The sequence below is a fragment of the Tamandua tetradactyla genome, chromosome 7 (assembly GCF_023851605.1).
Source record: "Tamandua tetradactyla isolate mTamTet1 chromosome 7, mTamTet1.pri, whole genome shotgun sequence".
Taxonomy (NCBI): Eukaryota; Metazoa; Chordata; class Mammalia; order Pilosa; family Myrmecophagidae; genus Tamandua; species Tamandua tetradactyla.
In genome coordinates, this window is record NC_135333.1 from 42716613 (window position 1) to 42788171 (window position 71559).

General features: G+C 47.2%; 2 long non-coding RNA genes across 2 annotated transcripts; one reads left to right on the top strand and one right to left on the bottom strand.

The window, feature by feature from the left end:
• Nucleotides 1-4127: 4127 nt before the first annotated feature.
• On the bottom strand, nucleotides 4128-10084 carry LOC143689616 (uncharacterized). Its single transcript, XR_013178851.1, has 3 exons — nucleotides 9959-10084; nucleotides 4681-4783; nucleotides 4128-4307 (listed from the first exon to the last, which is right to left on the bottom strand). It is a non-coding gene; the product is annotated as an uncharacterized LOC143689616 (long non-coding RNA).
• A 73-nt stretch (nucleotides 10085-10157) lies between these two features.
• Nucleotides 10158-54397, top strand: LOC143689617 (uncharacterized). Its single transcript, XR_013178852.1, has 3 exons — nucleotides 10158-10261; nucleotides 14507-14665; nucleotides 54274-54397. It is a non-coding gene; the product is annotated as an uncharacterized LOC143689617 (long non-coding RNA).
• Nucleotides 54398-71559: the final 17162 nt, after the last annotated feature.

Below are 71559 nucleotides of genomic sequence, written 5' to 3' on the forward strand. Positions count from 1 at the left end.
CATTCCAAGGTTCCTGGCTAGTATGCTTTCTTCTTTCTAACTTTCAGAGTCCTTTCTGTCTTTCTTCCTTCCTCTTTTTTTCCTTCCTTCCTTCCTTCCTTCATTTCTTTTATTTTCTCATTCTCTCTCTCTCACTCTATCTTTCATTTCTTCCTCCTTCCTTCTTTCCTTCTTTTCCTTATTTCTTTCACAATAATTACCAAGACTTGGATGTACTTAAAAGAATAGGGAGAAATATAAATATATCTACTCTATCTTCCTGGCAGTGGACGTCACCACAATATAATATCTTATTATAAGCAAAGGCTTACCGTGAGAATTAAAGGAAATGTTTTTTTTGCTTGTGTGAAAATGGCAAACATATGGTAGATACTCAATAAATGTTCAGACATTCAGCTTAAAATGTATAATTTCACCATCAGCCCACATAGAGGACCCCTGCCCCATCCTCTCTATGAATTCTTTGATTTGAGGGTAAAAGTCTCTATCCCTGTTCCAGCTCACCTTTGTGTCTTCCCAGTAGCCATTAAATGCAACAGAACACACACACACACTTGCACACATACACATGTACATGTGCACATGCACACATAATGCTTGGGAAACAAAATGAAAAGCAGATGGAGCACTTCAATTCTCTCCTGGAAATCTGTAAGGGAAAGGAAGGAGCTGCAGTTTCAGGACAGAAAGAGGGTTTGTATGTGAAAGACAAACTCACCAAGAATGAGGTGAGAGCAGAGGAGGTTTTATTTCAGGAAGAAACAGAACCATGCGGGAAAGTGTTTCAAGAGAGAAATGACCACCCTGAAGTGGTGGGGGATAAGGTTTTTATGGCTTGGGAATAAGGAGTTGGGGCCAGGGTTTGGGTGAGTTTTCATTGGTAGGTTTTTAGAAGTAGAGGGTTAAGTTAAGAGTTGGCAGCTTTCCATTGGTGAAGTTTAAGATCTAAGCATTGCCTTAGGTATACAGGGTTGTACCTGCAGGAGGATGGATATTGGGTAAGGGGAGTTTATCACAAGAATGCCGCTGCCAGAGGGTGGAGGTTGAGTAATGGATGGTTGTTGCAAGAGTGCAGCTGCTGGAGGGTGAAAAGATGTGGGCTGACGTGGATTGGGGTGGGGGAAGCTTTCTGAAATATTTGCCAGGAGTAGGTCACATCATGGGGGAAAGGGTGCTTCTCCCCAGGCCTAACAGTGTGCACACAGGCGTTTTCTCCCCGCAGATGAGCCAACACGCTGAATCTGACCACAGGTTGCATTTGATCTGTGTAGAGATGTGCTGGCCACCCAACTTTTCTTAAGAGGGCAGTTCTCATAATGTTGCCAAGATCAGAGCAATGGCTTTGGAGGCTCAGATATTCTGGCTCACTACTGCACTGAGTGTTGCCCTCTTGTGCGGGAAGCAGAAAACGTCACTGGTAGTTTCATCACCATTGCCTTCAACACACGGATATTTTATTTCATCCCCAAAGATGTAAGTGTCCCGTAAACTGGAGAGACTCATTTCACAGGATGAATTGGCTGTCATTCAGCCAGGGACCCATGAAGGAGGATTCTGTGACAGGAAACCAGGTGCTGGCTTCAGAGAGGCCCAGGTTCAAATATACCCACAGCTGCTCACTCATTGCCTTCGTTTGCCCTGACTTATGACATTATTTGCATGCCATGTTTACCACCCGGCTCTTGGGAATCGTAGAAACACCTCACCATGGGAAGTCAGCAGGGAGGCTCATGTCAAGTTCTCCCAACACAGAGACTGGCATAGAACCTGCCCTCCTCAGGTTTGAGCTCTTCTGCCCCACGTCTCTTGGTATAGCTGCAGCCTGTCCTCAGGAAGAAAACATCCCCCACCCCACCTGTGCATCTACTCACTCAGCCCTATCACCACCTGAATCCTGCAGCTCTACTCTTATCTAAGGTACATTGGTGGTGGTGGGATGGTGGGAGCAAGTCTGCCTTGGCCAACAAGCCCAAGCTACAGAGCTGGAGAAGGCCAGGTCTTCCTAACCTGATTCTTCCCAACAGGACTGAGGGAATACTCTGGTTTCTAAATGTCTTTTTTTCAGAACTAGACCCCAAAATGAGGATAAATAAATATATTTTTTCTTATAACTGACATCAGCAAAGAATCTGAAGGCATGGCACCAAAAATGCTTTTCCCCCAGGAACCTGAAATCTTAGGAACCAGGAGCAAACTTATTGCTATAAACTTCACCCCTAAGCCAGCCATCAGCTCGAGCCTGTGTTTACTGGAGTCGGCATTTTGTTTAGAAAAATATAATAAATAAAGCAGGGGTAGCATGGAGATACTGACTCCATGAGTATTTTCTGGAAATGTTGGTGATTATGGCTTCACTGGAGTGACAGTGAAATGCTGTTTTCTCTTTATTGTAATTAACGTTGATAGTGGTGACAATCCCCAGTCTTGTGTTTATGTGACATGGTGCGTATAAGAACTCCCAGAACTTTATAAACAGTTTATTCAGCTGTGCAGCTCACTGAGCAGTGGGTGGTAGATGACATCCAAAGAGCTTGGCAGGGAAAGGAGACTGGATGGTAAATCGGAAAACCAGCTCTTTCTTATCAGCTCTGCTCCAACTTACCCATAGATCTTGGTGAGCCTTGATCCTTTCAGAACCTCAGGCTCAAAATCTGTAAAATGAAAGGGCCAGATGCCATGCTTAGGACAGTACCTTCCATGACAGACTGTGTGTGAAAAATTAGGTGAATAATTCCAATGTTTTAATTACCTGGAAATCTCAGGCAGAGGGGTCAGATGGGTGAGATAACTTGATAAATGCATTAAGCATCTTTGCAATGACAGTTCCCTCATCTGTGAAATGAGTGATAATGACCATTTTAGTTATTTTGAGATTCAAAAAGATACATCTCCACGGCATCTAGCTCAGGGCAGGCATAGAGTAGGTACAGAACTGAAGATGTTGTTATCAAAGCTGGGTTCCTGCTGAGTTTCAGACCTCCACTGGCTGGGTGACTCTGCTCACCTGCAAACAGGAAGAATACTACCCAGTCTTCTGGTCCCCTCCACCACAGCATGGGTCTGGAGCATGCTGAGAATGGGCACCCATCCTGGGGATCTGAATTTTTTTGTTGGGCTTAGCTCTCAGGTGGCTTCATCTCTCAGACCACTGTCTTTACATCTGTCAAAGGTCATCAGGGATATGAGGACACCACAGCAGGGTATAGAAGTGATGCCTCCACAAGTTAAATATCTGAAAAGTTTCCAACTCTCAACTTCAGCATTGCAGCATAGTTGCAGCCATTTATTCCCATTATAAAAAAAGGAAGAAGACAGTGAATATGGATTACAAGAAAACCATGACTTTTGGCCTGGGAAGGTTATTCAGAATCCCCCATGGTGACTTCCTGAGCAATTCCAGGGTCCATGAACAGTGTATTTCCAATCCTTCGGGATCTCAGCATTGCCATTCTCACTGGATGCCTGAACTCTGGCCACCTTTTGACCATCTGATCTGGCCCCAACATAGAGCACTTCTCAGAAGCCAAAGGAGCATTTACCAGCTGCAGAAGGATTCTGAGTTCTGACAAGAGGAGATCTCATGTTGCCTCAGAGGAGTCTGCCTTGTAAAAGCCTAGTGACTAGCTCTAGGACATATTTATTTCTTTTGAATGCATACAAGTAATGTTCTCCAATGCGCAGACACTCCCTTCATGACTTTCTGAATTAGTTTTAAATCTGATTTTCTCAGCCATCAAGCTTTTGCAATATGGTGAGAATTACCATTAAGTGTGGGATGCAGCTCAGGAGATATTATTATTAAAAATATCATTCTGTGCATACACACTGCTTCTCTCCTCCTGACAGGAATCCTGGGCGAGATGCATTATTTTTGTTCTACTGTTATTATTCCCATCATTCAATTCAGAAAACTGAGGCCTGGAGCTGCCTGCTCCAGAGGGTCTCCCACAACCGCCTGAGATGGGTTAGACCTCAACCCTGGAGAGAGGTTGAATGAAGCCCCCAGAAGGATATGTCCACATCTTAATCCCAAGAAACTGTAAATGTTACCAACTTAGAAAAGGGTGTGTGCAGTTATAATTAACTTAAGTTCTTGAGATGAGGTGTATCATCCAGGTGGTCTCCACGGGGCAACAGAGGAAGTGACTGGTGATGTGTCTACAAGGTAAGGAGCGCCAAGGATGGCTGGCAAAGCCCAGAAGCCAGGGACACGTGCATAACAGCTTCTCCCCAGGGTCTCCAGAAGGAACCCATCCTGCTGGCAGTCTGACGTGGACTTCTGGCCTCCAAAGCTGTTTGAAACAATTCTATGAAGAACATATATGGTCATTTTTACAGCCACCTCAGGAAGCTGATACAACATATTACACGACCCCTCCACCCCAGCTGAAATCTTCTTTTGGTGACTTGTGCCTTCACCCCACTAGGCTGGAATCCTTTGGGGACAGGGATTTCCTGGCTCATGGTCAGTGCTCATTGACTGTGCCCTCTAAACCCAGTCCATGGACACTCAAACAAGGAACATGGCCAGAGTTCAGGTTCTATCTAGTCTCTGGCCGAGTGACCATCTTCAATCACTCTACTTTGCTGCCCTGTGTTCTGCTCCCTTCCTGGTTGCTGGGGCAGGCCTGGTCCACACTGGGGGAACTGACCAGGGTGGTGGGTGAACTGAGCTCCTACCTACATCTTGTTCAAGCCATCCTCCTGTGCTTTATCTCGATGACTTTCCCTGCAGGTGATGGTGTCATTATGGCTGCCTGGTTCGTAAAGGAAGAATCCAATGCTAGAAGAAATCAAATGCCTTCTGTAAGGTGGGAAGGGAACAGAGCAAGGCTCGCTCTGGGAGGGTCCAGGCAGAAGCCCAGCACCTTGGTCAGGTGGACATGGCCAACCTGTTGCATGTCATTCCCCTGATCTCAGTGCACCCAGAGACCCATGGGGCCAAGCCCTTGCTGTGGGTGATGGGAGATGTCCAGATTCTCAGCCCAGGATATGAGACCCTCTTAAAGGGTTCCCCAACCAGAGTGATGCTTTCCTTTAATTAATCCCAAATGCCCACAATATGGATAGTTCTGGAAACTGGACATTGTTGCGTTTCTGCAGGAAATATCACTCTCTGGATGCTTCTCAGTGTTATGACTTGGGTTGTATTCAGGAGAAAAAAGATGGTGGTACAAAAATGTGTAAATTTTAGAAAATGTGATATTTAACAGACAGTTTGTCCTCAGAAAATCTGACATTTTAAAACCACCTTCAATTTTTCTAAAAAAAAAAAATCTATTCCTGTCTAAAGAGAGAATGTATGAAACTGAGAGCTTTGCCTAGAAAAGGTAACATTTTAATTTTTTCCCTTTGAGAGTTTGCATTGTAAGAGAAAAGGTGGGCTCTGGGCTGCAAGACACGTGAGTTTTGGGAAAGAAGGCACAGCTGAGGTGGTGGGCTCTCTCCTTCCAGTCCCCGGCCTGCCGTGCAGCTACGGGGTCTCCTAGCTCTGGGGGCAGGGGGTGGGCGCTTAGGCATTGTGCAGCAGGCTTCAAAGGGAGGGCCTAAGGGTGGCCTTTATGCTCTGAGAGTCTTGAGGCCGTGATAGTGGGTGATGGTATCCTCCCCGCTCATTCTCTCATTCTCCCCCAACTTCCTTCCCCTCGCTCTACCCACCCGCTTCTCTCCCAGTAAGGCTATGGGTGGGCACCTGGGAGTGACTCACAGTGTTTGAGGAAGAAAAGAAAGGAGGGAGGGATGGAAAGCAGGAGGGCAGGCATGCTGACTCTCTAAAATTAAATATGAGACCATCTTTGAAATGAGGGTCCAGGAGAATCTCCTTGAGGGAAGGCACATGGTTTGCGAGTTGTGTTGTTGCGTTTTGCTTTTGTTCTGTTTGTTTTCAGCACTTACAAAGGTCCTACTCAGAAGCCTCCTGTTGTCTATGCGGACCAGCGGTGCCCAGTCCTTTTGCAGCATGAGGCCTCCATGTCCAGATTTACTGTGGACCCTGGACACCGGAAATCAGAAAACTATATGCCAAAGTCACTCGTGATGCTCCTGTGGACAGGAGGAAGCAACGTGGCCCGGAGCCCTCACCCAGGAAGTGGGGACCAGCACCCGGCCTGGCCGTGGCAAATGGCTTCAGATTCAGCTGTGTAATCATGAGCACCTGCCCTCCTCTCTGCCCTGCTCTGAGCCTGAGGATGGTGGAAAGCACACGCTCCTTTCCGCGCCTCTAATGGCCGGTGGGAAGTGGCCATTGGTTACGGTGATTGCACGGAGGTGGGCTGGGGCTAGCTGACCTCCTGCCCCAAGGGGGGGCTGAGTGCCGTCCATTTTGGAAAAACATCTCTGGCCGTGTCCTGCTCCGCTCTGGGGACTCCCTCCCACAGACGTTCCCAGAGCGCCAGCCGTGTCTGGGCACCAGCCACACGACCGGTCCTGGGGGTCAAGGTGAAGGGCATGGGAAAATGGCTGGCACCCAGCTAGGTTGGGAGCCCAGCCCAGGAGAAAGAAAGTGGCCATATAACTCCCAGAAACACAGGGAGGCAGGCAGACACCTGCAGAAATTGCTAGTTTCTGTTCAATGTTTTCACCAAGGACTTGAACGTTCATTTTTAAAATGTCAACGTAACAGGACATGTAAAAACCTGACAATAAGATCTGGATCACCAGAACTTATACAGAAGCTTGGCACGGGAAGCTCAGAAATGGTGAACGAGGCACGAGGCAGGGCGGCACGGTGGTGAGAGCAGGCACCCAGCCTGGCTAACTTGGGCCGCAGTGTTTCCACTGGGGGAGGGGGTGAAGGCTGTTGTTGGAACCTCCTTCCCAGGGGTGTGTGATGAACAGGGTGAGGTGAGTCCATCCAGGGAAGATGCTCGGAACAGAAGCTGCTCCCTGGTATGGATTCAAAGCATCACAACTATTGAACGCCAGGCCCTGAATTTGCACTCAAAGTGGCCCCGGCATGGCAGGAAGGAGAGGCCTGGGGTGTTCCTGGGTGAGTGGTGGGCTGTGGCTGCGGGGGTGGAGGTCATCGTCATGAAGGCTCACCCCTGGGAGCAAGCTGCTTACGGTACCGCCTTGGTCTGCTGGCCCTGGAGTCCAGTGGGCGGTCCTGGCATCATGCTAAATGACAGATGGCCCTGAGTGGGAGTCGCCAGGTGGGCGAGCGAGAGTTCAAGGAGCCGAGCCCAGCCTGGGAATCTGCAAGGAAGAGGCTTGGGGACAAGGCTCATGGTCCCAGAACTGAGGGTGTGCTGAAATTGTTTGCAGAATCCTGACAGCAACCCCAGGGCCAGGAGTCCAGTGTCCAGGAAGGTGCATTCAAGAACAGGAAGGGCTTGGGCTGCCCAGTCTCTCATCCTTGCCGTGATGCATGCCAGTGCAGCAGCTAAGAGGGCAAGGTCTGGAAATAGATCTCCCAAATCTAATCCTGATGTCACCCCTTGGCACCTCTTACCCACAGTCTCCAGTCCTTGGTTTCCCCATCTGTGAAATGAGAATAATAACAATAAGGACCCCAGGGCCACTGCGAAGCTGCCATCCATGCAAAGCCATCGTCACCGTGCCAGGCCAGGGAATGGAAGTCTCTGCCATTTTCCTCTTTGGTAGAGTTGCTGGCCGGTGACTCCTGCATCAGGCCAGAAGTTCTTGGGTTCTCCAGGACCTGAGGGCCGCTTCAAAGCATGTCTCCATACATGTTCCTAAACATTCATCCAGGTGTCAACCTTAAGGGTTTTCTGGGGAACTCACGTGGGCGGTGCACCCTCACCCAGGGTAATGGGCTGCTGTCTGGAGGCACGTGTTAAGAACGATAAATCTATCATTGTGTGGCCTCTTAGAGCTATCCACGCAGGGTCATCCAGCAAGTGGCATGGAGTGCCCTCCCAGGTGTGGGCCTGCGCTAGGCTTACATGAGGGCATTTCTCACTTTTTTCCTCCAATGGCTTCTGGAAAGATCTAAGCCTCAGCCATTTCCCTAGTCAACAGTCATTGCTGGGTCTCTACCACCTACACCAGAAGGTCTGAACCCCTTTGCCTGGAGGTCAAAGGCCCTGTGTGGTCTGTTCCCACCTCTTGAACTTCAGCTCCCAGGGCTCTTTCTTTGTGCTACAGCCAACACTTAGACCAAGCTGGAATTTCTAGACAAACCTAGAGCCCCCTAGATGCCTTGCTTCTGCTCACTTCTCTACTTTTCAGGGCTCAGCATAAACATCAACTTCTTTATAAACATCAGGGCATCTAAATCTTCTCCCCACAGTTTTCATTTAAACCTTATTGATCTTTATTTGTAAACCCCAGAGCATTTGGTTCACTTTGCCCAGTGTCAGCATGCAAGCCCTGCTTTCCTTGCCAATGCCCATCATCTTCTCTACATCTCACCTGCACCTGAAATACCCTCCCACAGCCAAGACTCGGCAGACTTGTACTAGACAGAGCAAAGTAATTTCCTTTCCTACAAGTCAATGATCAGCCCCTTGAGTTTAGGGATTCTAAGTGCTACTTCTCTATTCCCTGACTTGTTTCTGGATCTGACACAAGTTATAAATTAAAACTATTAATAAGTGACTACCATGACCGAGCATCCAAAGGCTCAAATTATGTTCACAAGCTCTAGTCATTCAATACGCCAGTGGGGTAGACATGACAGCCCCCAGTTCAGAGCTGGGGAAATTGGGTTTCCCATGGTTTGGCTGATTTCTCTGAATCAATTAGTCCATAAATACTGTTGCTGAGACAAATCCAGGTGTGTGTGACCTCAGAGCACATGTTGGTCCCACTACCTATGCTTGGTATTCATGAGGAAATCTGATTGCCAACACCTGTCCCGAACCTCTGCGGGAGCTGAGTGTGGCTTTGGCCCCTGAAGGCTGGGCCCAGACTGAGGCTTTCATAGCTGTGCCTTGGCTTAGTCCATGCTCAGTGCAGAGTAAGCCTCAATAAATATTTTAAAATGAGTGAACAACTAGGCAGTCAAGAGCTCAGGCAAGGGGAAGCAGAAACAGAGTTTTTAGCAATGAAGAATGGAGTAAAGCCCCATGAGTCTGAACTGCAGAGAGCCTTTAATATGCATACCCTAAATGAGAAGCACTGACTCATCATAGAAGTACAAAAAAAAAAAAATCTGGGCACTACCAAGGCAGAGGAAATCAGTTAGCATGAAATAGGAAGGGAGGTGAAAGCAGAAGCAAGCAAGGACTGTACAGAACGAAGGAATAAATTTATGGGAAACCCAAGTTCATTATCCCGAAAAAGAGCATGAGACAATTTCAGAAATGGGGAAGGCTCCAGCATTCTGGATATTTACAGAAGACGAGGAGAAATGACTCAAAGGTGGAGCAAGGAAAATGAGAGTCTGGGCTGCACTCTGGGGAGAGAGATGACAGCTTGTTCCACCCTTTGCTCTCCACAGCCTCAGCTTTCACCTGGACTCCCAGTGCGAACAGTAAACCTTCACTATCATTACACAGAGAAACAAAGGCAATCTCCAAAAACGTACGCTTCCATAGATCACCCTTCACCATGTCCAGGGAGTTCAGAAGCTTTCTCTCAGCATTCAAATCGCTTAGCTTCCGCTTGCTCTGAGATATGCAAAGGGCTGCTCTGCGTGGAATGGCATGAGGACGTGAGCTGGGTCTCCTTGGTGTCTTGAGACTTGCCTCCATCCTCCCTCTCTATTTCCGTCTATTAACTTTGTTTCTTTGCCTATAAACCCAGCCATAGGAGAACATACTCAGCATCCAGAAGTTCATTTCAGGATTCATCATATTTTTTCTGGACTTCTCTGACATTGTTTTCTTCCTTACATTAGAGGGGTGTGAGTGTGAGCATGTGTGTGCATGTGTGTGTGTCTGTACGTGTCAATGCCCCAGGGAGAGCAGGATCTCCTGGAAGATGGATTAAATAACTAAACATGCAAGGGCATTTTGCTGAGGAACGGCGACCACCTGCAGTGTAATAAACGTACTCCCTATATCAGAAGCCCCAGCTCCAAATGCTGCCTCGGATCCTTCGGCAAACGTACAAGGAAGCTTCTTGGCACAAGAGGCAGGCCCATACTATGGGAAGGTGGCCAGAACTCAAGATGCACTTATTTCTTTTCTGGCTAAGATGGAACATGAGGCCCCCATGATGTCATAAGAATGATTGTATAGAGCCCTGGAATGAGACCATCCAATTACCAGCCCCACCTGAGTCACTGCTTCTTTCAAATTCAATATTGTTTCTTAAAATAAATACTGAAGATGACTTCATATCCAAGGAAAGACAGGTATTGGTCATTTAATCATTGTCTCGAGACTAATGAATGAATTAAACGTGCCCTGCCTAAATTGTTGAATTATTTTCAAATTTTGCCATAGAAAGTAATATTCCATTTATCTAACGTAGAGCTGAGAATTTTTGTTGTAAAATGGGATGACTTTGTGAACGCCAAAGACAAAATGAGACCAAAGAGCCCATGAAGCAGTGGCCCAGGGCAGATAAGGGCGGCATCCACTTTTGCCCATAAACCAGGGTTCAGGTGCAGGCTGAACAGACGCCCGAGTGCAGGACAAATGATTAGCTATGAGAACCTGAGCAGTGCCGTGCCTCAGACCAGCAGCTCCCAGATGCGTCCCATTTATTCTCACTGTTATAGTAGGAATGGATGTTAACACCCCAATCTTACTACCATCATAATTGAACGTGAGAAGGGCACATCCAAACCCACATACTTTGTGTCAGAACCACAATTTGAACCCAGGTCACGAGACTCCAAGTGGGACATCCTTCCTGAAACAGTACACCTCCTCCTAAAAGATGCATGGCCTCTGCCGAAAAAAAAAGGAGGGCATGCAATGTGAAATTATTTGTCATTCAAAAACGTACACCGAGATTCCTCCTGAGTGAGATTATTTGCACATTGCTGGGAGTTCAGAGTAAGCCCAGGAGACGGAGGAACACGGCTGAATGCCAATATGTCCCATCACGACATTAAGAGGATCCTCAAAGAGTGATTGAGTCACCGGTAACGGGAACGACGAGGACAGAGGAACGTGTATCTGACAGCCACATGGGAGTTGTCACAGTGAGAAGCCACTCTCGCAGGTGGAGTCAGGAAGGAGAATCCTGACTGTGACACACCAAGGTGGGGAGGCTACAGGAATTGAGGGAGGGGAGTGGAGGGAGGGGACAGGCCAGGGGCCGGGGGAGGAGCACGGAGGTTTGGGTCTCCTGGGCAGGACCTGGTCCAGGAAGCAGTCGGGACTTTGCCCCTCCCAAGAGAAACCTCCAGAGATTTCAAGTAGGGACACAGGCCATTTATTTATTCTAGAACCCTCTCACATAGGGCCCGAAAGCCACATCTAGGGTCGTCCATTCATTTGACCAGTACCCACTGAGTGTCTGCCATAAGCCTTGAATAAAATGCGAGCTGTGCTTCTCAGGAGCAAGACATGGGTTCCTGAGAAGAACAGTCCAGAGGACAGCATGGACCCAACACCTCTGACCGATCTGGGCTGCTGGACTGGGCTGGTCAGGAGGAAGGAGGGCCTCAGCTGTGCCCTCCTGCCAGCCCGAGGCCTGTATGCTGCCTAGTGCAGATGGCGTCTGCCCCAGCAGGGTCATGGGCATCAAGTGCCAGCTCAGTGTAACCAGAAAGCTGCAGCAGCTCACTCTGGCTGGGAGGTGAGTTCTCAACTGCAAAGAGTCAGACATGGGCTGAGTGCTGCACCCCCACCGCCCATGTCTTCCTCCCCTTCCTCATGCAAACCAGAGGCTTCATCCTGGCAGAGAATGAAGTGTATGTGCCTGAGGAGAGCCCATGGGATGGGGCTCCAGGAGGGAAACTGAAGCTGGCCACAGGGAACCATGGACAGAGGCCACAGGACATGCAGCCCAACTGTACCAGGGCCTGTCGGATGGATGACAGCACCTCCCCAAAGAGTGGAGCTGGGGTGAGAGTGGGTCATTGCAGCTGAGTAGTTGGTGGGTAGAAAGGGGAATACCCAAACGTGTGGCCTACACGAGTGAGGCCACTCCGCAGCCCCGCGGAGTGAGTAACTTTGGGGTTCCGGGTAAGGGATCAGAATGCCCAACACGTTAACATCCTACCCTTCTGTCCGAGATGTGCCAGACTGTAATGAAGGCCTGTGGCCCCTGGGGCCGCAGTGGGAGCAGCACACCCCTCCCCACCCCAGGGCCGGCAGGGAAGCTGCAATTGTCTGCAGAGGACTTAGAACCAAGAGTGAAAGCGAAGAAAATCAATGTGCTCCTACCGACACCTGTGCCTGTCAATCGTGGACAGTCTATGGGATGAAATACCTGTGTCTCCCCACCCCCCGAAAAAAGTCTTTTGTTGGTCTAGGTTCTAAAGAACTGCTCTATCTACTGTTTGCAGTTGAGATATATATAGATATAGTCACACATGACAGATACATGTATATTCACATGGAATATATATGTGTGTATATTTATATACATGCATATATCTGCACATATGCATATAGACATGAATATATATGTTCACATATATGTGTGTGTATAAACTTCAAATTAGCTCATTTTAATTTTTCACTCTCTAACGGGCATTATATTCTATGTGGAATTTGAGTTTTTGAGCATCCCAGTTTTATGGTGGCCCCTGGCGCAGGTGGATCCAGCTCTATATATTCCTTCTGAAAGAAAATTCAAATCAGTTTGGAAATGTTGGCACTCTCTTAGAAAAGTTTGTGTCCCCCTGCCCCAAACTAATGTTTAAATAGTGGATTTGAAATAAGCAATGCTAGCACAGTGATAATAAAGAGAAAGAGGTAAGAGCCTGTGCCACTTTTATTTTTGGAGTTTCCATTTGCTTTAAAAATTTTCGAACAGTGAAAAAGAGCACAAATTGTGGGGGTTAATGTTTTTGTTTGGAGCATACATGGTTTATTTCATACCAGAAATATTTCACTGAGTTGGAATGTCTAAAATTTTAATTCACTATTTTGAAATTATTACTTATTTTAGAACTAAAACAATGGATCAAGATCGTACTTAGTTATCACTAAAAATAATCTTGGAATTTAGAGAAGGGGCTGGGTCAGCTATGTTAACCCCACTAGCATGGGTGGCCTTGTCTTGGGGTTGGATTGCAGATGGGACACAAACGTGGGACACAATGGACATAAGTATATCCCATTCAATATTTGAGATATGCTAAAAACATTCGTTGTCTATGTGAACTTCACACTTAAGCAGGCATTCTGTTCTGTTTGATGTTATTTTTCTAAATCCCACAGCCCCTGCCTGGGCTGCCGGCTAGACTGGTGTGGCCGGGGCAGGAAGGGGTGACATTCTGGTTTATTCCTGTCCGGCCCAGCACCGTCCGAGCCTGGCTTGTCTGTGCTGGTGCCAGGACTGAGCTGAGAGGCCATCCAAGTGGCTGCCCCCAGTTCCCCAGCAGCCAGCAGGTCTTCGCTCCTGACCCCCCACGTTCATTTCCCAGGACGGCTGCACCAAACCACAGACTGGGTGACATAGAAAGCAGAGTGTATTGCCGTGCAGTCCTGGAGGGACCCAGGCGTGTGGGGCTGCGCCGCCTCAGCCCTCCCTGCCTCTTCCAACTGGGGGCTGCTTGGGGCTGCTTCTCTCCATTCTCTGCCTCAGTGTCACCTCTCCTTTTCATCCCCTGTTCCCTGAGTCCTCTCCCCTCTGGCTCTCTTAAGGACACTTGTCATTGGACTTAGGACCCTCACTAATAATCCGGGGTCGTCTCTTTCAAAGTCCTTAACTTAGTTTTATCTGCAAGGGCCCATTTTCCAAATAAGGTCACAACCCCAGTTCCTGGGAGTGATATATGAACACAGTTCTTTGAAAGCGCCATCTGTCTCACTACAACCCTTACGGGAATGCAGCGCCTTTCATACGAAAGGTAATGTGTGTCTGTGATTAAAAATGTGGTGCATTCCACCAAAGCTGACCAACAGGCTGCATCCCTCCTTCTCTCTCGCTCTAGTAGGGGCATGATAGATGTGTGCTGACTTGAATCAAGGCTGTGCGTTTGCAGCTGTGCTTGCAGCTTTAGAGCAGAGCTGGTCAGTGCCACGGACAGAGCAAGATACACTGCCACCGGGAGCACTGAAACCCACGTCCCTCCTCCCTGAGCATCTGAGCTGCAGGCTTTGTGCTCCCTTTAAAGCCAGACCTGTTCACATATTACCTTAGTTTCCTGGCAATCTCTTCTATCTTTCCTGGCAGTGCTGGAAGTCCTTGGTTTGCAGCTGGGGCACTTCAATCTCTCCCTCTGTCGTCACATGACCACCCTCCCTTGTGTCCATCTGTGTCCTCTCCCCTCATAAGGACAGCAGTCACATTGGATTCGGTGCTCACCCTACTGAAGTATGCCCTCTTCTTAACTTGTTCCATCCTCAGTAACTCTGTTGCCGAATAAGTTCCCATTCACAAGTACTGGGGGTTACGACTTCAACAGATCTTTTTGGGGAATACGTCAGCGCACCACACTTACTAACACAATATCGACTTTTCTCCCCCAAAGGTCACTGTGTTTGGGCCAGCACTACAAGGTCACTTGTCTGAATGGCAAACGCAAAAATGCTCTCAGGAGAGGCTGAGCTCCTCTACGGCATGAGAGGGGCTTAACCAGAAAGAGAGAGAGGAACGAGCCCGAAATGACAACTTCAGGTGCCAACAAAGGGTAATCGCTTCCCGTTTTGCGTAGCCAGACTCTGTCATCCCCAAAATGAGCATTTTCTTGCTATTCCAGAAAATATTTAAACATGTACCGAAATAATCAAATTTCCACTGAGCTGGAGGTTGAGGCTTCTGTTCCAGATGATTAATCAGGCTTCATTTGCCTCCCAGAATTGGAATTTATGTAGTTTGGAAGTGCCTTCATATTTTACGCACCATCTGTTGTGTTTTTTAACAGTGGACAGATCGAATTGGCAGCTAGAGGGGAGAAGGAAGGGATGGAAGAGGCAACCAGTTATTCCAATGCCCAATTCCAGAAAGGGGCTGGGTGTGAGGTGCGTTTCCCTGACTCCATGCTTCATCTGAGACCTCGCTCGCACGTGGGTGGGCTGCTCACACCTGGGCACCAATAGTATTGGCCACTGACCAACCTGGAGCAGCCATCATGAGGATCATGGACTGTTGAGCTGAGCCTTCCCCAGGTAGAAAGTGGGCCTCTGGCCACTTCGGGAGGGGCGGGCAGGAGCCGGAGGAGTCTGTTTTCCGTAGAACAGCCACTTAAGAGAGGAACACCTGGGCCCAGCACCAGGCTGGCATGCTGTTAACATGGTCTCAGGTGAGGCAGGTTGAGAAGAAAACAGCAATGGAATCGCTAACGGCACTCAGCCGACAAAAGTGGTAGGGGTCTCCTCACCCCCTCGCTTCCTTTATGAAGGGCCACACACTCCTGGGCGGGGATGGGGGTGAAGGGGGCAGACGGAAGGATGAGACCTGCACCAGAGGTCTCATCAGGTGTTTTGAACCCTGGGGCAAGGCCCTGCTGTCCATGGTGCTGGAGGGGCCCAGGTGAGCCCCTTCATCTCTGGGGCTGAAAGACATTCAAATCCGCGTGGAGGGGGCTGCCTGCAAATGCAAGCATCAAGGGGAATGGCTTAGGAAGGAAATAAAGCAAGGTATGCAGTGGGCAGGGGTGGAGTGATAGAATTCCCTGAGCCGGCTGTGAAACCCGAGACATTTGTCCCATCTGGCCCGTCCCTACCCCCATTGATTATGGCCCCAGCTAAGCCAGACTTGGGGCTGTTGGTGCCATGAGGTACCCAGCTACGTCCTGGTCATCCCCTGCTGCTGTCCTAGCAGCCCCTTAGCCGGCCGGAGTTGGGGGTAGGCACCAGGAGCAAGTGTCCACCTGACTAGGATTCTTAGGAAAGACCACTTCCCTGCTTTAGGCTCAGGCCCTGCCTGTGCAAGGGAGATTCTTCCCTCTGACCATGGCTCACATTATGGACCCCGGGCTTGGGGAAGGTAGGAGGCAGTGGTGCCCGGACAGTCAGAGTTGGGAGCAGATGAGCAGCTGGCCTTCTGGGGGGCACCAAAGGGGCTCAGTGCAGCTGAGAGCAGGCACTTGAGGGAGGGCCTCAGCAGGAAGCCGGCTCTCCAGTCCCTGGAAGTGCAGCCCAAGAGCTGCCCCATCCTTGTAAGGCAAGCTTGAGGCCGGAGACCCTAGTGGGACTGCGTCTGAGAACAAGAAGGACAGACATCCACCTACCCACACAGGGATGCCCCGGCTGAGCAAAGGAGCACTTCCCCCCCATCCCCTGCCCCCTAGCTAGCATCAGCACCCAGCAGTGGCAACCTTATGTTAGGGGACAATCAGACTAGGGTTTACCCATCTCTTCATGGAATCACTGATATCTTCAGTAGGTGTGGAAATCAGAACCTTTAAAGCATGGTTTTCACTGGCCAAGATGGAATTAGAAAGGGCCAGTGACTGTCAAAAGGCCTTCAATCATGTTGAATCCCAAAGGTTGTCAGCAATCATATCTGTCTAGGTTGGGGCAAAAGCAGGTTTTTGGTACAGCTTGTGAAATCATTGCTCATTTTGATGGGCAAATTGCCCTCAAATCTGCCCGTTTCCAGCACAGTCGCTGAGGGCAAGCTACCGTCCTGTCTTCTGCAGGAACGAGTTTTGTAGGAAGATCCCCCAATGGGGGGATTGTCTGGGTTGCTGGACCCAGTCCCTTGTGTGCACGTGTGTGTGTTCATGTGCAAATGTGTGTGAGGGGGTGTCCACCAGAGGGAGCTAAACAAAATGAGAAATTGGTTCTATATTTGGAAAGCTGCTAAATGCTGGGATAAGGAGTTGAGGCTTAAGAGGAACCTTGAAAAGAGGTAGGACAAAAAACAAAACAAAACAAAAGCTGTATGCCGGCCCCAGTGCGCTGGACTCGGGCGCCTGGGTGTGGGGCCTGAGCTGGGCAGCTGGAGCTGACCTGCATCCAGCAGCAGCTCAGCGCCAGCTCCCACAGGTGCTCACCATGGGTCACCTTCCTGCAGGGCCCTGGCAGCCTCGGAGGCAGGTGGTTCCGAGAGAACAGAGGCATTTTCAAGGGCCCTGGATAAGTGGGGACCAAGTGGGCACAGCGGCAGAGAGAGGCAGGTGCAGGGACTGGGGATGCGGAGACTGGGTGGAAAAGAGCAGAATGCTGGAGAAGCAGCCGGAGGGCCTGGGTCTCAAACCAGGAAACGGGCAGTGCCCACGCCTGTGCCCCCTTCTTCTGCCCCCAAGGGAGCCGCAGGGAAAGAGCTGCGGGAGGGGCTGAGTCGGGCCTCTCGCCCTGGGCTCCAGGCTCAGCTCCTTTGGTGCTGGGATGTCTGACACAGCACGGCTGAGAAGGTCCCTCCACCAGGTCAGTGGTGGGGATGACAGGGCAGATGACCTCCTGGCCGAGGCCCCATGCCTGGGACAGCTGCCTCCCTCTGCACTGTCGCAGCTGCCGAGTTGGAGAAAGCAGCTCAAAAGTGCTCCAACTTGGGGTGCTGAGAATTCAGCCACGGGTGTAGGAGGACCAACTGGGGGGGAAGTGAGCCATCAGTCAGCGACTCCTGCAGGGACTATTTCATGGTCAAGGACTGTTAGATCCCTAAGACTGCTGCGACAATTTGCCATACCCATGGCAGCTTAAAACAGCACACATTGAGGAACATGAAGCACTGTCCTGGGGCTCAGGGAGTCACCTGCTCAACCTTCCCAGGGTCCCACTGAACCAGACGCTTCCTGGAGGCAGAGAAGGAAATGGAGCCAGAGCCATAGAAGGGGGCTGCCAGGGGCTCGGGGAGGGCACGTATGCCTCCTTTGAGGGGCCCCAGGAGGCCCATTTGCAGAAAGTGAAAGTGCCACGCTCTGTGCACTCCACCCCCTCCTCGGCCATCTGTGACTAGGACCCAGCAGCCTCTCTCTTCTCCCTCGCTCCCTCACCACTGTCCAGTGCTGGGCAGTGGGCCTCTGCGAGGATGGTTTCTAGGCCATTCCGCCCATAGTCTGCCTCTACTCTGGCAACAGCTGAGGTCAGCAGGGCACTGCCCACTCCCGCTATGAGCACTCGCGGGCCCACTCGCCACTGATGGGGGTTCTAGGCAGCCCGGAGATGCAGCCAGCCTCCCCTCCGTCCCCTCTACAGTCCCCTCCGCCCCCCGACATGGTACATCCTGCCATGGCCCACTGCCCAGCTGCTGCACCTCATGACCATGTCCTGTCATTAGTAGGGCCATCCATTCCCAAAGGCAGGGAATCGGGTCTGCTCAGGTATCTTCTGCCTCGTGGGATGTGGCAGCTGACGTTGTATCTGGCAGGGATTGGCAGACCCTTTTGCTACCTGGGGATTTGGTGCAGAGCTGCCTTCTTTGCTTTGTGAGGTTGGGGGGTCTCATGTGCCCTTGACTGTGCCCCGGGGTTTGTGGTGTGCATTTACTCGTATGATTGCTGGATGCCGGATGCCTCTCCCCTTTCCCCCAAGGCCACGAACTTGATGGGGTGAAGGCCATGTGCCCCTTCCTTGCGCCGGGGACCCATGGAGTGTGGCAAAGTGAACAAATGAGTCTTGAAATGCCCGCGGCAGGAGGCTGGCCAAGAGGCATCCTTGAGCAGGGATGCAGTGCCGCCCTCATCCACCCCAGATCCTCCAAGGCCACGGCCTGGCCAGAACATCCACAGCTGTCACCCCTGGCCTGGCACAGAGCTGGCACAACTTAAGTATGCCTTGAATGAATGGAGGCATGAACCAGTGACTCAGTGTCATATCCCACAAAATTACACACCAGAGGGCTTCCTGGGACGCACTCACGGGGTCCCCTCCCTGCCCCCTAAGTCAGGACAAGTGTCAGGGCCTCTGCCCTGGAGACCCCCATCCCTGTACCCAGAGCGACAGAGCTGGGGAGTGTCTGGCTGTGTCCTCAGTCCGGAGTCTCATGCTCATGGTCATCATCCACTGTCTGGCTATTGCTCAACCGATGTGTGCTTATGGCCTCCGTCCTCTGAGGCCTGGCATCCTGGGGAGCCCAGCACCTGGGGGAGCAGGGGACCAGTGTCCTCAGGTGGGGCCCAGCACATCTCAGCTTCCTAACTGGGGCAGGGCTCCAGAGAAAGAGTGCTTGTTTCCCACGGGGCCTCCAACATGGCCTTATACATCTACTGGCTGTGGGAGCTCAGGAGCACCTGCCACTGCCCGGCCTCAGTGGAGAGAAGAGCAGCCCAGGGTTGTCCCAGGGTCTAGGTGAGCTGGGGGACGCCTGCGCCTTGAACGCGGCCCAGCAGCCCTTCTACATCGGTTGCTGCAAAATGCAGAGTAAAAGGAGCTGCCACAGGGGGACACTTTGAGGACTGAATGAAATGACCTTTCTGAGCAAGTTTCGTCAATGCTGAAAAGGTTCCACAAGCCCCCTGCGCAGTGATTGGCGGAAGGAGTGGATGCGGGCTGGCCTGCGGACGCAGTGGGCGCCAGGGACACAAGGAAGGTGGACGTGGAGGACGTTGTTCGTGAAATCACCAGAGTTAAATTTTCTCATCCAGTGATGCAGTTGACTCAGTGAGACCTTAGAAAAAAATTAATTAACCTCTTTGTTCCTCACTCTATTCTTCGGCAAGGGAGTAATGCCCTTATTTGCAAATGCCCTCTTTTCTCCTCAGAAATTCTGTAAGGCTGGATGACCCCGGCGCCCCCTGAATCACCTCATGTCACTGAAAATTCTAGAACTATGTTAGGGCCCAGGGATTCCCAAATGTCAAGGAGACTCCAGGAACATCCCTCCACTCCCTGGGTGCTGGAAGGCAGGGACGGGAGCAGAGGAGGTCTGTACTTGCCCGCCCCCACCCCCAGCTGTGCCCGGCAGGCAGCCAGCTCACTGTGTCTCCAGATTCAGCAATGCACTATACCAGAAAAGGAATAGCCTTTTTTTTTTTTTTTTTTTTTTTGCATGGGCAGGCACCGGGAATCGAACCTGGGTCTCCGGCATGGCAGGAGAGAACTCTGCCTGCTGAGCCACCATGGCCTGCCCAGAAATAGCTTTTTAAAAGGGAATTTAATACACACAAGTTTACAGTTCTAAGGCCATATATATGTCTTAACTAAGTCTCCTGGGAAAGGTGCCCTGGCTCAGTAAGGGTGATCCAGGAAGGCCTAAGGCTGGCACCTGTTGGTTCCTATTCTCAGTTCTGTTGCTTCCAATTCCTGATGCCAGTGATTTCCTCTCTAAGCATCTGGGGGCCTTTACTCAGCTCCTCCGGGAATTTCATTTCTTACCTTAGTGTTTGCTGGGGCAGGAGATTTCTCCTCTTCAGATTCTGGCTATTTCTGTGAGTCCTTGTTTAGCACCTGGGCTATTTCTGCCTCAATCTCCAAACGTCCACGTCAGATCTCTCTGTTGGCTGTGAAGCAACTGCTCTCCAGGTGTCTGCATCTGCTCTGACCTCTCCGAATTGTTTTCTCTTTTAAAGGACGCCCGTAAACTAATCAAGGCCCGCCTGGAATGGGTGGAGACACATCTCCAGCTAATCAAAGGCCACACCCACAATTGGGTGTGTCACACCTCCCTGGAGATGGTCTCATGAAATAGTTCTGCCCTACAATATTGAATTAGGATTAAAAGAAACAGTTGCCCCCACAAGACTGGGTCAGGATTAAACAAAGCTCTTCTGGGGAACATAACAGTTTCAAACCAGCGCACTCATCAAACTCAGTCCCATCCAGTGCTAGCTCTACCAGCAGGAGTGATATCCCTTCCCAACCCAAGACATACCTTCCCTTCTGCGATCCCTTCCTCAGAGCTCGCCCAGGACCCACTATCCCCTTGATCAGCCTTTGAGGAGCATTGCCGGCATGCACCACACTCTTCATATGGTGGGGAGGGGCAGGATGGGGGTTCTGAATGCAGATGCTGGAGCCCACTCTTGGGTTTGGGTCCTGGCTCCACCATCAACTCCTTCCATGACCTTGGGCCAGTCCCTCTGACCTCTCAGTGCTGCCATCTACATAACAGGCCTTGGGCTAGCAGGCATCTCCTAGGGTCATTTCACTGATAGATGTTCATTATGCAGAGGGCTCACTTTCACTGCTCTATCGATATTGGCCATGATCTCTTCTCGGCAACACCAGGCCCCTTTGCAAACCCAGGGCTTATTTGTGCTGCTTCTTCTGATGTCAAGCCATTCTCAACCATACACTTCAAGAGCACTCTGCAGTGGGATCTGGTTCTCCAGGCTGGCTGAGCTCTGTAAATCGGCATGAACGTGATTTTCCACTGTGGCACCAGCCTTTTGCCACCACCTCTGAACTATTCATTTTCTTCATTGCACACATGGGGCAGTGCCCTGGCCAGGAGCCACCCATCTAGCACCACAGGTCCCTGTGCCCCTACTGGAAATGTGTCTACTTTGCTTCCAGGGGCCCAGTGCTCCCCCTGGCTTTTCTGTCTTTGTCCCTCCATCCCTGCCCACACCATGGCGACACCTCCTTCGAAGGATAGCATGACCAGACTGCTTAGAGAGGCAGGTGCTGCACAGGTGGCGGGGTCTTGGGTCTCAGACTAAATCCACCCCAGCATCCACACCTTCCCTGGTCCCTGCCTCCCCACCCTGGACAAGGAAGCTCTGATATCCCCACCCATTTTCTCTTGTCCATCTCTTTTCCAAGTTTTGAGGAGCTGCCTCCTCTGACTGGGAGGGCCTACTACAGAGGCCTGTGCTAGAGCACTGAATTCCAAGTCCTGGGTGAGTGACCCTAGTCAATAACCTCTTCGCTACCCAGTCTTACCTTCTGCTTCTGCCCGCCCAACACACTTAATATTTGTTCCGATCATCACATCCTGGTTTCTAACCCTGTAAGTCCTTCTCCAGGCAAGCTAGCTCATCCCAAGGCAAAGATTACACTTCCAGTCTTTGGCTATTCTGAGACCTCCCCTGGATATTGGCCTACAGGCTGTGCAGGGCTCACAGGAGTGATTCAGAAGGGACACAAGTGTTATCTTGTGAACATTTTCTGCTGGGGAAGTCAGTGTACCTTCTCCAGGCAAAGAAATGCAAGGGGAGGCTCTTTCTCTGCTAAGCCAGAGGGGTCTGGGGTTTAAGATTCTTGGGGTTTAAGATTTTTAGTCTCAGCCACTCAAATGTCCCCATGCCAGGTCTGAAGTCCTCATGCCTTCCCTTGTGGGGCCCTTACTTTGTCAGGGACACCTGCCGAGGCTGTGCACCGAGTCTTCTTTGCAGCTCTGCCACTCTTACCATTAGAGCCTGATCTAGATTTTCAGCCAAGTCTGCCCTGTGGTTGCTGGTTCTTTCCCTGGGAGGAGCCAGTTTTCATGGTGCAGAAATTGCAGGGCTTTGTTCACTTGCAATGTCACAGAGTTGAAAGCTCCCAAGGTACCCTAGGGACCCTCTGACTTTCTCTGTGTGCTTTCTGTTGGCAGATGGCTTTTAAGGACACGTATTCTTTTTTTTAAGGCTTCCAATGTGTTTAGCCCCAGAAGCTGTGGCCTTTGGGGCAGTGGTAGTTATAAGGGTTGTGCAGTGAGAAAACCATTAGTATGTGTGACCCTCTTACTTCAAGCAACAGACCAGAAAACAATCCAGCTCCAAAAATCCATCCTGCAGTGCTGTTTTCCTGAGCCACTCCTGGTCTTCAGTGTTTAGCCTTGGGCTCCTCAGAAACCAGAACTTGAGGACAAGGCTGAAATGCCCCCCATTTAAGGGGAATGCAGCCCCAGAGGGCAGGAGGGAGGAGCCAAGGAATGGAGCAGGAGGGAGGGAGAGCCAGCAAGGGCAGGACAGCGCCAGGCAAGCATGGGGATTTGCATCTCACCTGTCTTTGGTCGGCTGGTCACAGCTGGTATAGGCTGGTGTAGGCTGGTCACTGGCTGGTTCTGCTTCAGGCTAGAGTCTCAGCAGGTGTGGCCCTGACTGGGTTAGCCCCTAATCTGCAGTCTTACCCCCTGCACAGCTGGCAGGGGCACCTTTTTCTCTTGGTGATGGTGGAGGCATAAGAATGCAAGAAAAAGCACAGGTTCACAGAGCTGGCTGGTTGCCACCGTTTTTACATTTCATTGGCCGAAACAAAGCTGGTAGCCAGGCCCAAAGTCAAGGGGTGGAGAAGCAGCTCCAAATCTTGAGGGATGACCCGAAAATTACATGTCAAAGATGCAGAGGGGTGAGGGATAAATTCAATCTCTGCAAAGAAAAGTGGAATCCAGATGGCTGCTGCAAAGAGCAAAAGACTGCTGAGGTGTGTGGCACTGCCCATTGGGGGAGTGAAAGGGAGAGGAGCCCACCAGACCCTCTCCCATGGCCAAGGTGCCCCCAGGGGGCCACACCCTTACCTACACACCTTGCACAGCTGGCACTGGGTACTGTCGGGAGGCTCAGGCCTTGCTGACAGCTGAAAAATCTGGGCCGAAGATGAGAGCTGGAGGCAGGTGTGAAGCATGGTTTCACCAGGTGGTACTCAGTGAATTTGGTACAAGCCCAAGTACAGCCTGTTGTTAGAACCTCAGCCAGGACACCCGTGAGGCTCAGAGGGTCTGAGTGGGTGGAAGGGAGACTGGACTTGCATCCCAGCGTACATGCGCTACACTGTCACTACTGTCCACTACCCCACCACAAGTGCTTCTGCTGCCTGTCCCCATAACTCCCCAGCCCCAGACTTGGCAATCACTTACTGATGCTCATGACTCAGTGGTCCATCTTGGGGCTGGGATGGGGCTGAGCCCATTTCAGCTGGTCCTGTTCATGCGCTGCCTTGAGCTGTTAGCCACAGGGGCACCTGCTAATGTTGGGCACGTTTCCCCATGCCTGTGGTCTCAGCTGGTACCACTGCACACTCCTCCATTTGGTCTCTCAGCCCCCAGGCAGCCAGCTGGTTCTGCACAAGGGCAGAGGGTTCAGGACATAAGAGCACTCAAGGCTGGTCCAGAACCGACCCTACCTCTGCTGTGCCATCCTGTCATTCCAAGAAAGTCCAGTTCAGCCCATACTCAGAGGGTGGGGAAACTGATTCCCTCTCTATGGGTGGAGCTGCAAAGCTCCACTGAAACAGGTGCAGCAGGGGAAGGGGCCTTTGCAACTACTATTGTCAGTGAGATGATGCCAGTTCTTTCTCTCTATGGGTGTGTACATGCAGGTGGATCTGTGCATTAAATGAACATATCCATCCCCAGGGACACACCCTCTTCTCTCTTGAATCATAGTTAATTGTCAGGATAGCACCTGGCACTTGGGGAGCACATGCACCAGTTGCCATTGTCACCCTTTGTTTATATTTTCAGTGCAGCAATGATTTATTTGCAAAAAAAAAACGTATTTGCAAAATGTGATTTATTTTCAAAAACTTGAAATGACCACAAAAAAGTGGTTAAATAGATCATAATGCAGCCATCTGAACATGATGTATCTGTTCCGAAGAGTGAGGTAGGGACACCTGCACTTATGTAAAGAATCTCCAATGATAAATCGTGATGTTAAAAGAGTAAGTGCAGTAAGTAGATCTAGAAACCATTTTTAAAATGTGATTTTACAAACATATGTTTATGTAGATATTATATAGATTACATGTATACCATATGCATTTTCTTTGTGAAGTTTGAATTTAAAAAAGTTCTGTGTAATATGTAAACAATGTAGTAAATGCAAGGAAGATGTATTTCTCAAGTTTGAAGTAAAAATGCCCATGATTTGTTTGTTCTAAGTTGTTATTTATTCTATATGTAGTAAATCCTGTATTATATTGAATGATTCTACCCAAATATATCCCCAATGATGGGGGATCTGTACAATTTAGTTTGCTAAATCTTCAGTCATTTTTCTTTATTTACCAGAGAGATAAAATAAATAATGAAATAAAATAAAAAATTGGTGGGTGAATGAGTGAGTGAGTGAATTGGTGAGGTTTTGGTACTAGCCTTTTCCAGTTTGGGCACTGGGCTTATCCTAAAGGAGACTGAAGGATCCAGCTGGGTAGTGAGCACAGGATTGTCTGAACAAAGGCTCCTGGGTCGCCAGTGTCTTTGCACTGCCATGTGTCTCGGGCTGGTCTGCAGGAAGGGGGCCTCTTCCAGGTCATGATGTGGGATCTTCAGACGAGGCGTGCAAACCCCACATGGAAAGATCACGCTAATCACAAATGCAGAGGGAACCAAGGGACACTCCTTCCCAATAAGCAGCTGTGTGTCTGAGTGTGTAAATAATCTCAATTTCCCGAGTGATTGAGACCATGCAAACATGAGCCTCAAAGAGAGAGACGTCATCAACCCATTGAAATGAAGGTTAAACCAATATCAGTTATTGGACAGGCAGCAAGAGAACATACTTTCAAATACCACTTGTGGGGGTAAACCCCGTGCAGACATTTTTGGGGAGCCACCTACGTTATCCAGGGAAATTGAAAGTATGCACCCCTGGGACTCAATAAATCCACTTCTTTTCTTCCACCTCATAGTTGCCCCCTATCCCACCCTCTGCCCAGCTGGGCTGGCCGACAAGAGGGAGGAAACGTGCACTGGACCAGCTGTAACCAGATTCCCTTCCATCTGCCAATCAGGATCAATAAGAAGACCTTAATCATTATGGGATTTGCCATCATTTTCAGGGATGCCATAAAAATTACTACAAAGCGTGTTTTAGTTTGCTAACCTAAATGCAATATACCAAAAATGGTTAGGCTTTTATAAAGGCAATTTAACAGTTCTAAGTTAACAGTTCTAAGCCTATAAAAATGTTCAAACAAAGGCATCCAGGGAAAGATACATTCACTGAAGAAAGGCCAATGGGCCAGGAACATCTTTGTCAGCTGGGAAGTCACACAGCTGGCATCTGTTGGTTCCTTGTTCCTGCGCTCCAGTGCTTTCAACCTCTGTTCCTCTGAGGGTTCCTCACTTTGCTTCTCCAGGGCTGGCTTTCATCTCTTGGCTTCCCTTGGCTCTCTTCAGGTTCTGGCTTGCTTAACATCTCATGGCAATGTCTGCTGGGATCCAAGCATCTCCGAACATCTGTGTCTCTGTTCTCTGGCCATCAGCTCTTCTCTGAAGTTTCTCTTGGCTTTGTTGTTTCTGTCTTTTCTGGCCCTCTTCAAAATGCTTACTCTTTTAAAGGATTCTAGTAAACAAATCAAGACTCACCTGGAATGAATGGAGTCACATCTCCATGTAATCAAAGGTCACACCCACAATTGGGCATGTCACATCTCCATGGAGACAATCTAATCAAAAGTTACTACCCTAAAGTACTGAATTAGGATTGGAAGAAACAGTTGCCTCCACAAGATTCACTCAGGATTAAGCATATTTCTTGGGAACATGACATTTTCAAACTAGTACAAAGGGAGTAGCCTTAAACCACAGAAATGGATTCTCCCACAGTTCAGGATGTCTGAAGGCCAAGATCCAGGTGTTGGCAGGGTCGGTTCCTGCTGGAGGCTGTAGAGAGAATCCCTTCATGCCTCTCCCCTCACCTCTGGTGGTGGCCGGAAATCCTTGGGCTCCTTGGCCTGACAGTGAGGGACCCGCGCCAGACTGGGTGGATGGCATCCCGTTGCTTGGTCGAGCAAGCTCTGGCCCCATTGTTACTGGGAGGATATTTCAGGGGCTTAGATTGTCAGTCAGTTGGTTGCATCTATGGCTGATTGTATCTACAATCTACTAAGGGAAGTGTCCAATCAGTTGAAGGCTGTAAAGGGAGAACTGAGCATTTCAGTAGTCAGAAGGAAGAATTCCATCTCTACTTCTGCTAGCTTCTCCTGGGGAATTCATTGAACTGAACTCCACTGGAGTTCCCAGCTTGTGTCCTGCCCTTTGGAATTCACCATCATGTGAGCCCATTTGTATAATAAATCTCATAGTATTTGCATATATGCATATGTATATATGTATGTGTGTATATGTGTGTGCATCTGTATATACACTATATATATGTGTGTGTGTATATATATATACTTCCCATCAGTTCTGTTTCCCTGGAGAAGTCTATCCTTTCGCTTGCAGCCGCACCCTGGACTCTGCCTCGTCTTCCCATGGTCCTCTCCTGTGTGTGTCCGAGCCTCTCCTTTTCTTATAAGATCAGCAGTCGTTGGAGTTAGCCCACCCCAGAATAGCTTGACCTCATCTCCATGGGGAGATGCTACCTGGGGATAGGAGAAAGAGTTCTGTTTCAGGACTATGCTATTGACAGCTGACAGAGGCGCCTGCCTTCCCCCAGTCTGCAGTTTCTTTATCTGCAAGAAGAGGGCTTTGGGCCAGTCAGCAAAGCTCAGTCCAGCTTCTCTCAGGCCTGGTAGGAGGTCCTGGCTCTGGAAACTAGGAATGGCCATTTCCCTCAAATAGGAGGGAAAAGAAAGTGAATGGGCAGAATTTCCTCAATCCTCATTTCCCCTATGCTGTTGCCCTAATGCTCAGGAGCCCAGCTGGGCTTGTCTATATTAGAATCTGGAATAAGAAGGCATCTGCTTTCATTAAAGCTAGCACTTTGTTTCTCCAGCTAAATCTATCACAGTTTTATAATGTTCTCCCAAGCACATGAAGAACTTTCAGACTCTGTAATCATTCTAGTCCTCCCAGCCCCTGCTTTCTGGGATTCTAGAGACAAGTAGAGGTGTGTGTGTGTGTGTGTGTGTGTGTGTGTGCGCGCGCGCACGCGAGTGTCTGTGTAATGAGAGCGTATGTGAGATGTTTGGTTCTCCCTCACAGTTCATAAAACCTTACACAGAGTAAGTACAAATTGCCCAATCCATTTGTCTCAGAAAAATAGAAAGCTGCACAACAAAAACTTTCTGAATTTCAACACAAAGCCAAGTAATGCATGGTTTCATATTTTATATCTTTATAAGGAAATGGTTTCTCCTCATTCCACTCTTGGAAGGCTTTGGGGAGTTAGAGAGATTTGGATTGTGACGATAACTCTAGCAGGGGAAGCTGAGCATCTGAAAAGCTCATGAACTTTCGGATACAATGGCCAGGCCCCTTGGGGGATGGTCACTTCCCTTATATGGGGACTGTCACTAGGGGAGCATAGCTTTGGTTTCAGATAAAGCTGCAAAATCTGTACTCAAAGAATCTGAGCTGGTAATCAGCGCAGAAAGAGGAAAGTGCCGTATCTCTTCCACCAAGATGTAGTGAGGGGGTGGGGGATGAGAAGTTATGTGTGCATGACTTAATAAATGATTGCTAGGATCGTTTTTTCTTTCTTTAAAACATTCTTTTACGTGGTCACCAACCACTGGGCATTTTCTTAGGCATCAGAATGCTAAGAAGAATAACTCACAGCCGCTGCTCTAAGATGCTCATAGGCTGGGGAGAAACAAGCAAGAAAAATCATGGGGTTGACAAGGGTGCAGAGTATCAAATGTGAAATGCAGAGAAATGTGGCAGAACAGCAATGCCTGCGTGCATGGAGGGGGCAGAGAGTGGGTGGCATAAGCAGGTGGGTGGTTTCAGCAGCTGTTAACCATTGGGACATGTGAGCTGCACCTGGGCTGATCCCTTCTCAGAGACAATCATTGAATACTCCAATCAACCCACGAGGAGGGTGATGCAAATGCCTGGACTTCCCAGAGCTGGATCAGGGCTCTCGAGAGGCTGTGAGACCTTCTGACTTGCAGGGACCTTCAGACCTTGGCTGAGTGACCCCAGCCCTCACCTGCCCAAGGGGGTGTGAGCCCCTGCAGCTGGCCATGGCTGGGGCTGGCGCCTCCCCAGGGCTCTCCGTTTCTGCAGAGCTGGAGAAAAGATCACACTGAATCCCTGAGAGACCTTCACCATTCAGCAATTGTCACTCTTTTGCCACCACCACTGATTATGGTAACATCTCCCCAGTTCATTCTTATTAAACATTGTAGTTTCACCCCAAAATTAATGCCCACCCAGAACCTCAGAATGGGAGTTTATTTGCAGAGGTAATTAGTTAAGGATGGAGATGAGGCCAGGCTCATCCTGGAGTAGTCCTCCAGGAAGGGCTGAGGGCCCGAGCAAATGGCTGCTCATCCTTCAGTTCCAACAAAGTTCTGCAAGTTTGTCTGAAACACAGGGTTCATGATCAAGGTGAGAAGAAAAATCAATTGATTATCAGTGCAGCAGGAAATTCGAGAAGGCAGTCATTGGAGTTAGCCCACCCCAGAACAGCCTGACCTCATCTCCATCCTTAACTAATTACCTGTGAAAATGCAGTCCCATTCTGAGGTTCTGGGTGGGCATGAATTTTGGGTGTAACCACATTGGGGTGTAGCTACAATGTTTAATAAGAACGAATTGGGGAGACGCTGCCATAATCGGTGGTGGTGGCAAGAGAGTGACAATTGTTGAATAGTGAAGGTCTCTCAGGGAGCACAGTGGAGGGTCTTTAAAGGGGTCTGAAGGATGGAGAGAAAGCAGAGAGGCTTCTGGAAGGTGAGTTGGCTCTGAGCAGTGAGCAGTGTCGAGTCAAGAGCAGGTTGTGTCTGGGGTGAAGTTGGGGATCTCTCCAGGTGTGGAGCTAAGCATTTGGAGCTGGGAGAGAAAACAGGATGAGTAGGGTGGGAGCAGGTATCAAACGGAAGGAGGGCACCAGAACTTGGAGGAAAATCTCACATTTCCTTTTCTGTTCCATGTTTTGTCAGAAACATGGAGGCCTGGCCTGAGTCCACAGACCAGGTATTGGGCAAGGAGTGAGAAGCGCCCCCAGCCTGACACCACTATGATTTCCCTACAACATGATGAAGAAGGGGACACATGGCCCAAGCAAACTCCAGCCGTCTCTAAGCAACTGCCTGGGGCCCTGCATGGAGGGTCTCAAGTAGAATGAAGACTCGGCAGAGAAGGATGCCAAGGCTGCTAAGTGATGTCAGCCACAGGCAGAGGTGGGCACAGTAGCGACTTCATGTCAGGCATGGCTATCCCAGTTCAAGGGTTTGCTGGCCCATAAGTGGGAATACATGAATATTATCCCAGCACCTCACAATCAGATCCACAGGGACTGATCTCATAGGAGGCTGGGGTGAAAACAAAGGCACTGGCCCGGGATTAAACCACTCTCTTCTCCTGTCTGGAACGTCCACCTACATACAACAGAAGGGCCGACGGAGCTGACATAATGGAGTAATGTTGCCAGAAGAGTGTAATTGGGTCACGGGAGTGGCGTGGGATCCTGGTATTGGATGCCATCTCATGGACACCCAGCATGGGCTGGTGGCCCACCCAGCCACAGAACAGAGACCTGGCCCAGCGGGCAGGAGGCTCAAGCCCTCTGCTTCTGCCTTCATAGCTGGGCCACAGGAGGGACACCAGGGCATGATTAGGGCCCGGACTCTGTTGTTCTCAGATGCCACCTCATTCCCATGACACATTCCTCTTTAGACCCGTGAATTCCAGAATTTAAATGCCATGGAGTCATGCCTCTATGGTTCTGGAAGCTATATTTCTTCTCTACCCAGAAGCTGGTTTGGTTATTCTACTTTCAATTGGCAGCTGTTTTCCATCTGATTATAGTAAACTGGACTCATTTGGATGGATTTCTGCTCAGCTCCACATTTTTATCATACTGCCTTGTACCTGATTCTGTCTATGCATCTATCCACCCAGTCAGAATCTAAGTCCTCTGAAGGCAATGCCTGCATTTTATCTACCCCTGGACACCTGGGCCCAATGCAGAGCGTGGAGTCTGCAGCAGCTGTTTCTGAGCTGTTTTTCACATCAGAAAACACGGCCCTATGTAGCCAGGCCTGACCCCGCCTCACACAGAGAAACGAGCCTCTTTGTCTTGGTGGGAAGGGGAGGGCATTGAGGATGCCTCATCCAGCAGCAGGAGAGAAAAATTTTCCTAAACCAGTTTGGAGTGGGAAGGGTGGTTTGGGCTTTTAGAACCCAAACAGACAAAGAAATGGCAAAGGTCCAGAAGAAAGCAGGGAAAAATTTAAAACTAACGAGGAATTCATTAAATTGAGTAACAGTCACTTGCTTCATTTTGTTTGATCAGTGTGTCCTGCTGTCCGGAGGCCCTTCCTTCGTTGTTGACCACTGAGGCCTTTGATCTTGTCCTTCAAAGGAGGAAGGGCTGATCTGAGTTCACACAATGCTTCCTTCCTGGGAGCAGAGTAAGGAGGGTTCTGGGAACGGAGAGCAGGTTTTCTTTATATTAAGATTAGATCAACAGCAAAGTATGTCTACAAGGGCTTTTTGTGCTTAGAAGAATTCAAGGCTGCTTGGGTGAAGTGGTTATACCAAACAGTTTCGTAGCTACTGAAGACTATGCTAAGCATTTTCCAGCTAAAAGATCATATTAAGTACCTTTTAATGTATCCAGCTATCAAATCCTCCCCTTTTTAATGTGAAATTTTCTTATTCTTAAGAAACAGCATCTTGTGAGCCTTTCTTATAAAGGAAAATGGGCAAAGGTCTAATGTCTCTGTAATTACCTCCTGTTGACCAAGGATGAAGAAGTTCTTGTATTAATCTGGAAGATTCTGCAGACATAAAGTTACAGATACAATACAGGCATTGTACCTGTTTTGTAAGACAGATACAATGCCTGAAAGATACAATTATGTAAGACAAACATACAGCAAGCAAAATAGAATCCATGCTAAGAAGAGCTATCCTCCATTTCATAGGCAAGCTCATTAACCACTTAGGAAATGAATCAGTTTACTATAATATTTAACATGATAAATATCATTTTGCAAATGATTTAGTACTGAAGAGATATTGTTGTATTTATCTGGTATATATATGCAACATTAGTGTTAATTGTTGCACAGGTTTCTCCCTGAGCTGTAGTGGTGTTAGGCTTAGAGTCCTGAACGTGTCCCCCGAAGGACCGGCCTTGGTGCCAATTGTGTCCCCTTAGGTTTCAACCACATTACTTTGGTGACCATACCTCTGGGAGGACACTGCTTTGTATGGTTGTTGAAACTCAGCATCCTTGGTCCTTTGGAAACAGAGCAGGGGACTCCAGGGTTCCACGGGTCTGTCTCAGCACCCCCAGCACTCTGCAGCCAGGCTGGAGGCCATGTCCACTGAAGAGCTAAGGCCACTGAGCCCCTTCCGGCAGGCAGAGGGGCAGGTGTCCGTGGTGGCAAGGTGTTTGCAGTAACAGCAGATGCCCATCGACTTCTGGAGCATGTCTTGGTGCTGGGGCCCAGACTTGCATTGTTTTAGGGACCTCAGAAATGGGTCTGGTCAGTAACTCAGGTGGGGAGACAGCAGGTATTAGGAGCCTGCAAGGAATTAAGTTAAAGCAGATGTTCAATTTCTTTCTCATTTCTACGAGGAGACAGAAAGCTATGATTTGCAGCCCTATATTGTTGTCTAATGTTATGCAGATCAGTTACTAACAGGTTAGAAAATTTCTTTCATATTTTTTAAACATTTCTTATGCAACTTAGATCAAATGAACTTAACCATTTTTAGCACTTTACTTTTACAAGGTGAAAAAACAAATTTTTTGCAACTGTTTGGAATAAATTTATATCCTTCAAGGTTTGACCTTGAGAAAGGAAATATTAAAACTTGATAGATTTGAAGCAATACTTGGTTCTTTATTTAATTAAACCTGAGGAAAAAATTTAGCTTTTTCAAAAGTGAGATGATCTTTTTTTTTAGGCAAGGACTTGATAGTGTCAACATAAAGTATAGAACTCATTTTAATAAAACACAGACTTTTTGCTATTTATACTGTTTACTTAAAAAATAATTTTATAATTTTTTACTTAGAACAGGCCAATGGTCTAAGAAAACTTTGTCATTTTAACAGAGAGAAAACCAAATTTTAGTTTTGCATCAATATATTATTTGCTATTAAAGCTTTTAAAAATTTTGTAGTTAGGCCTAATAAATCTTTCCTTACTTTGACCATAATTTCCTTTTTTGCAAACTTTCTACCACTTACTACATCTATTCAGGGTTTATCTTACTTTTTCTTCATTCTGAAACGCCATTTATTTTATCTCAGTACAAAACTACTCTCTTTTTCTTTTTTATGAAAACATGTCCTTTATATCCTTAATACTTAGGTTGCCAAAATGATTTTGGAAACTGTCTTTCAGCAAGCATCTCACCACATACAATTACCATAAAAATTAAACTCATTAGAATAATGTTAAATACTTAAAACACTTTAGTTAATACATTTTTGAAACAGTAATTTACAATTTTTAACAAGAATTAATGGCACATGTAGATATTACATTTGTTTTAAAAAATTGCACTTCTTTAAAGTTTCATGATTATTATATAGTTTTAAAAAAGCTTGAACCTAAGGCACCTCATCTCATTTGTGATTTTTCTTTATAAAACAAATCTAATTGCAAGATGGTATTGAAATTTAAAGTCTCGTTTTTAGGCTACTTTTCACCATTATTCAGTTTATACCATGGCAAGGCAGCATTGCAAGAGAAAATCAATTTATGTTTTTGAAGGGGTCCCCTCCAAATTTAGACCAATTATTTAAAAAATAACCCAAAGGAAATAGAGCCAGCACATCCTGAGTTTCCCATAGCTAGGCAGCACCAACCAAAATCACGAAGACAAAATATCAAGACAGGAGTTTTTTCAAAGTCAACAGGTTTTCCAACTGAAGAGCAAGATAAAAACCATGAAGACAAAACATGCAAACGAGGAATCCCTCAGCACTGAACACTTTCCCATTTCAAAAATACAAAATACAAAACCAGGGGTGCAAGGGTAGTTCAGTGGTAGAATTCTTGCCTGCCATGCAGGGACTGGGTTCCATTTCCCGCCCATGCACTTCTCAAAAAAACAAACAAACAAGCAAAACAAACAAGCAGAAATTCAACAAATGGTGCTGCAATAATGGGATACTCACATGGAAAAAGAATGAAATGTGACTCTGCCATACAGCACACACATACATAAAACTAAAACAAGCAAGCAAACAAAAAACAAAATACAAACCCAATGGGGAGCCTCACACCTGGGGTCTGAGTCCACAGTATCAAGCCCAGGTCAGGTCACCCGTGTCCTGGGCACAAGCAGACCAGCCAAGAGGAGGTCAGCACAGATGAGCAGGGCCGGCGGCATAGGCTCACCCAGCCCAGGGACACCAACTTTAGAGCCACCGCTACATGGATGTGCCTCGTGCTGCCCAGGGCAGAAGCTCACCCAGAACCTCCAGCCTCAGTCCTCGGGGAAACCCCCAGCCACTGCTGGGTGTGGAGCTGGGGGTCGGGGGAGCCCGCAGGCCGAGAGGACACAGGTCAGGGCTGCATCGTGGGGCAGCACAGGGGTCCTGGCGGAGCCACCCAACGGTTACTGTGAACCCAGCTCTCTCCACAGAGGGGCCCCGACCTGGTGCCACAAGGGAGGGGCATGAGGGAGCGGGAGGGGTCTCCCCAAACCAGCTCCAGGTGGGGACGTGGGCGAGGGTTTTTATAGTGAAAGGAAGCTGAACAGTGTCCACATGATACGTCCTTGTCAGGTCAGCGATGGCTGGACCTTCAGCATGTGCCCGTCCTGAGGTGGGTCCAGCACGTCTTGCTCCAGCCTTGGTGATTAGATGGAGGTGCTGGCGTGCAGCTCTTCCCTGCAGTATCCACATGCCGCGCTCCTAAGCGGACCCTGAGGGAGGTCAGACTCCTGTCTTCTGAGGAGGGAGCCCCTGATTCATGGGTCGCCTGTTGTCCTTGATGCTACTCTGCTACTTCCTCTTGTGGGCAGGGCTGGTGTCCTGGAAGCTAAGTTGGAGGTGTGGACTGTGGCTCAGCTTGGAGGAGCGCATTCTCCAGCTAGCATTTCAGCATGGTCTTAAGGATGGTCAGTGTTTTGGAGGGTGAGGAAGCATAACAGCTGCCCTCCAGGCAAAGAGGCCTTGGCCAGGAGGCTTTGCAAGGACTGAGAGTTGGGGCAGCGCAGGGCATTAGGGAAAAGGATCAGCAGAGGTGACAATGACCCGGCAGCTGTGTGGAGTTTGGGGGTTTTGTTGTGAAAAGAGGGATCGGGGAATGCCTGGGAGGAAGACACTGTCGGGCAGCAAGGATGGCCAAAAGAGGGAAGAGTTTAGGAGCAAGCGTTTTCCAATCTAAGAGCCTTCACCTGAATTATAAATGAAAGACAAAGAATCTTCAAACCAGGACGGGGGCAGAAAAGACACCATTTGACGATCACATTGCGGATCTTGGAGGTAAATTCGATGTGTCGGGTGCTCCACAGGGCAGAGCCAAGGACAGCTGTAAGAGTTTGAAACAGTGCTGAGTGGGACAATGATGACACAGTGAGCTCACCAGGCATTGAGTGGGGTCACTGGCAGGAAGGGAAAGTCAGTGCAGGCAAGGGGGCAGTCAAGGCTGTAAGGTCAGAACCACAGGCCGGCGAGCCAGCAGCCCCCTTCACACTTTTGATCTACCATGTACCAAACTTGGGTAACTTACAGAGTAGCAGAGATCCTCTCTTGGATTTTAAAAACAGTGCTGTGGTTTTGTAAATAAAAATAATATACATCCATAGTAAATAAATTGGAAAACACAGAAATGTTAAAGGAAAAATGTGTGATAGAAAAAAAATGCTGAGTATGACCCTAAAGATTTCCTAGAGTAAACCCATCCTTCTGAAGAGTGGGCCTGTTCTCTGCTGAGGACATTGCTGGGTTGGTTTGCACAAGGGTGGCAGTAGTAGGTAGGAGAGCTGTGTTGCTCTGGGGAGCAGAGGGAGAATTTGAATGTTCCAGCAAGTCCTAGGAATGACGAGAAGAGCTGGATGGGCGTGAAAGAGGGGTACAGGCCAGCAGGAAGGGGTACCTGGCGGCTTGGTTGCTTCATTGCCCTCCAGGACCTCCAAGAGTTCCTCTGCAGTTAGTAAGTTCTTGACAAGCTGGGTGGGAGTGGGTTTCTTGAATGGGGCTTGGGACGCCCAAACCAGATCTCACAGCCCTGGATTCAGGAGCCAGAAGCAGAGTGGAGCATGGGATTGGCAGTCATGTGGGGAGGTGGGTTTCTCAGAGTTCCCTCGTGCACCTGGACTTTGTACCAACTTCCGCTTGCCCTCTGGAGCATAGATGGTGGCAGGAAGAGCAGAACATATACTTCAACAGAAACAAAACTCAACCACAGATATATGCCTTATTTTATTTCTAGGTGAATTATTCTTACCAAATTATTCATTTGGTTTACTTTTTATTCAAAAACTCATAAGCAATGAAAATACAATAGTGGGGGAAAAAAGATGATGAACTGCCCCTACAGAGCTTAGATAATGGAAGAAAAGTGACAGAAACAAATGCGTAAGTGAATTTGGACAACTCCATAATAGCAAATCCAATAACCACAGAAGACAGATGTAATGAGGTTGGAAATTAGTTCCCATATGCCTTCCCAACTTCCATTCTCAAATGGAAAGAAACAAAATTCTTAGCTTCCATGCAAGGGAAGAAATGGGCAATGTTGAGGGTGAGGAATGAGCAAGTCAGATGGGGAAATGATTGGCAACCCCACCTACGGAGGTGGGAAGAGAAGGTGCACCTGTGTATCCCCAAGACCTAATCTCCCTGGATAGCTGGAAGTGTCCTCCCAGTAGTATTTAAGCCAGAATTCAGTCACCGCCAGGTGGTAACAAACTTCAGCAGGGTCTGAGATAGAAGTGACTTGTGCATTTGCACTCTCAGACACCAAGATGGCTGGTGAACAGGTTCACCCCAGCTGGTCCATTAACCTCTCAATACTGCAATTTTTCAGTTCGCACAAGTGGAGTTACTGAATCTCACATGTGGTTGGGTTTTCTATATATAGTATGCCGGAGATAGGGGCTGTGGAGAGAAATAAAAAAAGGATGATCCTGGACAATCTCCCCGATAAAATGATATTTCCTTTCAAGTTTCCCCACATCTGCACATTGCTTTATTTATATAGTTTTTATAATGTTGGAGACTTCATTTCATTTTTATAGCAGCTTTATTGAGATATAATTCTCATATCATAAAATTCACTTCTAAAGTGCACAATTGAGTGAATTTTAGTATATTCGCAGAGTTGTGCTCCATCTACACTATCTAATTTCAAACGTTTTATCAGCCCAAAAAGAAATCCCACACCCAGTAAAAGTCATTCCCCATTCTCCCTCCTTTCACCTGCTGGAAACTACTAATCTACTTTTGACACTAGGGATTTTCCCATTCTGGACATTTTGTATAAAAAGAATCATATAATATGTGAAATTTTGTGACTGGTTTCTTTCACTTAGCATAATGTTTTCAACATTCATCCAAATTGTAGCAGGAATCAGGACTTCATCCCATTTTATGGCTGAATGGCATTGCTTTGAATGTCTACACCAGACTTTATTCACTCATCCATCACTTGATAGACATTTTAGTTGTTTCTGCTTCTTAACTATTGTTAGTAATACTGCTCTGAGCATTCATGTACAAGGTATTGCGTGCATGATGTTTTCATTTCTCTTGAGTTTATTCCTAGGAATGGAATTGCTGGGTCCTATAGAAATGCTATGTTTAACATGTTGAGAACTTTCCTGCACCATTGTAAAATCCCACCAGCGACAGAAGAAGGTTCTGATTTTTCATAGCCACACGACAATGTCTGTCTTTTTTGACTACAGCCACCTTGGTGGGTGTGAAATGATGTCTCATTGAGTGACTATTCAAATCCTTCCCCATTTTTTAAACTGGGTCTTATGTCTTTTTATTGTTCATTGCGAAGAGTTCTTTATATTATCTAAACACAAGTCCCTTGTGAGATTTGTGATTCATGCTTTCTTCCATTCTCTTGGTTGCCTTTTCACTTATTTAATGGTGTCCTCTGGGGGGCTCTGGTTTATTCCTCTCCTCCACCCTTTTGAATGGACTTTGTTATCATGTCTAAGAAGTCACCATTGCTTACACCAAGGCCATGGAGAGCAACTCCTGTTTCCTCCTAAGAGTTTATGGTTTTAGTTCTTGTATTTGGGTCTAGGATCCATCTGGAGTTGAGTTTTGCATATGGTGTGAAGTAGGGGTCCGCCATCATCCTTTGGCTTGTGGTTACTACTTGTCCCAGCACCATCTTGTAAAGATGCTTCTTGCCCCACTTGAGTTTTCTCAGAACTCTGGTTGAAAATCGATCACCATAACTGCCATGGTTTGCTTCTGGATAAACTATTGAACTCTATGTCTATCTATGTGCCAGTATGGTAGACTGTCCTGCTGTAGGTGTTAAAATTGGGAAGTATGAGTCCTCTTTTCATGAAGTATTCTGGTTCCCTTGCATATCCACGTGAATTTTAGGATCATGTTGTAAATTTTTCAAAGTAAAAAAAGGAAGCTGAGACTTTGATAGGGATTGCTTTTAATCTGCATGTCAATATGGGGACTGCAGCCTTTTAACAACATGAAGATTTTTCTTATTTATTTAGGTCTTTAATTTGTTTCAACAAGTTTTTGTGGTTTTCAGTGTACAAGTCTTGCAGTTCGTTTAATTTATTCCTAAGTATTTTATTATTTTTAATGCTGTTGTAAATGCATTGTTTTCTTATTTTGTTTTTGTGTTGTTCATTGCGAGTATAAATAAATACATGTTTTTGTATATTCCTCTTTTTTCCTGCAAACTTGATGAACTGGTTTATTAGTTTTAATAGCTTTTTTGTGAATTCCTTAGGATTTCCTATGTATAAGGTCATTTCATATGTGAAGAGAGAAAGATTTATTTTTCCCATTCCAATCTGAATGCATTTTATTGCTTTTTCTTGCCTACTTGCTCCAGTTAGAACCTCAAAATAGAAATTGCAAGAGGAGGCATCACTGTCATTTTCCTGATCTTAAGGGGAAAGCCTTCAGCCTTTCACTGTTAAAGTGTAATTTTAGCTGTGAGATTTTTGTTGGTCTCTTTTATCAACTTGAATAATTTTCTATTGATTCTTATATTTGTGTTATGTTTGTGTGTATTATACAAGGGTATTGGATTTTGTCAAATGCATTTTCTTTATCTATTGAGATGATCATTTGGGTTTTGATCTTTATTCTATTGATAGGGGGTATTTCACAGATTGACGTTTGGATGTTAAGCCAACTTTGCAATCTCATTTGGTCATGATGTGTAATCCTTTTTATATGATTCTGGATTAAGTTTGCTAGTATTTTGTAGAGGATTTTTGAATCTACATTCTTGAAGGATATTGGTTTATAGTTTTCTTATCTTTTCATGTCATCTCAATTTTATCCTGCCTCATAAAATTTGTTGGAAAGTGTGCTCTACTCTTCTGGGTTTTTTTTTTTTTTTTGACAGAGTTTGTAAAATATTTATATAAAATCTTCTTTAAATGTTTGGTAGAATTCACCAGAGAAGCCATGTGATCCTAAGATTTTCATTATGGGAAGTTTTTAAATTGTAAACTTATTTTTTACTTATTATAAGTATGTTCTAGTTTGCTAGCTGCCGGAATGCATCACACCAGAAATGGATTGGCTTTTAATAAAAGGGGATTCATTTTGTTTGTTCTTCAGAGGAAAGGCAGCTAACTTTCCACTGAGGTTCTTTCTTATGAGGGAAGGCACAGGATGGTCTCTGCCGGCCTTCTCTCCAGGCCCCTGGGTTCCAACAACTTTCCCCAGGGTGACTTCTTTCTGCATCTCCAAAGGCCTGGGCTGAGCTGCGAGTGCTGAGATGAGGAATGTCGAGCTGCTTAGGCTGTGCTACATTGTGTGCTCTCATTTAAGCATCAGCCAATTAAGTCAAATGTCCTTCATTGCAGCAGGCACACCTCCTAACTGGCTGCAGATGTAAATCAGCAACAGATGAGGTTCACGGACCATTGACTCATGTCTGCAGCGACAAAACTAGGTACGCTCACCTGGCCAAGTTGACAACTGAATCTAACTACCACAAAGTATATTCAGATTTTCAATTTCTTCTTGAGTAGGCTTCTCTAGTTTACCCCTTTGTAGGATTTTTTTTTCTGTTTCATAGAGCATATAGTTTTTATAGTACTTCCTTGTTAACATCCCCATTCCAGTGAATTTGGTAGTGATGTCCCTCTTTCCTTCCTGACTTAACAATTTGAATGTTCTCACTTTTGTCTTTGTCAGTTTAACCAAAGATTTATCAAATTTGTTTACCTTTCCAAAAACTCAATATTGGCTTTGCTCATTTTCTGCATTGTTTTTCCATTTCCCTTTTCATTTCTTTTTATCCTCATCTATATTTCCTTCGTTCTGTTTGCTTTGAGTTAGTTTGCTCCCATTTTCTAATTTTTTAAGGGGGAGGTTAGGTTATTGTTTTGAGATTTTTATCCTTTTCAAAATTAGATTTTATAGGTATAAACTTCATCTAAGCACTGCTTTGACTGCCTTCTATAAGTTTTTCCCAAATTTTCTTCTGATATTGACTTCCAATTTAATTGCATTGTAATCAGAAAATTTATGCTGCATAATTTCAATCCTTTTATGAATATAGAAGGTTGTTTTCTGGCCTAAAATGTGCTCTATCTTGGAGAACATTCATGTGCACACGAGAAGACTGTGTATTCCCCTGTTGTTGGGTGGAGTATTCTGTAAATAAATATTGTATTCAGTTGGTTTATAGTGTTGTCCAAACGTTCTATTGCCTTGTGGATTTTCTGCCTAAATGTTCTATTATTGAAATTGGTATATTGAAGTGTCTTGTGGAATTGCCTGTTTTTCTTAAATTCTGTCATTTTGGGGACTCTGTTGTGAGGTGCATATATGTTTATAATTGTGATATATAGCTAATAAATTAGCACCATTTTTATTATAAATGTCCTTCTAGTAACCAACTTCATATTGCAGACCTTTATGTCTGAAATTAGTATAACCATTCCAGAACCCTTTTGGTTCTGTTGCACGGTAGATATTTTTGGGTCCTTTTGATTTCAACCTATCCACCTATTTGTATCTTTGACTCTTGTAGACAGTGGATATTTGGATCATGCTTTTTTCTTTTAAAGATTTTATGCGTATATCTATCTTCATTAGAGTATTTAGCCTATTTATATTTAATCACTGTTCAGATAAATTTACATCTGCGGTGGTTTAAGTTTTCAATATGTGTACTTATTTGTGTTCCTCTATTTTTTCTTCCTTAGTCTTCTTTACTACTGCCTTCTTTTGTATTAAATAGATATTTTTAGTGTACTATGTTAATTCCCTTGCTGTATGTATGTGTGCCATCATGTATATATGTATGTATGTATGTTTTAATTTATGTACATAATTTTCTTAGTGGTGACCTTGAGAATTATAATTAACAGCTAACTTAACTCAGTCTTGTATAAATTAATTCTAACTCTATTTGCTTGCTAAAGCTTCCAGAATGCAATTTATCAGAAATAAATTTGCTTTTACAATGGGAATTTATTAGGTTACAAATTTACAGTTCTAAGCCCGTGAAAATGTCCCAGTTAAGGCATCAACAAGAGGATACCTTTACTCAAGGAAGTCAGATGAAGTCCGGGGTTTCTCTGTCACTTGGGAAGGCACAGGGAGATATCTGCTGGCCCTTTGCTCCTGGGTTTTGTTGCTTTCAGCTCCTGGTTCCCTGTCTGAGCTTCTGTGTATCTCCAGTTATCTCCAGATGTCTGTGTCTTCATTCTACCTCTCTACTCTCTGTGTCTACTCTTATAAGGACCTCAGTAAACTAATCAAGATCCACCTTGAATAGGCAGGATCACTTCTCTGTGGAAATAATCTAATCAAAAGATCCCACCCACAAGAAATCTGCACCCGCAAGATTGGAATTAAAAGGTACATAACAGTTTCAAACTGGTATGCCAACTTAATTTTAATAGTATAAAAAACCTTTGCTCTAATATAGTTCCATTCCCTTCCTACAACTTTGTGCTATTATTCTTATGCAGATTGCATCTTTCTGTATATTAACGCAGTTATATAATTCTTGCTTTATGCAGTTGTATTTTACGTTAAAGAGTTATAAAAAATGTATACAGTTATTCTGTCTCTTATATTTACCTATGTAGTTTTTGTTTGTTTGTTGTGGTCTTTATTTCTTCTTGTGGATTCAAGTTGTCTAGTGTCATTTCATTTCAGCCTTAAGGATCCTTTTTAGTATATCCTGTAGAGCAAATCTGCCAGTGATTAATTCTCACAGTTTTTGTTTATCTAGAAATGTCTTGATTTCTCCTTCCTTTTTTATGCATTTTAAGTGAACTTTTTATTTTGAGATAATTGTAGATGCACATGCAGTTGTATGAAACAATATGGCGATGTTTCATGAACCTTTTCCTAACCTCCCCAGGGGTGATATGTCTCAAAATTGTATACAGTATCACAGCCAGAGCATTGGTGTCGCTTGTGATATAGTCAAGGTACAAGCACCTCCATCATCTCAGGTAACCCTCATCTTGCATATTTATAGCCAGACTCGTTTCCCTTTGGCCACCACCCCTCCTTGACTTCTGACAGCCACCAATATAGTTTCTATTTCTATAATTTTGTTATTTCAGGAATTCCATATACATGAAATCATAAAGATTGCAACCTTTTGGGATTTGCTTTTTTCCATTCAGTTTAATTTTCTGGAGATTTATCCAGACTGTTTCATGTATCAGTAGTTCCTTCTTTCATTGTTATAGTATCCCACAATATGGATGTACCTCAACGTGTTTGACAATCACTTATTGAAATACATCCTGGTTGCTTCAGTTTTGGGGTGTCATGTGCAAAGATGCTATTCACATTTGCATGTAATTTTTGTGGTGAATATGAGTATTCATATGGCTGTGATAAATGCCCGGGAATTCCAATGGATTGTATTCTAAGTTTATATTTTAACTTGTAAAGAATTTGCCAAACCAATTTCCAGAGTGGCTGTAACTTTCTGTATCCCCCGAACAATTTATGGGACCTGATTTCTCGATGCCCTTGCAGCACTTTCTATTGTCCCTATTTACTGAAGGTATTTTGGTTCGAGGTCTCAATTTACATTTCCTAGGTAGCTAATGATGCTGAGCACCTTCTCGTGTTCTTTTCCCTTTGTGTGTCCTTTACAAGGGAAACGTTTCTTCATGTTTTTTACCTAATTGGATTGTTTTTATATTTTTGCAATTGAGTTGTGAAGGTTCTTTATATTTTCTAGGTACTTGTATTCCATCAGATAGATGGTTTGCAAGTGTTTTCTCCCAGTGTCTTGCTTGCATTTCATCTTAAAAAGGTCTTTCATAGAGCAAGTGTTGTTCATTTTGGTGGAGTCCAGTTTATCAGCATTTCCTTTTCAGGGGAGTGTGCTTTTGTTGTCAAGTCTAAGAACTCTTTGCCTAGTACTAGATCCCAAATATTTTTCCTTTTTTTTTCCAAAACGTTGTGCAGTTTTATGTTTAATATTGGTCTATAGTTTCACTTTTCTCTTTTCTTTTCTTTCCTTTTTTAAACTGTCTTTGTTGGGTTTTGGAATCAGCATAATATTAGCTACATGAAATTAACTGGGAAGTGTTTCTTCATCTATTTAGGAAAAGATTATGTAGAATTGGTATTGACTCTTTAAATATTTATTAGAATTCCCCAATGAAACGATCTGAGCCTGGGGATTTTTTAGGGGGTGACGTTAGGGGGTGAATATAATTTCCTTCCTAGTTATAAGACTATTCGAATATCTTTATCACATTGCCTGATTTGTAGTACTTTGTGTGGGACTGTTTAAGGAAATTCTCCATTTTGTCTAAGTTGTCAAATTTACGTGTGTGGAGCGGTCCATGGTGCTGCCTTCTCATCCCTTTTATGAGTACAGAGTATGACGTGATGCTTCCTGCTTTATTCCTGCTGTTGGCAATTTGTGTCTTCTCTCTTTTATTCTTTGTTAACTGTGTTTTAGGTTTGCCAGTCTTATTAGCTTTTCAAGGAACCAGCTGTTTGTTTTGTTGTTTTTCTGTTTTCTGCTCTTATTTTTGTTATTTTCTTCCTTCTGTTTCTCCTTGCTTGGGTCTACCTTTTCTTCTTCCTTGAAGTGGGAGCTTATGGTATTGATCTGACACATTTTCTCTTTTCTAATGTAAGCACAAAGTGCTGTAGATTTCCCTCTTAACACTGCTTTAGCAGTGTCCCCCCCCCCCAAATTTTTATATGTCTTATTTTCATTTTTGTTTGTATATATTTCTTATTTTTTGTGGATCTTCCTCTATGATCTATTGATTGTTTGTAAATGTGCTTTTCCAGTTGAAAGAGAAACCCTGAATTTTATCAGTCTTTCTTGAGTGAAGATAAGCTCTTGTTGATGCCTTAATTTGGACATTTTTATAGGCTTGCTTTAATTGGGATATTTTCATGGCCTTAGTACTGTAAACTCGCGACTTATTAAATTCTCTTTTTAAAAAAATCATTCCATTTCTGGTATATTGAATTCTGGCAGCTAGTGAACCTGAACATATGGCAATGCTTTAAAATTCACTGAGGCTTTAAAATTCACCTAGGTTGTGGTCTATATTGCTATATGCTTGATGGGCACTTAACAGGTACTGTTGGTGGCTGTTCTATAAATTCTATTAGATTCTGTTGTTTGTTTTGTTGGTTTCTTCTAAACTCTTGCTGATTTTCTGATTTATTGTGCCATCAACTGTCCAAGTACCCAACTTTAGTTGTGAATTTGTCTATTTTTTTTTTCAGTTCTATAAGTTTTTCTTCATATACCTTGCATCTTTTTTTTCTGCTTCCTTTAAGTGGGAGCTTATATTATTGATTTGATACATTTTCTCTTTTCTATGATTAGCATTTAGTGCTGTAAATTTCCTTATCAGCACTGCTTTACTGAAAGCCCCAATATTTGTAAACTACATGTATATTTTTAATGTATTTATTAATATATTTCCTCTTATAATAATCTTTGTTTAAAATTTGCCTAGCACATCTTTTGCCATATGTTTTCTCTGAACTTACATGTTCTTAAATTTGATGTTTCTTCGGTCACAGTTAAGTCATGTTTTCTGAATCCTCTCTGACAATCTGTCTTTTCATTGAGGAATTTTACATTTAATGTTATTGTTGGTATGTTAGGCCTCTGCCTTCCATTTAATTTTAAATGTCTTCTGTTTTCTTTTCCCAGCTTTCCTAAGGGTTCTTTGAACAATTTTAATATTTCATTTTGATGTAGTCATAGTGCTTCCAAGTATACTCTTTGTACAGTTTTTTTAGGGATTGCTCTGGTTGTTACATCACACACATACAAACACACACTCGCATTCACATTACCAATCATAGATACTGCTGGTGTTATCGTTTTACCAATTAGAGTGAAGTATAGAAGTCTTATCTGACTGCTTTTATATCTCTTTAATATCCTCTGATTATAATAGTCATATATTTTCTCAGCTTACATTTGGAATTAGTGTTATAATTTCTGTTTCACCATCAAACATAATTTATTAATCTCAAGAGGAGAAGGAATGTTTATTGTGTTTACCCATATTTTTGTTAATGCCAAGTGTTTCAGTCTGCTAAAACTGCTGGAATGCAATAGACTATAAATGAGTTGGATTTTTTAATGGGTTTTGTTTAAGTTATGAATTTACAGTTCCAAGGCCATGAAAATGTCCAAATTAAGGCATCAAGAGAGTGATACCTTCTCTGAAGGAAGGCTGTGGGCGTCCAGGGCTCCTCTGTCACATCAGAAGCCACCTGGCAGTGTCTGCTGGTCCTTCTCTCCTGGGTCCGGTTTCAGTGGCTGTCTCCAAATGTTTCTGGGTTGTTTCTTTCTAAGATCTCTGGGATTTTTACTGTCTTCTATCTACTTCACAAAGGACTCCAGTGAAGGATTAAGACTCGCCTTGGACGGGCTGGGTCACATCTCAGTTGAAATAGCCTACCCTTTGGGGTCCCAGCCACAGCATGTCTGCAGCCACAGGAAAGGGCTAAAAGAACATGGTCTTTTCTGGGCTAGATGACAGCCCCAAACCACCACAGCAAGGTTCCTGCTTTTATCATTTTCTTTTTGCTTAGAGAACTTCTTTTGACCATTCTTTTAGGGTAGTTCTCCTAACGTCAAATACTGTTTATTTTTCCTTCATATGAGAAAGAATTGATTTCCCCTTCAATCTTCAAAGATATTTCCACTGGTTCTAGAATGCTGGGTTGACAAGTCTTTCATTTCATCACTGAAAAATTGTACCAGTTCCATTTGTCCTCTATGGTTTCTGATGAAAATTTTTCTGTCATTTTATCTTTTTTTTTTATCTTATAGATAATGCATTGTTTCTTTCTGGGTACTTTCAGGATCTTTTCTTAATCTTTAGTTTTCAGAATGTTGAGAATTGTGATGCATCCTGGTGTGGATTTTGGGGGGTTTTCCTTGTTTATGACTTTCTCATTTTCTTGAATTTATAGATTTACGTCTTATCAAATTTGGAAAATTTTCAGTCATTACTTACTCAAGTATTTTTTCAGTCCCTGCCCAGCCTGCTTTCTCTTCTCTTTCTGTGACTCCAGTGGTAAATGCCAGAAGTTTTGTCACAGTCCTGCAAGTCCCCAGGGCTCTGACGGATTTTGTGTGAGTGTGTAAATTCTACTGCTGTTCAGGTGGGTTTTGGATTCTTTCCTCTCTTCTCTTGATTCTGCTGTTGAGCCCATCCGCTGAGCTTTTTATTTGGTTATTACATTTTTCAGTTCTAAAATTTCCATTTGTTCTTTATTTTATGTCTTTTATTTCTTTGTTAGGGTTTTCCATTTTTCTTTTCTACTTTCAACTGTGTTCGTAATTGCTGATTGAGGTATCTTGATGGAGTTGGTTTAAAATGTTTTCATAATTCTAACTTGTCTGCCATTTCTTGATGAAATCTGTTGATTGCCTCTTTTTCATTCAATTTGATATTTTTCTGGTTCTTGGTATGAAAGTGATTTTTAATCGAAATTTGGACATTTCTGTATTATGTTCTGAAACTCTGCATCTTGTTTAAACAGATTTATTTCAGGTGACTTTGGCACAGTTCTGGAAATTGAGGGTGGGGTAATGTAGCTTTATTTTTTGCTGCCAGGAAAGGTGAAAGTCCAGACCCTATCTCACTGTTGACTATCAAGGTGGGAGCTTTTGTTTCTGCTGGGTGAGAATGGCAGTTCCACCCAGCTTCATGGTCTCCACTGACACCAAGATGGGAGTGGCATCCTGTGTCACGACTGGGTGGCAAAGGAAGTTCTTACTTCCCTCTAGAATTCCTGACATCACCTCAGCATGGAGTAAGGGATGATGTCTTGTTGGGTGGGATCTTGCTGCTGGGTGGGAGCAGGAGTCGAGACTCAGAGATGGTCTTTACTGACACTGAATCGGGGCGGGATGCACATTACTAGCCAGTGGGCAAGATGGTCCCAGCTCCCTATGTGTCTTTCCTGGACACTTCCCCAGGAGGAGAGTGGCATCCGTTCATTAAAGCCTCATGGGTGTGGAACCGAGGCTCTTGACTTTGGTGGCCATACCTCTTTTTACTTTTTGTGTTATTTGGCTGGAGTAGAACAGTTATTGTCTAAATGTGTTCTGTCTTGCTAAATTGTCTTTTTCTTAATGGAAAAAAAGACTGTTTTTATTCTGTTCCTATTGGTGTTTCCAGGTTGCCAGTTTCTTAAATTCCATGCCTGGCCTATATGAGGTGAAAACAAAACCCAAGAAACTCACGAACATATCATTCTTAATGTCCCATAGTCTCTACCTTCTTTTCTCCATCTTTCACAATCTTATGTTTGTTTCATATATAATGTCAAGGAGTTTAGGTTGGACTCTGCAGTAGGAATATGGAAAGTATGTCTAAGCCATCTTCCAAAAGAAGATATCATCTCTTTAATTTTTGAAAGATAGTTTTTCTGGGTATAGATTTTGTGGTTGATTTCATTTGATTTCTGCACTTTAAATACATTATCCACCTGCTCTCTGGCCTGCATGGCTTCTGATGAGAACTCAGCTATCAATTTTATGGAAGTTACCTTTTGCAAGGTGTGATGTTAAGTGCTGTTGGCCAAGTGATGATGCCCAGTTGTCCAGTCAGGCAAGCACTGGTCTGACCATTACTACAAAGCTATTTCGTGGCTAGTTAATGAAATCATCACTCAAGTCAATTGCTTCTGTGGCTGATTACATCTGTGATCAACTCAGGTGTGTCTCCTACAATGAGATAATCCAATTAGTAAAAGGCTTTTAAGGAAGAAAAGAGACTCCTTCAATGCCTCTTCAGCCAACGAGCTCCTCCTGTAGAGTTGGTCCAGACACTTCATCAGAGCCTCCAGCCTCACAGCCTGCCCTGTGGGTTTTGGACTCTTGCATTCCCACGGTTGCATGAGACATTTTTATAAATCTCATATTTACAGATCTTGCTGTTGGCTCTTTTTTTCTCTAGAGAACCCTAACATACTAGGTGAGTTGTTTTCCTCTTGCTGCTTCAAGATTTTCACTTTGTCTTTGACTTTTGATGGTTTATGATGATATATCTAGGTCCTGATCTTTTGAAGTTTCCTCCTTGGATTTTACTGAGTTTCTTACATATGTGAACTAATTTTTTCATGAAATTTGGGAAGATTTCTTCCATTATTTACTCAAATAGTCTTTCTGCCCTTTTCTCTCTTTCATCTCCTTCTGGGACTCTCATTATGTATATGTTAAAATTATTTTTGGTTCCCACAATTCTCTGAGAGCCTGTTTATTTTTCATCATTCTTATTTTTTCTGTTCCTCAGATTAGATATTCTCAATTGACATAAAGTCCACTAAATTGTTCTTCTTCTTACTCAAATCTATAGTTTTCACCCTCTGCTGAATTTTTCATTTAGTTATTCATTGTGCTTTTTAAGTCTAAACTTGTGATTTGACACTTTAAAAATGTTTCCTTTCTCTTTATAAATATTCTTTGTTTAATTAGGCATCATTCTTGTATGTTTCTTTAAATGTTTAGTTTTCATTATTTCTTTGAACATATTTGTGATAGCTGATGTAAAGATTTTGTCTAGAAAAACCAACATTTGAGCTTCTTAGAGACAGCTTTTTTCTCTGTATATGGAGCCATATGTTCCTGCATCTCATAATGTTTTGTTGAAAGGTGAATATAATGTGGCAATACAGATTCCCACCTCCTCCTTCCCTGGGATTTGTTGTCCTTGCTATTTGGGAAGTGGTTTGTTTAGTGACTTTCCTGAGTTATTTCTGTAAGATCTGTATCCTTTGTGGTATATGATCGCTGAAGTCTCTCCCTGCTTAGTTTAGCTGTCAGCTAATGGTCAGATGCAGATTTCTTGAAATGACTGCATCCCAGCTTTTGCCTGGGGGCTGTTTGGTTTGGGGGCCCATTTTCAATGCTGCAGTGAGATGTTTACAACTCCACCTTAAGCTTCTCTTCTAGCTTGTCTCAAGGTGAGCCACAGGTGAGAGGTTAGGGTTTCCTCAGGCCTTTCTGGCCATAGGCAGGACCTGCACACGCATATAGCCTTCTTTTCAAAGCCCCCTTTGGACATCTTCTTCCCCAATTCTCCTAAGATTTTCAGCCAGCCTCTTGTTTACTCCAACTGGTATCAGTGCCTCAGATGGCTGGGCTGTGCAGCAATTGCCAGTGATTATTTTTGACAGAAGCCCTGCATGCATAGCTGTTCTCTCGGAGAGAGCAGTGAGTTGATCAAATAAAGACATGCCCAGTGAGGGGGTTTCCAGGGAACTGCCACACATGTCAAATAATGGCATTCTCTAGGTGTGGAGCTTTGGAGAGCACACTAACCTCATTGTCCCTACTCCAGCGACTGCTAGGCGTCTGGCTTCACACCTCCTGTGGTTCTGAGACTGCTGATTTTCACCAGGAGTGTGGAGCTGTTGGTATTTAAGGCTTCCACAGAGCTAGGGAGAGGAAGACTGGAATAGGGCAAGTTAGAACACCACAGAGCTCACTGCTATTACTGAGGTTTGGCCTTTCCACCTAAGCAAATGCTTCTTGGGTTGTTGCAAATCTTAGTTCACAGAGCTTGGAAAAAAGTTTATCTTGACAATTTTTCCCACAGTTCAGAGATCCTTGCTCCACTCTTCCAGGAGATCTAATTTCTTATCCTACTGTTTCCCTATCATAAGCTGGTTCTCCTAAAACAGAAGGCACAGTGGAAGTCTTCTGCAGGTGATTTCCTGCAGAAGCTGAATGTAGGTCCATGGGAACAGAGAGAGTTTAGGGGTGACCTGTTTTGGGAGAGATTTGAACACTCAGGAATGAGTCACTTTGCTTCCAGTAGGGCTTGTGTCTGGGAAAATAGAAAAAGAAGGGAAAGTAGGGGAAGATCAATTGATGACTGGTCTGGTATCTTGGGCAGAACAAAAGGGCAAAACCACTTGTTCTGAATGCAGGATCTTTGAAAGATGCACTTCAGTTTAAAGGGGGAGCTATTTGGGCACTTGTGGATTGAATGAGCCTGAAGTTGCATGAGCCCTTCAAGAAGACCAGACCTTTTGCAGCTGGAGACTGAAGACACAGCACCAGCACTTCAGGGGGCGCAGGGACAATCAGAGCTGGGTGGGAGCTGTGCTCAGAGGGAGAGGAGGACCCATGCAAACATTTGTGCTTTCCATTAAGATCTGCCCAGCCAAAGAGTCTTAGGATTAGACCAGATTCTGGGTTAGCTGCGGTAACCCAAAGAGCAGCTAAACCAGCTTGAAAAGCAAACACATTGGGGTGAAGTAAGGATGGTAGGGCATTGGAAACAGAGGATAGAGGCTTTGGCTGTCAGGATCCCAGATAATGGGATTTGAAAGCAAACTATTCAGTATCCACTGAGAACTGCCTGAAATAGGTCAGATTTCAAATGGCCAGAGGGGATCAGTCATTTAACCAGACACTGCAAGCATGATGCTGTGCGTTTCCTTGCAGTTATTGCTGTAATGAAGAGTTAGATTAACTTACTCATTCTGTAATGTTTCCAGAGACCCTGCTAAGTCTCCCAGGCAGCAGAGATGCAGCCATAGACAAAATAGAAGAATCCCCTATCCTTATGGTACTTGTAAGGCGAGAGACAAAAATGAGAATGAGGTAAACAATAGTACATTAAGGAGGAGAGAAGAGAAGGGGAAGACTTCCGGGGTGCTGTTAGATAAGGATGGCCTGGGAAGACTCCCTGCAAGGTTGATTTCTTGGTAGGGGCTCCGGGGAGGTGCTGGGGGAACTGCAGGTGCTAGGGGCCGAAGGCAGCTAGCAGAGGGACGTCCCTGCAGGCTGGACAGAAGAAGGCCAGTGTGGAAAGAGGGTTTATGCTGGAGAGAGATGGGAATCGAGGTCAGAGGGAGGGGCCCCTAGGCTGCCAGAGGACCTTGGCTTCTGGTCTGAGCTAAGGCGGTGGGGATTTGGGGTCACGGTGGTTGCTGTTTGGACTGCATTGTAGGGGCAAGGGCAAGACATGAGCATGGACTTTCTGAAGTTTGCATGCCCTGGGGTTGCAATGCATCCATTGTAAATATCAGACCAGTTAGCAGAGTTGAGTCCTTGGCAAAGGGTGGATGATAAGCAGAGCTAAACACTGTTCTAGCGTTTTCTGTGAACTGCCTGGGCACCCCTCAAGGACCTCTGAGAGGTGGACCCCTTTCCTGTGACATACTGAGGACCCGGAAGTTACAGAGCTTGCCTTGGGGTGGGTCCAAATGCTGAATCGTCAGGACCTGTGGCCACTTTCTAAAGTCTGCCACCATCGGTAAGGGGCCACAGGCATTTGAAATCAGTCCATTCTTTTGTTACTTCATTCTTTCCTTCAACTCCTATTTCCTGAGGACCCTCGATGGGTGCCCCGTTTCAGAGGGAAGGCCCTTTCTGTGCAGGAGCAGGTTAACTCAAAAGTGCATTCTTGTTTCCCTTTCAACAGTTTGGTTCCAGTTTAGAGGATGGGCTGGCAGAGGCGGGGCTAGCTGGTATTTGTGAACACAATGAAGGCTGCGTGGCCTCTGGGAGGGGCTTTGCTGAGGCCTCGGGTCAGGTTTCACCTGCCTACAGGAGCGGGAGGGCTGGCTGGGAGCCCCCCAGCTCCAGCCACAAACACTGTGACCTCCCACCCCCAGCACATGGCTTCCAGGTCTCCCTGCACCCCGAGCACGAGCAGGAGCGTAGCGTGGATGCTACAGGAGCATGTCTGGCATCCTTGAGTTATGCAGAAGATGACTGGAAGAGGAAAAGGAAAACCCTGACAAGGGAGCTTGTGGTGGGAAGCCAAATGTCACAGGGATCTCGGGGTAGAGGAGATGTGCCCTGGTCACAGGAATTGGAGCTGGCCGCTGTCCAAGTTAACATCCTCCAGGGTCTTGTTTTTTAGCTTTTGGCCCCAGTTTGCGCTATGCTGGGAGTTGGGGTGAGCCTGTACTGGTTTCTCCCTCCCCAGCATCGCCCATCTACACTGCGCCCATTCTGCCATTGAGCTGACCCTGCAGGGGCCAGAACTGGCTCTGCTCAGCCTCGGCAGCACCCGCCCTGGCTAACTGGCTGCCTCTCCATCCGCAGGCTCACCTGAGCCTCAGGGCCCACCCGATGGTCAAAGCTAGGGTAGTGGACTCCTGAGCCAGCAGGTCACGGGAGGGGGCTCCTGAGAGCAGGACAGGCCAACGGGAACGGTGGGTCCAGCCAGCTCTCCAAGAGGCCTTGCCAGAGGCTGTGTTACAGAGAGAAACCCAACCCAGTTACCAAACCCCCAGAAGAGTCTAGGACACCATCCTCAAAGGCCGGGGGTCCTGCCTTAGGCCGAGGGGTCACTGGTAGGGGCCGTAATAAGCCCGGAAACATCCTGTGAGGGGCCCTCCCCCGGGGCTCAGGACCCTTCCCTCCAGACTCTGCCATCATCGCTTCATGGGTGTCCACCATGCGGTTGACACCCAGTTCTCAGGGCACATTGCAAAGAGGATGGACAAGGGCCTGACCCAGGGGACCAGACACCGGCCAAAGGTTGAGTGAGCACAGAGAGCTGCACCCACCTCAGAGGCCAAGCTGAGCTCCCAGGGAAGGACAAGTGTGCATCAGGCACCGGCCTGGTGGCCCGCGGTGCCCCACCCATTTGGCCCAGGGCCTCCCGCTATAGTAAATGAAGCCTGGGTGTGGCAGATCTGCGTGCCCGGCTGTGTCCCCAGAGGAGCACCTGGGGCTAGAGCAATTCTTTCTTAATCATGGGAGCTGCAGAACGTGGGCTTTGGAGTATGAGCTTCAATCAGAGAGGGTTGATCTGTGTGGGCTCGGCTCGTGTCCAGTGGCCATGGAGGGTCTGCACAGGTACGTGGGTTGGGGGGGCTCCGCAGTGCCGGGCTGGAGGGCAAGGGGCCTCCTTCATCAGGGCTGGCCCCACCCGGCCAGGTAGAGGCCTAAAGGGCAGGAACTGAGGGTCCGGAGGGCCAGGGGAGTTCTCAGGGCTTCAGCGTGCACTCTCACTGTCGTTCCTAGCATGACGCAGGCTCTGCAGGACGTGCACTGGCCAGCCTCCAAGGTGCAGGGGCCAATTCCCTATATACATTTGTTCTGTTTCTCTGCAGAACCTAACAAGAACAAGTGTTGTACTCGTCACTTCCTGGCTGTGTTACTTTCTTGGACAAGGGACTTAACCCATCTGAATCAACTTCATTTCTATTTAAAAAAGAATATTGGGTTTTGGTCAAATTTTATAATGACCCTACTATTCCAGGGCTGGGTGTGTGAGTGTGTGAGTGTGTAAGTGTGTGTGCAGGCGTCAGGGATGTGTGTGTGCATGTGAGAGCCCCCTAGTTAGAGAGACCCTGTCCATATATGAAGGTGGGTTTACCCCAAGGCTCCAAGGCTCCCACCCCAGGTCAGGTCAGTTGACGTAGAAAGGAGAATATAAGAATAGAGGATGCATAGATGAATAGATGAATACAGTAGCAAATAGCAAACATTTTGTGGCTATGTGGGAAAAAAAACAACATGCTTCTACTCTTCAGGCCCTAACTACATTTCGGAGCACTCTGGATGGAAACTATGACTGGTTATTTGAGACCAGACCCACATCTTTTCTACTTTGTGGCTTGCACAATGCTTGACTCTTATGTGTCTGCCTGCCCAATACTTCTGCTCAGAATGAAATTCAACTCCATCCCTTCTTTGTTTAAAAGCCCCAAGGGCTTCTCCACATCTTGCCCTTTGTCTTGTCCAGTTGGCCCTGGCCATCTCTCCAGCACCCCTCCAGCTCTTCCTCACTGCTCCCACTGCCCAGGCTGCCCCAGGCACCCCAACCTCGTGCCCCGACTCATCTCTTATTCTGGCTGGTTTGGGGCAGCCTCTGCCCTGGCCCGGCCAGCTCCCTTCTCCAAACTTCTTCTCAGGCCACCCTCCCTCCCCAGCTCTCTCCTTCTGCACCATTTTCCCTGTGATGTTTGTGCCACATTTTAATAATATCAAATGATTTTGTTTATTGGCTTATTTATTTGTTTTCTTTTTTCTTTTCCCACAGTTAAATGTGAGTTCTGCAAGGGAAGAGCCTTGTTTTTCAAGATTGCCACCAAATTGCCAGCACTTAGCACCTCACTTGGAATAAACTGGCTGCTCAATCAATGCTCTTTGAATAAATGAATGGATTTGGCCTGTAGGGGGTTGCTCTTTTCTACTTCTGGGCCCATTTCCATAGAAGAGGGATCAACAAACCTTGTCTGCAAATGGCCAGAGAGTACATATTTTCAGTTTTGTGGTCATGAAAGCAGCCATAGAGGATATATAAACCATGTGCGTGGCTGGGTGCCAGCAGATCTTTGTTTATGGACACTAAAATGTGAATGTCATGTAATTATCGTGTATCACAAAATATCATTCTTTTTTTTAAAAAAATGTTTCCTACCATCTAAAAATGTGAAACTCAGTCTGAACTGGCAGCAAGCCGGACTCAGCTTATGGGCTGTGGTTTGTCGGCGCCTGCCCTAGAAGGGCCATATGGGAATGTAAAGATTCGGCCAGTTGGTTCACTAATATTTATAATGTGGCTACCCTAGGCCCCACACTAGATGTGGGGTGGGCGAAACAGATGGATCAGACAAGGAACCTCCTGGCAGGTGCTCTTACCTGCACATCAGGTAAGTCTTGAGCAAAGGGGCATCCAGGAGGAAGCTCAGGTGAACCAATGGGTGGGAGGGAGGAGTGTAGGGTTCTCCTGGATGTGCCATGGACCGCGTGCGGAAAGCAGTGCTTCCGTGGAGACTTGCAGACCTGCGAGGGGACAGAGCCAGGGCCCAAAGGAGGTGCCGGCAGAATGGACGGGCCATTGTAATACAGAGGGAGGTACGTCACAGGAAGACTACAGTGGGACCCGGGACCTCAGGAGGGTCGCACCCACCAGGTAAACCCCGGCTGCAGGAGAGCTTTTGGGCCAGAGGAGAAACCTGGCTGAGGGGCTCCAGCCACAGGTAGCAGCAGCAGGAAGATGGGAACAGCATTCCCGAAGGGTATTGATTAAGGGATCAATATGGACTTGGGGGCATGCCCTGTTCTATCAGTGACTCGGATAAAGGCCTAACAGACCTGTTTGTCAAATTTGCACATCAAAGCGCAGAGGGATGGCTGACGTAGTGAAAGAAACAGTCGGGCGAGGAAAAGCCCCTTGACAGGCTGGAACAATGGACTGAGTGAACAAGATGGAATTCAGCAAGGTTAAATGTGAAGGCCTGCTCTCTGATGAACAGAAAACTCAACCGCAAACGTGGGAGGCCAGGAGGGAGCCGGCAGGGGTAGCTGCGCCCCGTGCAGACCGCAGACCCTAGCTGACCACAGATCTGTGTCTGGCCCCCTGAAGGGGGAGGGCCTCATGGGAGAGGCAGGAGGGGGAGGGGGAGCACAGCCAAGGTCTGGGTGGGGCCACATTTCCCCTCCCAGGAGAAGCGTGGGGCTACAGCCAGAACAGTGCGCCATGGAAATGACGGGCCTGCAGGAGAAGGGCTGGCTCTCGGAGGACGGAGGCGCATGTCCATCTCCCACAGGCAGGCCGACGGCCCTGGGTGGAAGTGACAGGGAGGCAGACCTTTAGCTTATGGACAGATTTTTCTGAGAAGAGCCGTTAGAACGGAGCGGGCTGCCTCCAGGGAGGTGACGTCCTTGCTGGCAGAAGCTGAGGACCACCTGCCAGGCTGCACAGGGTGGGGAGGAATTCCTCCCAGCAAGTGGAGCCGTGGCCAGCTGCTGCCCCCCACCCCGCCCCAGACCCTCAGCTCACAGGCAGGAAGGCCAAGGACCAAGGTCTGAGATATGCCCAGGATCCCCCAAGTTGGGGGCCCAAGCTTGGCACACGAGTTCTCTAAGGCCTTTGGGATTTAGCCTCTGGGAGTCTTTCCTGGGAGCCAGGAGAGGCCCCGCCAAGGGGAATGCGCTCACGTGTCTGAGGTGAGGAAGAGGGCTTCGCGTGCCCCTCTCCTCTCAGCTCTGACTCTTCAGCAAAAGAGAAATGGTTGAGCTCCAGACCCAAGTGCAAATGCTGCTGAATCAGGTAAGGCATGAGAACATGGCAGCCTGCCTGGAAAACAGGCAGAACATCCCCCACTGGGCATAGCATGCTGGGCAGGAGCTCTCTGGGAGGACAGAGAGGCCAGAGCCAGCCCAGATGCCCCACTAGGATCCCAGGGAGGAGGGATGAGTGATGGAAGGGGCGGTTCTCCTTAGTACTTGGGGAAGGGGGAGCACCTCTCTCCCATGAGCAGGAGCATGGGGAGAAGGGTAGTGCTCCCTCCTTCCTATGAAGAGGTTTCTCAGGCTCACACAGGCTGGATGCCGACTTACTCTCAGGGAGTCTAGAAGTCAGAGTCCCAGCCTCCTGGACAGAGGGTCCCTAAGGAGATGACGCTCACCCTGGAAAGACCCCAGACCTGCCCCTGGCTATAGGGCTTCAGGCTCTCTGGGTACCTGTGGCTCTCTAGCAGGACAGCAGAGACGGACAAGGGCATGGCCAGGCACAAAGACATCTGGCAGAGAAGAGATGGGAGCTTTTGGACTAAACCATGACACCTGGGGCACCCCTCCAGAGACACATCCTCTAGAGTGGCAGCAGGCGGTCCAGAGAAGGGCTTTTGGGGTGCTCTTGATGGACAGGACCAGCGCAGAGCACTTCTGCTGTGACAGGGCAGATTCCTCACCTGGTGCTTATGGCTGAAGGAGCAGGTGTGCCTGGGACCTGGAAGCGTCTGCCTGGGGCGTGGGGGGCCAGGTGTGCATGGGGAGACACCTGGGAGCACCAAGGCCAGGGCAGCGTGAGAGGTGGGCCAGGCCTGGGTTGGGTACTGGGTGACTGGGGGGAGCAGCCAGGTGGGAGTCCTCTCCTCCTGGGGTGGGCCCCACTAGGACATGGAGCTCACTGATATGACTTCACAACTCTCACCTGGAACCCACGGGGCAGAATCAGGAGGAAAGTGTAAGGAAGCTGGGAGCACAGCACACAGTGGGAGGAGGAAGGAGAAAGAGGAGGAAGGGGAGGGGCAGGGAGGAGGGGGAGTGAGGGGAGGATGCAGAGGATCCAACACACAGAATTACTTGGCTTGCAGCAGACAGAGATAGGGACTAGACCCAAACGGAGTTGGCTTGGGGAGGCAGGTGGCAGAAGAGGGACATAGGTGCACCCTCCACCTGGAGGAGGTGGAGGGGCTGGGAGCTAAGACGTGGCCACCAGTGAAGATACTGTGTATGGGAGGCCTGAAGGACTCCGCCTTGGAAGGAGGCCAGGCCCTCTGGGTCCCTGGGCCTCCCCTGCAGGCTTTGCTTAGGGGTCAGCCCAGGTGACCCCACACTTGGGACAAGGCTCCATGGGCCTGGGAAACCCGGGGAACCCGGGGAAGGAGGCCCACTGCAGCCTTTGGGCACAGGGCTAGACGAGCCTTGGGAATCTGCTGGGGACAGAAGGTTCCAGGATGGAGATGGTGCAGAAGGCAAGGTGGGGGCGGGGTGACCAGTCACACCTGTGGCCCCTGCCTTTGGGGAGTGGGGCTGCATCACGGAGGCCAACGTATTTAGAATAGGTGAGAGGTGTGTGAGGGGGACACAAAGCTGGAGGGAAACAGAAGGCAGAGGATCTGGCAGAGACAGAAAGGGTCGCGATGCCTTGTGTGCTGGGGTGGGGGTGGGGGGATGTTTATAAAGGGGGTTGCCATCCCCCAGGATACAGAAGCCCTGAGACCCGACTTACTACTCTCCTGGAGATTTTCCCTGTGTTCAGGAGTCCGGCCCCCGGGCTGTGGCCTCAGAGAACAGCAGCGGCCCGGCCTGCCCCAAGCCCTAGCCATCATCTGGGGCCGTCGGCGGCGATGACACCCTGGGCAGAACCTTGAGTGGGCGTCTGGGACCCTCGCACCCCTGGTGGGTGGGGGACTGGCTGACCCAGGTCTGGGCACTGCAACCTGGACTGGTGCTGGGGACCCTGTCTTGGGACTGGACGACTGACTCCAAGCTGTGTCCCAGGCACCGCTGCTGTGAGAGGGAACCTGCAAGAGCCTTCGGGCTGCCGTGGGGCGGGAATGAAATTGGGGTAGGAAGAATTGTGGGTTTTAATTTTTGTGGACTTTGATTTATAAGGGAAGGGAGATTTCAATTTGGATTTTAATTTTTCTCTGGAGACATGATAATTGGAAGGGGCTCATGCTGTCCCGGGGAGGACAACGGTCCCCTTGCAATGGTATGAACCCCTTAAAGGGTCTCTGAAGACCAGTTGTGGACAGTGGGGCTGGCCAGTGACCCGGGAGTTGAGAGGCTGGAAGCTTGGAAACTTCTGGATGCACAGCTGAGCTGGCAGACGAGGGCTCCGGCAGAGGCACGCAGCTCATGTGAATTCACTGAGAGGTCAGCTCTGGGGTGCAGCCACTGGCTGCCTGGCTGGCTCTCTGCTCCCCATACCCCAGCCTCTGGGTCTGCAGGAGTGGGGCCTCATCTGCCTCCCACCAACACCGCTGACCAGTACCCCTGTATTTGGAAGGTCCTGCGATGTTGTTAGTAACAGATCAGCCAAATTTGACTTCTTCTGTTTGTTCTGAGCTAATTAAAACCCAGAGAGGGTGGGGGATTCCTGGGCTCCCCAGATCTCCACCAGTACCTGTGGCAAATGCTGAGAATGAGAGAAGCACAACAGACAAAGTACTTCTTCTACGGGGCAGTGTGCGGGGGAGTGAGGACCAAGGAAGCCTTCCTGGAGGAGGTGGCCCTGCAGCTGAAGAAATGAGCTCTTGGAAGAAGCCCACTGGGACAGGACCTCGGAGTTTGATCTGCAGAGCGTGCTGCCTCTGCTCAAATCCCAGCTCTGCTTCCTGTGAGCTTTGGTGGGCTTGGGAGAGCTTCTTACCCTCCCTGTGCCTCAGTTTCCCCTTTTGGAAAGTGGGCCTGTGACGGCATATTCTCCATCCCGTCACTCCGCGGGTGAAGCGTGTTCATTTGTGCAAGGTGTTTCTGCCAGCCCCTGGCTCACAGTATGTGCAACGGAAGTGCTAGCCATTTCTCAAGTTGTTCGCATTTTAGGCAAATTAGATAAAGACAAACTACTCATTTACTTGATTATTTGAACCAGCAGTCACTGTTTACCTTAGCATGGAAGGTTTATTTCTCAGTTCTGTTTTTTTTTTTTTTTTTATAAAAGTAGTAACAGTTGATTAAAAAACATACAGAAATTCACACCCCTCCCCAAACACTTTCCTGGAAGGAATCATTGTTCACAAGTTGATGTGTGCCTTTAGAAACCTTTCCTTCTCTCTGTATATTAACACGCACACTCACACTCATTCATTAAGAAATTAAATGGTATCAAAATAAAGCTGCTGCACCCTTAGGTTTTTGACTGCATGCAAGGGCAGATATCTTGGAGGTTGTTATTTTACTCCACTTCCTTTTAACACCATGGGATACCATTTCCTCATTCAGCCATTTCCATAAGCCATGTTTCTTTTTTTTTACAGTTTATTTTTCCTATTAAAAAGCCTTGCAGCTGTGAACATGCTTACACATTTATCTCCAGGCCCTTCATGCTTCTATGGAGTAGACCCTTCAGAGTGAAATGCCTCGCATTGCTTATATGTTGATGTATGTGTCTTCTAATGCTCTCTGAAAACATTTTCCAGTTTACGCTCACTTCAAAAATACACAAAAGGGCCTGATTTCCCACATCCCTTTTAATAATATCAGTGATTTATTTGTTTAGGCCCTGTGAGGGATTAAAAATTATGTTTTGTTATTTTAACCTGCATGGGCTGTTAACACAGAGAGTGAATTCAGGAGTTCTTATTTTCTTTTTCAAATTTATTTAAAAAGTAAGAAAAGAACTGTCAGGTGCATTCATCTGAGATTGAATTTTGAGACGTGGTCGAGAGAGAGCAGATCCACCTTTCACAACAGTTCTAGCAGGAGGCACAATCGATGTGGACGTGGGATCCTGCACGGAATGTGGGACACTGCATGAAACGTGGGACCCTGCAGGAATGTGGGACCCAGCTCGGAACATGAGGCCCTGCACGGGACGTGGGACCTTGCATGGCACGTGGGACCCTGCAGGGAATGTGAGGCCTGGAGGACAATGGGACCCAGGCATGGAACGTAGAACACAGCATGGAACATGGGACCCAACCTGGAACATGGGACGCAGGCACAGAATGGGGGAACCTGCAGGGACCATGGGATCCAGCATGGAATGTGGGGCCCTGCATGGAACATGGGATCCAGCATGGAATGTGGGGCCCTGCATGGAACATGGGACCCGGCGTGGAATGTGGGACCCTGGACAGGACCTCAGCTCCACTCCCTTGGTCAGCAGGCTCAGCTGGCACTCTACCATGGTAAGGGTTGCTGACTTTGTTAATGAAAGGTAAAATTCCCTCCCTGATCTCATATCATCAAGGTGTCAGCTCACCTGATGATACCTTGGAAACAGGTCACACCAGATGTAGGAGGCTGTTATTTCCAATTTGAACTCAGAGCTTCTGGAGGCCAGGTGTTTTCTAGGCCATGTTCACCTGGCAAGCTGCTAATGGCTATTCACAATTCTGCTCAGAGGTGGCCTCTTCCAGGAAGCCTTCTTGGCCTTCCCAGACTGTATGAACCCTGCTCGGCCTTCAGCTGCTGTGCTTCAGTGATGACCAACTCGCTGCCCCTCCTGTGTCCCCACAGGCTGGTGTTCTATCTCTGTTTCGTCCACTCAGGGACAGAACTGGGGGCATAAGAGGGGCTCCAGTCACTGTGGGGCTGAAATGAAATGGGAATAATTCCAGGTCTGGAGAGGGCTGTGGTGGGCAGTGGGGAGTTCCTTTCTTTGAGATGAGTGGGAGTCCACTAGAAAAACTTAGAGGTCCTGAAGTCCCCAGAACATGGGTGGCCTGTACTCCTAATTTCAAGGGGAATCCCTCGGCAGAAGAGGACAGATTCTTCTTGCCAAAGCCGGGGGATGTGGTAGCATGGCAGGTGTGGCAGGTGTGGTGTGTGCAGCAGGTGCCGCAGGCATGGCAGGTGCAGCAGGTGCGGCAGGTATGACAGATGGGGTGAAGCTGAGCAGCCATTGGGGGCTCCAGGTACAGAAGGGGAGGGAAGCAGATCTGCTGGGATCCAGCAGAAGATCGAGGCCGGACCTGGGACCCACTCTGCAGCCCTGGCATGGATGAGGTGCCCCTAGCCCACCGCAGCAGGCAAGCAGGGGTAGCCCCTCTGCTTTCCTCACAGGCTCATTTCCCTCTCCCAGCCAGGGATGAGACCGCTTGAGCTGTCCGCCCAACAGCCCAGCTGGTACCTGGGCACCTGGAGCAGCCGGCAGGGAGAGCCAAGTCCAAGAGGCAGGCTGCAGCTGCCCCTGGAGAACCAGGGCCTGGGTTTCCCTCTCTGAAGGCTTCTCTGACCGCCCCGCCCTGCCCCCGGGCCTGGTCACTCTCACAGCTCACTGCATGAAGGACTCTGACCTGGTCCCTGCTGGGTCCGACCCTCCAAGCATGCTGCCTGCGCTGGTCAGGAAGGGCTTTGACCTGAGCAGGGTCACCTGCAGAACCCAGGTCCCTGAGACTCCTGGGGTAGCTGGAGCAGTGGCCAAGGGCCAGAGAGGGGTTCACCACCACTGTCCCTTCGCCCGTCTCCAGCTGCAGCCAGCGGCTGTGCCAGGTCCAAGCAGCAGCTGAGGGGACCTGGGTACAAGCCTTGCAAATAGCTCCCGCAGTCCCTGCCCTCATTCCAGGAGGCTGCGCCAAGGTATCTTCTCTGTATCTCACATTCTCACCTGGCAGAGTGCAGGCCTGTGATTGTGTTCTGTTTGCCTCAAAGGCAAAAAAAAAGTCCCTTTTGACTGTCACCCACTGGCTTTATCCTGCTAGAATCCAGTGCTCTTTTGTCACAAGTTTTTTCTTCCATGGCTCAGGAATGCTGTGTGTACTTATGTCAGACATTCGCACCTTCCCACTTGACAGCATATTCCAGTTGCAAATAAGTGAGCTGTGGTTTACAGGCAAAATGATTCTGTTTCCCAAACTCTTTCTGTTCTCGTCTCTGGGGCTTGCTCATGCACAGTCTCCCAGCCCAGAGGATCCCTTTGCAGGGCAGCTTGTGCTAAGGGATGGCAGGGAGCTGCCTCGGGGCTAAGCTGCTTCACAAGGAAGCCAGAAAATGCCATTGGTGATGGAGAGCTCCCCTCACTAATTAGCCATGGAGACTTGCTCTGAGTTTCATGTCTCATTATGATTTTTCTCCTTCCAGAAGAAAATCAGCTCTGCATGGCTTCAGGCTCCTACAGCGATGTCTGAGCATCTGGGTCTCTTTGACTTTCTCTAAGCCTTAGATGGCGTTCCTAGGTGGGGTGGTTCTCAAAGGGCTGGACACAGACTGCAGGTGACAGCAGCTGGTTCTCTATCACTCTCCCATGCTTCCGTTTATTTATTCCCTCACTCAGCAAACACCTGTTGAAGGTCACTGTATGTCAGTCCTCATTTGATGCCAGCTTTTTTGGGGTCCTTTTATTTCATCTTAAGTTAACATTGTATCCAAGGAGAAAATTATGGAATTGTGTGAACAAGAGCTTTGGTGGCTCAGGTCTGAGCACCGACTCTGCCATGTGCTACACAAGTAACTTCAGGCAACGAATTAAATTCACTTGACCATATCCAAATGTCCTTACTTGCCTCAAAGTTCTTTTACCTTTGATTTGTTTGACTCAAAATCGGTTGATATATGTTTGTTTCATCTCTTGAGTCTCTTTTAACCTGTAGCAATTCTTTCTCTCTTTCGCCAAGGCGCTTCCATAGTTGTTGAAGGACGAGGGTATTTGACCTAGAGAATGTCTAAATTTGGTTCGCTGCTTCCTTGTAGTTTCAATTAACTTTTTTCTCTACTCCCTGAATTTCCTCAAAATGGTGGTTAGACCTAGCGGCTTGATCAGAACTGGGTCCGTGTGCGAATGTGTGCGCCGCCTTCTCCATCCCGTCAGGAGGCAGCCCAGCCCTGGTTGGGCCGGTTTTATCTGTGTGTGGACAGATGGACGGCCAGCCAGGGCCGCCCACTGAGCATTGGTGGTTGTGAAATAGTGGTTTCCTCATTCTATCTTTCCTTCTTAATTTATCAGCTTACATGTTTCCATGAAGAAAAACTTTTTCATTAACTATTTGGTTACCCTGTCATATGCTTTGTACAGGAAATGCGGGGTAAATACCGATTCTTCTCTCTTCCTTCTCTCCTGTCTCAGAGTAATGAGTTGCTCCCATAGCAATCTCTAGCAATGTCTTTGAGTGCCATCATGAAATTACAAATGCCTTTCAATCAATATCATCGCATTCTCTTTGATGCTTGCATTGCCTCTCTTGCCCCGTGTACTTTGACACAGCAGACTATTCCCCAGAATTGCCTTGCATAGTTCTTGCTTGAGAATGGGGTTTAGCCATTTTCCCACAATGCTCTGATTGCTTTTCTTGGATTTTAGTGTTTAGAAAACATAATCCAGGTGCAAGGATGTTCACTGCTCAGATTTTCTTGCTTCTGGGCATTTCAAGAGGACTAAGCTAGGAAATATAGATAATGTAAATGTTTCAAAGAGAAACAAATCATTAGTTTATTTCCATTTCAGATTTAAGACTATTGTGTTTTTCCCTAACTACTTTTTTGTACATTTGTGTCCTTTTTTGTATTGTGCTGGAAATTTTGGCCCCAGTGACATTAGTGTAATTATTATTTGCCTTAAAATAAAAATATACATATGATACTTTCAAAATAATAATGTCACTTCTAATAATAAGATTTTTGAATGCTGTTCTTTTGTACTTAAGATACATTCAACTAGGGGTGTATAATTGAAATACTGAATTTAAAGTCAATTATAATAATTTTTTCCATGTGTTTATGGTTCAACTTGAAATGTAATTTATTGCAGCTTGTATAAAAAGTTTTAGAGTTTTATTTTCCTTCTGATTTATTTTTGAATAACTATTTAAAAGAGTGATATGGTTTCAATGTCAAATCTATAAAATAATAAGGTGTGTTCAGAGATGTCTCTTTTTTCTCTTTCCTCCACCCTCCTTCCCTATATAACCATTTTAATTCGTTTTTGAGTTATTGTTCCATTTGTGTGTTTTTTTCTATTTTTCAATTTCTGCAGAAAAAAAGTATTTTACAGAGCATTGTTCTCTTCTTTGTGCTTTCGTTTTAATTTAATAATACACCCTGGCAATCACTCCCCATTGTACAGAGAAATCTTTTTTATCCCCTTGTGCAGCTGCAGCGATTGTGTCCCATTGTGTGTGTAGAGCAAAATCTCTTCAACAAGTTCCCATTCCTGGGCATTTGGGCTGTTTCTAGCTTTTTGCTATTATTAATAATTTCTCATCGGTTGACCTTTGGAAGACACTTGTGAGGGAATGGCATGACCTAACCTGTATTGTAAAATATCCCTCTGCTCGTTGAGTGGTGTCTACACTGTGGCAAATTAGGAACAGGGAGACCAAGTGAGAGGCTCTCACATAAATCCAGGTTGGAGCTGACGATCAGTGACCAGGTGGTGGCAGTGGTGATGGAGTGTTGGGTCTGAGTTTTCACGGCATTTAGGAGGAAGTGTCGACCAGCTGATGACAAGGTAAAAGGATTACCTGAAGGAGAGCGTAACTCTTAAGTGGTGTCTTGGAGCCGCCATTCATAGGTGTCTGCTCCTGGGCTTCTACTCCTCTGGCCTGGCTCCCAGCCACATACCCAGGCTTGTGCCCTGGGGCTGACACCCCCCCTTGCCTATCCCTTCTTTCTAAGACCAGACCCTGTCCTTTCCTATTTGTCAGTCCCAACCAGAGAAATCCCAGACCAGGTAAGGGCAGAGATACTTATTACCCTTCTTGCCAACAAAGTCTCCAAATTATGGAGTGCAGAGCTGCACAGCTTAGCTGGAAGGGAGTGGGTTAGGGCCCGTCTCCTGGGACAGTGAGTGGGAAGGCTCTTGCCTTAAATCACCTGGTAGACAAGTCCCCCCAGGACAAAGGCAGCCTGGCCCAAGGCCCACTCCTGTGCTTGACCACAGTAGGGACCGTGGGTGAGCTGTCCGCTGAGACCTGTGCCCTCTCCCACTGTGTGGGGCTATTGTGGGGAGGTGGCTGTCAGGCCAGGTGCTCGCAGCTGCTTGGGACCCTGCATCCAGGTCAACCGTGCATTTTGAATGGAAACGGGGCACGGATCTTCTGGCCTGGCTGGGTTAAGAGGCATTTCTTCTGCTCGACCCCATTCCCTCTGTGACTGGAAGCAAAAGTTGCCTCAGGAACCTCATTCTAGGGGCTTCTGGCCGCAGAGGAAAAGAGCCGAGTTCCTGGGTCCCTGCATGGAAGTCCCCTGCTGAATGCCCACGTGAGGGTGAACCTTCTGCTGCATTGACATTTGGGGGGTTATTCCTTAAAGCTGCTGCCTTTCTCTTTCCAATGCTGATCATCCATGCAAACCCAATTTTTAAGATTCAAAAATGTCTAAGGCCACGATTTGCTTTCATAAATGAGAAGGAACTACTGAGATTTTAAAAATCACTTTGTGTACACGGACTAATCCTATCATGTCACTTGGCCCACTGTGCTTCCGTCTCTGTGTTTAACTGGCTCTGTGCACTCCTGGGCAGGGCTAGGCATCCCCAGCCTCCTGTGCAAAAGAAGCACATGGAAGGTATACAGAAAAAAAGAGTTTGTGAGATGTGACTGAGAGCTCACAATTGTCCATAACTCACCCAACTTCGGCCTGGCTCCCTGCTCCCTACAGTCTGGATGCTGACTCACCCCAAGGCTAAGCAACAAATGCAGGACCTCTGTCCTTACAGCTCCTCCTGAGAGTCAGAAAGAAGCATTTTCTGTTTTACTGCCCTGATCATGCTGTCTGCTCAGCCCACCCACGTGGCTGGACCCCGCCCCTGGCCCCATGGGTTCTGCTAGCCCTGCTTGCCCCTCCTATAAAAGAAAAGCTCTTTTGCTTTTTACTGTGTGATGCAGGCTCGCAGATGCTGAGGAGTAAGCCTTCTCCCTATTGCAAACAGTCTCTCATTAAATAAGTCCAGATTTATTTTTTATTTGAAAGACTAAGACAAATTCTTATTAAATAAATTTATATTCAGATATAAGTAAAATTTAACCAAGGAAACACAGGTCCCTGCTAGGAACAAGGCAGAATGCAAAGTGGAAGGGCTGTGAGCAACCCAGGCAGTGTCAGTCAATTTCCCAGGGAGGAAACTTCTAGCTCATGACAGTAGAAACATCTGGAATAAAAGCACATGCCTAATGGGGTTGTGAACGGGGCCAGAGGGGCTCCGATAGAGAGGGGACCAAGTGGCTCGCGTGGATGCACGGGGTGGGGGGGCTTTGACTTTGCAGACTGCTCTCAGCTTCACACTGTGCAACCTGGGGCCTGCCAGCAGATGCCCGGCCTGTGCCCGCTCCACCTGCAGCTTGTCCTCTCTCCTATGGCCATCGCCACACCCAAGGTGCACATGGCAAAGCTGCATGTCCACACTGCAGCGCCTCTTCTCCACGACCACTCCACCGAAGTACCCTGGGCTGGGGGTCGTGGCAGCTCCTTCTTGAGCACCCCAGACAAGCGGGCCTGGGGCAGCGTCTGCGGAGCCCTGGCTTCCGTGATTTCTGTTCTCACAACCCCGGGCAGCCCAGGGCAGAGGTTGGACAGACACCCAGGGACAGAAAGGCCCTTAGTTTGCCAATGAGAAGCCAGAGCCCCAGGGAGAGTAAATGAATTGTGCTGGTTCTCAGGGGCAATGTAAGTCTCTATAACACACAGGCACACTGCATAAGGGCAGGCTTTGGGCATGTTGTTGAGTGTTGGCTACACCTGGGCGCTGTCCTGAGGGCATTCTGGGCAGATGCTCACCCAATCTACACCAGCCCAAGGGGAAAACTGAGCTAGGAGGTGCCCTGCCTTGCCCAGGGCCCTGGAGCATGTGGCTCGGGAGTCTTTGCCCTGACTGGCACCCCTCTGCCCATGCTCCGATGGTTGGCACTGGGCCTGTGAGTCATCTCAGGTGACATTTGAGGGGTGGGGGACTTGGCCAGTTGCTCTCCCAGACTTGCGGCATATAAGAAAATAAAACCAAACCAAGCCAGGGCGCAGAGGGTCTGATGGGTGATTCAGCTATATGCCTTTTGTGATGATTTAGAGTCTACAGACAAACTGCGACTGCCCTCCACCTCTGCCATCTGAGCAGGACCCGAGATCTTTCTTCTCAGAGGGCTGACGGGCCCCTCACTCAGCTCCCTTTGTCCTACAGAGTCTCTGGACACAGCCACGCTGTGGCCAAGTGCCAGCCAGGGGCAGGGGCACACCAACTGTGCTGGCCACTCCTGGGACAGAGAGGGGGATGGAAGGCCTAGGGGGCATCTGGAGAGAAATTGGCACAAAAAGCTGCCTTCAGGCAACAATCACTTGCCCCGAGGCAGACAGATGAGCAGGGGCTGGTCATTCACATGTTCTAAATGAGCATCTGGTGGGCTCACACACCTGCTGCCCCCTCACTGGCCTCTCCTGCCTCCCCTTGCATCTCCTTCACTTCCCATCCCCCACAACCTGAGTCCTGCTTCCCTGGGGAGAGCACATCTTCTCTCTGACCAACGTATCAGTCTTCTTCCTTGACCATGGGGTCCGTGTCCTTGTCAAGGCCCAGCTCCACCTGGCCAACTCCAGGGTCTCCCCCAGGCCCGCCGCGGCCTTGTTGGGTGCTGCTTCAGGGCCTCCCCCAGGCCCACTGCAGCCTTGTTGGGTGCTGCTCCAGGGCCTCCCCCAGGCCTGCTGTGGCCTTGCTGGATGCTCCAGGGCCTGGACCTCCTGTGGCCTGCATTGGGCGCTGCTCTTTCTGGGCCCTGTGGAGCAGGAAGGGCTGGGATTGTTTTGCAGGTAGGTTTGTTTGAGGACACTGAGGTTCAGCAAGGTAGTGGCATCTCCTGGGCACACAGTTGGGTTTTAGCTCAGTTCTCATGCTAGCCGCTTGCAAGTTTCTAGAAAGATATTGCTTCTGCTGGTCAGCAAGTCGGGGGTAGAGCAAGCCTGGGTCCCCGGGATTCACACCCAGGGATGTCAGCCCTGGGAGCTGGCGATGGAAGCAAACATGCCCAAGAAAATGAACCAAGGCCAAGAGTGACTGTGCAGGGATTGGCTGGGCCCAGGTCAGTGGTTCTCAAGCTTTTTGGTCTAGAAACCATTGATGTTTATTAAATTATTGAGGATTCAAAAAGCTTTTGTTCTATTGATATTCACCATATGAGAAATTAAAACTGAGAAATATTCAAAATGTTTCTTTATTTAAAGTCACCAGAGACCCATGAAAAGTAAACAAAATAATCTTTCTTTAATAAAAGTTGAATGTGTTTTCCAAAACAAACAAAAAGAACTTGGTGAGAAGGGTAGCGTTGTTCTACATTTTTGCAAATCTCTTCAATGTCTAGTTTAATGAAAGACAGATGGATTATCACATCTGTTTCTGCACTGCAATATGTTATTTCAGTTGAAGCATTTAAGAAAATTTAGACTCCCATAGATATATAGGTGAAAATGAGTATTTTAGTAAACTTTTCAGATAATTATGGATATTCTTTATTTTAGTGCTGCACTAAAACTTAACATATAGTAGTTTTTTAGAGGTTAGTTGCAACGTGGAATCTGAAACTATATTGATGATCTTTCCACATTCTGCTACATGAAAAAAAACCCAAACATTGGTCTGTCTTGCACGTTGAAAAATCTTTTACTTACACATGGTTTTGTAACATCATGAAATGGTTATTTGGAAAACATTGATTTACTGAGTTGTGCAAATCCTCCACATATACATGTTGACATGTAAATTTCAATAGAAAACATCACATTCTTTAATATCACCACTAATCTCATCAGAAAAGTATTAGGAAGCTATTGACCTTACAGTGACAGACGCAAGTTTTCCAAAATTCTAATTTTTGCTTAAAATCTTTACTTTTGTTTCTGGCCACAAATACTGTCAATTTTTTTTTCCCCTTGAAATGGCATACTCACTTCATTCATTGTTGAGAAAATGTGTATCAGTTAGTTTGCATGTCAGCAGTTCTTTCAAGCAATAATGATTTTCAATGAAGAGATTGGCTAGTTCAGCTTGTAACTCAAACAATCCGACAAGGGCTTTTCCTTGGGAAAATGGTCATACTGCTACTGGCAGCAAAAGGGTTTTGTGCATACTCTCTAATTCATTGTACAGCATATTAAACATAAGTGTACTCCAAGATCAACATTTAATAAAGTTAATCAAATTAGTTGCTTCATTAAGGACATTAGATAAAATTAGCATTTTTCTCTGTCATCTATTATCATCATCATTTATATCTATCATATATATTTATATCTGACTATTTATCATCTGTATCTCTCTCTCTCTCTCTCTCTCTCTCTCTCTCTCTCTCTCTCTCTCTATCTATCTATCTATCTATCTATCTATCTATCTATCTATCTATCTATCCATCCATCCATCCATCCATCCATCCATCTAACTATCCATCCATCCATTTACCTACCTATCTTTCTACCTATTGTCTCTGGCATCATCCATCATTGGGACATGCATGGTGATGGACAGTACACTGCTGAGTCTATTACCTAGCACCTCTCTCTTTCTGGGCCAGCAAGTGCCATCTTCTCAGCAGCCAGAATATTCTTTCATTATATATTTTTGCTTGTTTCAGTTTGTTATTTCACTTAGCCTAGGTCCCCTCGTTTACCAACCCCTATGGACCCACAGACTCATCCCTCTGTGCTGGAACATGCTTGCCACACTACTTGCCCAGGGTCCTGCCCCATCCAGCCCCAGGCCCTTATCCCTGTATTCCTCAGCCTATACAGAACTTCCCGTTTACCCCTGCTCCTCTTTCTTGACACCCTCACCCATTTTTTTTAAATTCATATTTGTATCTTGACTCCATACTCCAATGCAGGCTTGAGGATTAACCCAAAAAGTTATAGAAAAGATCAAAACAGAATGGATCCTTGGAGTAGCTCATAACCTCATGGGTGAAATTCCAGAAACAAGCACTTCTAAAATGAACATAATAAATAACCCCTGGTCTAGGGGCTGGGTGGGGGAGCCGAGACCTTGCAGGGAAGACTCTACCTGAAATGTGCACTGGAAGAAGACAGATTGCTCAGCTGGGAACAGAGGGGAGGGTGGGCAGCAGAGGGCAGGGGTTCCAGATCCCCTTCTCAGGTGAGCTCAGGCGCTTCCTCTACCTCTCCACTCGGCACCACATTCTGGAGATTTTCCTCTTTGTGTTTCAGGGCACTGGCACACCCACTGTGTGTTAGCCTTGGGCCAAGTCTGAGTTCTCCACTGTGATGCACACAAGGTCCATCTTGATAGCTTGTGGAAGTCACTGATGCCTGGGCTCCACCTCCAGGTTCCGGTGCAGCTCACCTGGAAAGCAGCCGGGGCAGCTGTTACTAGGATTTAAGCTTCCCCAAATGATCCTGATGTGCACGTGGGGATGGCTCCAGGTCTAACCCTCCTCACTTCTTAAGTGGAGTGTGGTGACGGCCCCAGCTGGCTTCTGCCCCTTCAGTGTTTCTCTTCCTCTTCCCGCCATCACCTCTGTCCTCTTTCCACGCAGGTCTCTACAGATGAGTCTTTATTTCATCAAGGGGTAACAGGCATGCAATAAAGTCCACAGTTCTTCAGTGTACAGCTCAATGGATTTTTACACCAATGCCATCACCTCCCAAATCAATATCTAGAACTTTTCAGGTGTCTCGGGCCTTCTCATGCCCTCCCCTCACCCCCAGTTGGCTGGCTGACACCCCCAGGCTACATGTGGGTTGTGTAGGAGTGAGACCATGCGTGTGCTCTCCCACTGGCCCCTTCGCTCAGCACCTGACCCTGAGATCCACCCCAGAGTGGCCGTGTGGAGACTCTGTTCTTGTTGCACACAGACCAAAATGTATCCCAAGACACAGACCACTCCTCTCCTCCCTACACTAGCAGAGCTCCCTGAAGCACTTAGAAGGGAAGGACTCAATATGTGGATGCCACCATGGAGTGTTCTTGAAGACACGATGCTTAAGCAGAGCAGGAATCAATGTGTTGGGTAGAAAGCCCAACCCCCTTCACACACACTGAAGTTCAGGCTTTTCAAATGGACGCATTTCTTCAAGTTTCTTACATGTAAAAAGACAGACTAAACCCATGAGAATGGAGTCCTGGGGTGGGAGGAAGGAAAGGGAGTGAGTTTGGGGAGCACAGGGAATCCACCAGTAAGATACTGGTACATCTGGCATCTGGGGGCCAGCTCTGCAG